The sequence below is a fragment of the Dermacentor albipictus genome, chromosome 4 (assembly GCF_038994185.2).
Source record: "Dermacentor albipictus isolate Rhodes 1998 colony chromosome 4, USDA_Dalb.pri_finalv2, whole genome shotgun sequence".
NCBI classification, from domain to species: domain Eukaryota; kingdom Metazoa; phylum Arthropoda; class Arachnida; order Ixodida; family Ixodidae; genus Dermacentor; species Dermacentor albipictus.
In genome coordinates, this window is record NC_091824.1 from 78,001,832 (window position 1) to 78,073,920 (window position 72,089).

The 72,089-nt window shown below is 45.3% G+C and overlaps 2 protein-coding genes and 1 long non-coding RNA gene across 3 annotated transcripts in view; 1 reads left to right on the forward strand and 2 right to left on the reverse strand.

Annotated features, from left to right (window-relative positions):
* Positions 1 to 15,828: 15,828 nt before the first annotated feature.
* LOC135916457 (HIG1 domain family member 1A, mitochondrial-like) lies at positions 15,829 to 30,448 on the reverse strand. The gene is made up of 4 exons (XM_070537168.1): positions 30,292 to 30,448; positions 29,877 to 29,909; positions 25,842 to 25,968; positions 15,829 to 17,342 (listed from the first exon to the last, which is right to left on the reverse strand). Exons 1-4 carry the CDS (start codon positions 30,292 to 30,294, stop codon positions 17,137 to 17,139), a joined length of 369 nt encoding a protein of 122 aa, XP_070393269.1. The 5' UTR covers positions 30,295 to 30,448; the 3' UTR covers positions 15,829 to 17,136.
* Positions 30,449 to 30,679: 231 nt separating this feature from the next.
* On the forward strand, positions 30,680 to 55,917 carry sel (canopy family protein seele). Its single transcript, XM_065449817.2, has 5 exons — positions 30,680 to 30,913; positions 31,195 to 31,310; positions 40,742 to 40,936; positions 51,035 to 51,143; positions 55,436 to 55,917. Exons 1-5 carry the CDS (start codon positions 30,814 to 30,816, stop codon positions 55,468 to 55,470), a joined length of 555 nt encoding a protein of 184 aa, XP_065305889.1. The 5' UTR covers positions 30,680 to 30,813; the 3' UTR covers positions 55,471 to 55,917.
* A 9,246-nt stretch (positions 55,918 to 65,163) lies between these two features.
* Positions 65,164 to 72,089, reverse strand: part of LOC139059163 (uncharacterized) — a 47,242-nt gene continuing 40,316 nt past the window's right edge. The window contains exon 3 of the long non-coding RNA XR_011513969.1: positions 65,164 to 65,853. This is a non-coding gene — a long non-coding RNA (uncharacterized lncRNA). The remainder of the gene's footprint in view (positions 65,854 to 72,089) is intronic.

A 72,089-nucleotide genomic window follows, 5' to 3' on the forward strand; every position in this document is an offset into this window, starting at 1 on the left:
CGCCACCACCTATTCGATTTGTCCTGTCACATCGAAAGTAGTTAAATGAAATCCAGCTTTCCAGAATGCAGGTATCGGGGACAGTATCGGTAAGCCATGTTTCAGTTAGTATCACTATCGATGCTGAACATGAGTCAATGATGGATGATAGCTGTACTGTTTTAGAAATGACACTTCTTATGTTTGTGTAAAGAAATGGAATGCGGTCTTGGGCGTCATTCTTCCTCAATATCGGTCCAGTGGATTGATGGTTAGTGTGATCACATGACACTCGTCATTCTGTAGCTCTTTCAGACACTCCCTTTGCGCGTTTCAGATCGCTATCCCAGATATAAACGTCATTATTAATAAACAACTTGTTGAACACGAGTCGCACACGATCGCCTTCCTTCCGTATTGTTTTGGAAAATAGCAGAAGGTTGCGGCGTTTATTTCGCACTGTTTCAGAGTAGTCACGGGAAATGCTAAAAGGTTTATCTTTTAGTTTGTAACCATAGCCAAGTAGTGCATCAATTTCTTTGTCATTGGAAAATTTTGCAATAATCGGTCGCTTTTTATCGTTAGAGAAACGACCTAATCTGTGCGCTCTTGCTATTGAGGACACTTTCAAACCAAGATGATTGTCGCAAAATTCTTGAACCAGGCGCTCAGAAGTTTCCCATCGTTCGTTCTGTTCAGAGTCAGAAAGCCCGTAAAATAGTAAATTGCACCTGCGGGAGCGGTTTTCTAAATCGTCGACCTTATCTTCTATTTTGGAGATGCTCAGTTCGTGAGTTGGAAGGGAGTGCGCATTAGCCTCCCCTGACAAAAGCCCTGAAGTTATCTTTCGCTCGAAATCATCGAGTTGATTCTGCATTTTAGAAAAGCGTTCTTCGCAGTTAAGTGCTACTTTCTCAGAAACATTGGACAGAATTTTACTTTCAAGTTCAGAAACACGTCGACTTAGTTGGTCTAGGTCACTTTTTATGCCAATATGGATTTGTAGTACCTTATTAACAGATTCTAAAATACCTATACTATTAGAATCTAGTCTCTGAACAGTGTTGAATACAAAATCAAGTTTTTCTTCTTGTGGTTTAGTCATGGGACCCGGGTTTGCCTCTACGTCGCCCCCAAGCAGCAAAAGGCGCCATAGATGCAAGACACAATCACAAAAACACTTCATTGAATCGGGTGGCCACGACACCGCTAATAAGAACACATCGTTGTTACGAAAAGAAAAAGCACCATTTAGGCTCACCTGCACAAGCATGAAAAGTGAGCGTGGCATCACAGCTGCGGTGTCGTGGCCCGAAGTGCTGTCGAAATGGGTGTGCTTTAGTACTGTGCATGCCGTAGATAAGGTGCCATGTTGCCAGCCGAGCAATGCAGTCGTATCCAGAACTGGTGGTTGATCCGGTGACGGACTTGACGATTGACTGCGCATCCAACGTAAACCTTTCAGCTCGGTGTCTTCATTAGGTCCGGTATTTTCTAATGGATAACCCATGCGCTGCAGTGCGACGGCCGACGGTGAACCGAGCATCGCCATCAACACCTGCACAAGCATGAAAAGTGAGCGTGGCATCACAGCTGCGGTGTCGTGGCCCGAAGTGCTGTCGAAATGGGTGTGCTTTAGTACTGTGCATGCCGTAGATAAGGTGCCATGTTGCCAGCCGAGCAATGCAGTCGTATCCAGAACTGGTGGTTGATCCGGTGACGGACTTGACGATTGACTGCGCATCCAACGTAAACCTTTCAGCTCGGTGTCTTCATTAGGTCCGGTATTTTCTAATGGATAACCCATGCGCTGCAGTGCGACGGCCGACGGTGAACCGAGCATCGCCATCAACACCTGCACAAGCATGAAAAGTGAGCGTGGCATCACAGCTGCGGTGTCGTGGCCCGAAGTGCTGTCGAAATGGGTGTGCTTTAGTACTGTGCATGCCGTAGATAAGGTGCCATGTTGCCAGCCGAGCAATGCAGTCGTATCCAGAACTGGTGGTTGATCCGGTGACGGACTTGACGATTGACTGCGCATCCAACGTAAACCTTTCAGCTCGGTGTCTTCATTAGGTCCGGTATTTTCTAATGGATAACCCATGCGCTGCAGTGCGACGGCCGACGGTGAACCGAGCATCGCCATCAACACCTGCACAAGCATGAAAAGTGAGCGTGGCATCACAGCTGCGGAGTGATCATCACAGCATCACAGCCTCTGGAGTGATCACATGATCACTCCAGAGGCTTTCAGCTCTACTTGCCCCGACTGTGGGGCTGTTAGCAATCTCGAACACATGCTCTGGCGATGCCTCTCGTTAAAGGGACCCAATCGCATCACAGAACAAGAATGGAGCTCTGCCATCCGGAGCTCAGATTATGCACATCAAACTTGGGCTGTCCAGAGAGCCCACGATGCGGCGGTTAGGCTCGGCCTACCAGTCCCCACGTGGGAGCGGCCCGCAGCTCTGCCCTAGGGCAAAGCGTCTCAGGACCTTGCTATTAAAGTTCTTTGTCTGTCTGTCTGTCTGTCAGAATTTAAATCTTCCGGAGTACTACCGTTCCATATATATATATATATATATATATATATATATATATATATATATATATATATATATATATATATATATATACAGAAATAGAAGCGTCCGCGTGCTGCTTCTTGTTATTGCTGAATGAAAACCGAAACCCAGAGAGTGATCCCATAAATTCTCCGAAAAAAATAAAGTGATGCAGATCCAAAGCAGTAATTTTGCAATCTATGTGAGCGAAGCTGTCGTGGAGAGGTTATTTAAATGCTATAAAGCTGTTTATAACAGCTTCGTGATTCGAACGCCGTGGGTACACAGGCAGAGGAAACCATGAGCCCAGGTAGCACACAAAGTCTCATGCACGTCGACTTCAGGGTTACATCGGATAAAGCGCATTTCTGACCGTTTTACAACGTGCTAAAGATGTCTCAGGTAAGCCAAAATATATATGATCCTTCAAGTTGCTCAGAAAACGTTTTCAAAAAGGCTATCTGTATAATCTTCTTTGCGAAACTCTGTTACAACTGTTTTTGGTGGGAAAGCTTGTTTTTCTTTCTTTCTTTGTTGTTTTCGCGACGGAGTCATGCTTGTTCCGCAGCTCTTAGAGGGTCGACAAGACAGTTGCAGCGCGGCAAGTCGAGCGGCAAGCTGTCGGACTACTGCCCACCATGCATATTGCGAATTCTGTCAAGCTGAGAAATGAACTTTGAAGAACGTGTCGATTCTCCGCCTGCTGTGAACCTTTTGTCCGGTGCGTGGTGAATTCGTTGTTGTTGGTTATTGTTAGCAGATACACGAATTTGGAAGCAGTCGGCGGAGATGCAGTTACTCGTGATTACATTGTACGGTAAATAATGAAAAGCGGCGGGAGCAGTCGCCTTCACGTCCTATCCGGCGCCACCCTAGCACCTGCAGCGTCGATGTTCGTATTTATTTCAGGCATCCATTTAGTTATTTTATAGTGAATACTTGAAGTAGACATAAGTCGTGAAGGCTGTTAGCGTTGCCAGTTTTGAATTGCGAGCAAGGTTTTGATGTGGCGTCCACACACTACGCTGTTGTACGGCCGCTGACAGGCGCCGAGTTACACCGACGCCTTTTCACATCTGTGGAAGACAGAACACAACATTTCCAAGCCTACAAGGAGGAAAAAATTACCGACGATTACGTTACTTCCTAATGCGAAATTTGAGCGCAGCAAATTACCGACGATTACGTTACTTCCTAATGCGAAATTTGAGCGCAGCAAATAAGCTGTTTCACCTTTTCGATAGATTGAGGCAAAGAAATCGAGCAACACATGTATGCGCTATCACATAATTTTTTTTTATTTTTCACACGTATTCCTTTAACAAAGACTCCACAAACAGTTCTTGACAGTCATGAAGGAAGCTTTGTGGTCGGAGAAATAGACTGATATATGTTCGACTTGGTACACCAATGCTTGATTCTCAAAGACGAGATCTATACAAGTGCCTCGCGAGGTCACAGCCGTGGGACGCGTTACGAGCGAGAGGAACGGGATGTTCTCCCGCATAAGTGTTAGGAAATTGCTGTTTGTCTTTATGTCAACATTAAAGTCCCCCACTACTAACATCGGTGTTAGTAGTGGGGGAGCAGCAGCAGCAGCAGCAGCAGACGGAGGACTTCCATCGGTCGTCTCGCTCATGGCTCAGAAAGAACTGGCAGATAATTTCGCAGTGGCGAACGGCAGCGGCAATTTCGGCTCGGGCGGTGCACATATACAGATCCGCCGCCACCGATCTGGCTCTCTGATTGCCACCGCACAGGGCGAACGGCAGCGGCAATTTCGGCTCGGGCGGTGCACATATACAGATCCGCCGCCACCGATCTGGCTCTCTGATTGCCACCGCACAGGGGTTGCATTGGAGGAGGAGCGAAGAAAAGAATTAAGTTCGAGCCGGCGCTTTGACAACCGGAGACTCGCAGGAAGAGGGGGGAGGGGGGCGGCGTGTACACCCAGCGGCAAACGATGGGGGCAGAAGCGCGCGCAGCAAGCGGACAACACGATAAAGGGAGGAGGGAAGAGATAGCAGCGACTGACTGATGCCGCTGACGCCGATAGTGAGTCAACCCCAGCTGCGGAGTTGGTTTCAGGGACAACGCCGCCGATGCCGACACAAACAATATGATACCCTCGCTTCCGCAGCGCTAAGAACCAGGTCTAGCCGTGGGAAGGTGGTCACGTATTCGTCGACGTGCCGGGGCCTACGTGAAATAACCGGCGCGTCGGCAACTGAAGAGCACCCTATCCGCCACACAAGAACAGGGGGGGGGGGGAGACCCTTTCCTCCTCTTTCTGCATGGCGGCGACGGTGTTCTATGCAGTCACGTTATCTTGACTCTCTAGCGGCGTCAGCGGCATCCAGCGGTATCAGTCGGTCGCTGCTAGCGCTGGGGGGATGAAAGGGGGGCGGAGCTGGTTACGAGGCCGACGACAACGCCGACGACGACGCGAAACCCAGGAACGGACGCCAAAGAGCTGCGCTCTAAAACAGGCACAAAATGCTTCTTTGAGGAGAATCCTTAAAGGATTACCTTGTAACTGGCTATGGGCTGGCTTTTTGTTTCTGAGCTGCAAGTAAAGAATGAAGTGATAAATGTGTCTTAAAGGAATTCTTCACATATGCGAGGTAAATAACTCGCGTTAAAAAAACTGCCTGATAGCCATTTTCTTTGATTTTGTGTTTAGGAGGACGCTTCAGCTCGCGCCCAACTCCAATACCGCTGCCTATTCAAAAAACGCAGAAACACTTTTCTGACATAACCACGGGGCCAATTTTAATGAAATTTATTGCATCTGTAAGAGAAAGGCAAATTCTAGTGACTGTTGAAAGCGGAATTTTGATTTAGGATCCGAATTCCTTAAACGGGCTGTCAAAAATTGGCCAGTTCGAAAGAAGTAGAACCACTAGGTTTGCAAATTCATAGCTCTGCACTAAGAAAAGACATCGCAGTTTTGTAAAAACTGCATCCATTGGAGCATCCAAAGCGGACAAATTTGATATTCAGCTTATATCTTACATGAATTTGTTACACTGTTTACAACGGCTTTGCAAAAATCCTGCTCACGTATAGCGGTGAATTTGAGAGGCATGTATATATAATACAATATTTTTTTCGGCTTTATATGTAGTATTAGATGCAATTTACAAAATTATGATGCCGTTTTTAATTGCTGAGTTACGGAGTTGTAAAATGATAGCTTCATTTTCTGAGAATTATCGATTTTCAACAATTTTTATTAAAAATATTGACGCCCTAAACCGAAAGTTTGCGACCAAAAGTCACTAAATTTCACCTTCTTTTGAGTGCAACAGACCTCAGCCAATGTGGTGCAACGGCTGTCGAGGAAAACGACCTCTACTTTCCCATGTATTTATATAGGAGTCCACGAGCTTCAGCTTCCTCTTAAGTATATCATATGTTTATGTTAGCTCGTCTGTAAGTCAATTTTCACATCTTTAGACCCTTTTCGCGGACCATTTTGCTCCGTAGGATCGAGATGGCGCTTTCGGCGGCGCACCTAACGTTGCCTCAGCGACGAAAACGAAACCATTTCAACTTCTACCCTGTTTCTGTTCGATGAGCTGTCGGAAATGCAACCGAGTGTTCGCTAACGCACCGTCCTCTATTCATGCTGCAAAACGTGGAGCGGTGGAAGGCGTGTGCTGTAGCTGGCTGCAATAGTGACTGGCATATATATACACATAGGAAACATCGACGATTACGATACTTCTTAATGCGAATATTGTGTACAACTGTTTCGGTGTTTCGAATTCGCACATATTGTGACAAATTGATTCTGAACGACAGCGTCCTCTTGGCGGCGGCGCTGAGCCTCTGCCCGGGCAGCTCGTTTAGCAGCAGCGGCAGACGAGGCGTTTCCACCGGATGCGTCGCTCGTTGTTCAGAAAGAAAGCATAAACACGGGAACGCGCATTCTCTAGCAGCGGGCTTCGGACCCACTGCTAATGCGCTATAGCGCATTAGCAGTGGGTCCGAAGCCCGCGCCAGCGCTTTTGTTCCCATAGCACTCGCCGCATGTCTGGTCGCCGCCGTTGAGCACGTCTCGTGCGGCACTCCGCTTTCCTTCTCGTGCTTAGACAGTTTCCTAGCCAGCGTTGGCAGACAACTACTGTCGGAGGAAGCTATCCTCGGCCCGTGGCCTGACACTGCAATTTCAATGCGTGCAACAAAAGTATTGTTGAAGTTCCTGCAGGACACCAAGCTAGACGAGCGGCTCTAGCGAGGCAACTGTCTCATGTACATAAGCCCTCGCCACTTCTCTTATCATCATCATCCATCCCAATACTTTCTCTCCCCTTCCCTCTTCCCTAGTGCAGAGTAGCAGACTAGAGCGCACTAGCTCGGGTCGACCTCTCTGTCTTTCCTATCAATAAATTCTATTCATTCATTCTCATGCTTTCGTCGTCTTTCATCTCCCGCTGCGCTCCGCGTACGCTCTTTCAACCTTCGCTGCGCTTATTCGCTAGGTTACCAGGGGCGCCCAGGCTCACCGACGCGCAACGCAGGAACGGACGCCTGAGAGCTGCGCTCTAAAATGGAATTTATCTGTGCGACCAAGTTCACGGACCACTGCTCCATAAGGACTACAGGTTGCTGGCCCTTGGCGGTGCACTGCTTTCCCCGGGGCCAAGAAAATTCACTCACCGGCTGCCTTTGTATCGCAAACTCCAAAGGACTTCAACCGCGTAACGGCGGTATACCTGTCGTTATACATAATAACAAAGGGAGTAGCGCCGCTTCCCGGCAAAGTAAGTTTTTCGCACGCTATCTACACGCACCTGCCCCAACCTACATGCAAACAGTGGCGTAGCAACAGGGGGGGGCCGGGGGGCCGTGGGCCCCGGGTGCAAAGGGCCAGTGGGGGGGGGGGGGGGGGTGTCATATACGTCTAAAGACACCCCTCTTTCCGCCGGCTACACCTGGGGAGGGGTGTGACAGAAGACCTATGGGCCCCGGGTGCCAGACGACCTAGCTACGCCACTGCATGCAAACTTACGGTTACTCTCTCCAACGCATCAAGAATGAGTGAATGGGTGCACACTTGAATCAATGCGACGAAGCATGGGTGACGGCGACAGCACCACGCGACAACGCTCGAGTGTTCAAAGCTGAACATTTCGTGACGGTTCACAGAGTAAGCGAGTGACGAGCGATAATACGTCCTTGCTGCAAGCTATTACAAAGTACAGAACATCTACGTTCCAAGAGTTGTGCGCAGCAAGAACAACTCTATCGCAACTAAGCAGAAGATAAACAATCATGTAGTGACAGCACCGAGGAACGTTACTGAGTCAGAAATACGATTAGCCGCTGTTTCAAAGTGTTTGCTAAATACAAAACGAAGAGCAAAACACACTGATCCTGATTTAACTGATAAGCGGAAACCTTGGACAGCTTGGAATACATTTCTTGCGACACTTTTATACAAGCATCGTATATGCTGCTCGCGTCGTTTTGACATGTCGTAATGAGTTCGGAAAGCGCTTATACGTGTCCTCTGGAGCTGTGGTCAAAGCTTTGCGTCGTTCACCCAGTCACCTTCCACAATATCCGTGACGTTGGTTACGCGCAAGAAATATGTCGATATTGTTTTCAGTGCCATTAAAAATGATGCTCTGTTGTTTTCACTGCCTCTAGAACCATGAGTACTTCTGAAAATGTAAGAGACGGCAGCCCCTGGAGATGCATAAGCTATATATTATATACATAAAAATATGCCCGCTTAGTTACATTATGGTTATATTGCCCAATTTAGTCATTAGGATAAAAAATTCATGCAGAAACTCCACTGGAGTTGTCTATGGATGTGCAAGCATTGAGCCACTTGCTCATCTCCATGCAGCCCGGTGTCATTATCCATATTATCAAACTTGATCCAACCAGTATAAACACTTATCAAGCTTATCGGACTAGATCCAAACCTAATCAACCCTTATCGATCATTATCAACTTTACCGCAATCAACCCGATCCTTATAAGCACTCATCTGACATGATCCGACCTTTATCAACTATTATCGATACTTATCAACTTTATCAGAATTCAGGGTGTCTACCAAGTTGACATTTCGAAATTCCGTGAGTTTTTTCCAGGCTTTCCCTGGGTGGCTTTGCAAAATTCCCTGAGTGACACAGAACTTTTGTTTTATGTCAAGGAGGGCTGACACCATGTTGCCTGATGCTGTCACTCTGTAGTAAGCAAGTTAAAAATCATAAAAATGACTTCATCCAGTTTTTTATAGTAAGGACTAGTGCTTATTTTATTCAAAAAGAAAGCAGAAGGGGGAGGGGTAGTGAAATGCTCAGCAAATGAAATACTTTCGAAAAAAGGAGGTAAAACCTATTGCGAATCGAGTCGAACGTTCTCAATATGAATAAAAGGGAGATGCATACAGAAGCAAATATTTTCGAATATGAGCTATTTATATCAACTGATAGCAAGCTCTTTGGTAAGAGGCCCGAACTTTGTCACAAGTGAGATTTTCTCTTGGCAGCTAGAAAGTCAACCTCAACTGTCCTGACATACTTTCATCGCGCGCACAACACCTCAGTGTTGCGTCTCACTGCTTTAAAGAGTTTATTTTGGCTTGGATGAGGGACAGCTGCATCTCGGCGTCAGCCAGTGCTGTTTTTTGAGCTCAATCCCTTCAATGAAGCGGTGGCCTACTTCCTTTCCCGTTCATTCTCAATGCGACGGTCCTTTCTGTTCTCGTCCTACTTACGCTGCGCGTTCGCCTGATGGACCATTTGAAGGATCCTCTTGGTCAGTTGTACATTCAACGTACAATTTTTAGGGCTCCCTATGTGCCACGAAAACATCCGAAAAATCGGGCAGCTCTACAAAATGAAGCGCATGTTTTTTAGTGCCCTTAAGGGCTCAAGTCGCCACAAGCACATCCGAAAAAGCTCTGAATGCCTGCCAATACACTTGTTAGACATATCAGTGCCCGTAGTGTGACAGGAGATGGTGGGTGCACGCGCACTATGGGAAATCCGGCATCGGAAGCAGCAGTCGAAGAAGTGGAGGACAAAGTGACTCGTGAGCGCGAGCGGTGGTCCGAGGCTTGGCAGGCTACAACAACAACAACAACAACAACAACAACAACAACAGGGCGCTCTTGGGCGCGGCCGGCCAGGACTGGGACCTGCTGACGTGGACTGAGGGACCGCGCCGTTCCCACATTGGCGCCCGCAACGTGGGGCCCCGGCTGCACTCCAGAACAGACCACGATCGTGGAGAAGGCGGGCGGATCCCTTTGCACGGCCAGTAGCTTCGCCTGCCTGGCTTGGTGCGAGATTATCTCCGCGGTGTGAGCTGCCAGGGTGTCTACCAAGTTGACATTTCCAAATTTCCTGAGTTTTCCATGGTTTTCCCTGAGTGCCTTTGCAAGTTTCCCTGAGCGACGCAGAACCATGTTCAATGTCAAGACGGGTAACCATGTCGCCCGATGCTGTCCCTCTCTAGCAAGCATGTGAAAAAATTAAATAAAAATGACTTAATCCGATTTGAATACTAAGGAGGAGTGTTTATTTTATTCAAAAAGAGAATAGAAGGGAGGGGTTAGAAAAATGTACAACAAATAAAATGTCTTCGAAAAAAAATTGCTAATCAAGTCGGACGTTCTGAAATACGAATAAAAAGGAGACGCGAACAGAAGCAAGTGTTTTCGAATATGAGCTATTTCTATCAACTGATAGCAAGCTTAGTGGTATGAGGCCCAAACTTTGTTATAATTGAGATTCTCTCGCAACAGCTCGTAAGTCAACCTCGTGACATACTCACAGCCCGTGTATGACGCCTCAATATTGTGCTTCACTGCTATAAAGAGTTTATTTTGGTTTGTATGAGGGTCACCTGCATCTCGGCGTCAGCCAAAACTTTGTTCTTTGAGCTCAAACTTCTTCAAAGCGGCCGCAGCACGCTTCCTTTCCCGTTCATTCCTCAATGCGTAGCTCCTTTCTGTTCTTGTCCTCCTGCCACCACTCGTTGGCCCCACGGACTATTCGAAGCATCTTCTTGGTCCCTAGGGGCCACGATAACGTTCGAAAAATCAGCCAGTTGGAAAAAAATGAATGCATGCATTTCACTGCCCTTAAGGGCTCAAACCGCCACAGGCACATTCGAAAAAGCTCTGAAGGCCTCTCGGTACACTTATTAGGCATATTGGTGCTCCTACTGTGACAGGAGATACCGGGTGCACGTGCATACTGTGTCCCGTGGCAATTGCCCCTTCCCACGCTTGTTATGCTTCACCGCAATACTTTTGTGTAAGCCTCACCAAGTAAGATTTCTGTACAGAAGCGAAGTTGACTTTCGGGAACCGGCGTTATGCAACTCACAGTGCTTTCCGAGCTTCGAAGCCAATTGCGAGGACCACAGAGGCGGAGTCAATGCCATTGCTGACAGAGGCGAATTCTTTCAATGAAAAACACGGCGCCCAATGGTAAGAAGCTTAATAGCGAACGTCTAAGCAGTTAGGCCTAGCGTTGCCTCAGTGGTGGCTACGGCTTCCATCGGATCTGCGTGCGAGAGCGCCGGTTCCAGGTGGCGAGGTAATCAAAACGGCAGCGGTGGTGGCTTTGATTAATGCCTTTTGGGACCTGCCGTCATGGCAAGAAGTCCGGAAAATCGGACGGCGAAGGGTTCTTGCGTGCGAAATTTCAGACGTTCTGATAGTGATTCTATAGGGTACGTGGTGGTGGCGCGAAACCATCCGAATGATCAGGCATCCGGAGAGTCGGTCGTTGACTGTACACTGACAACTCCTCCAGCCGACGACAGGGCGTCAAAGACGATCCATTACGATTCCTGTCTATTACTCGAGCCAGCATTACCACGACTTTCGACCCTTTCAACAATATTTCCGCTAATTTTCCCCGATAGAAACACAAATTCCCTGAGTTTTCCCAGACTACTCAAAATCCCTGAGAATTCCCGGTTATCCCGGTTGGTAGACACCCTGGCTGCAGCTCTGGCGTTGGCTGAGGAGCGTTTCTGCCGGCCTCTCTGTCACCGGCACCTGTTCTGGCATGGGACACGGAATCGGAGCGGCCTCCTACACGCTGCTGAAGTTCCCGGCGCCACTGTTGGAGAAGGGACCTGCTGGCGCGGTTACTGCATCAACGCGACAAGTTGTCTAAGCACGGAGACCACGTGTGGCTCCAAACCCGGTGGCGCAGCCGCGTCCAGCGACTCGGAGACGGAGAGCGACGACGACTGGACCGTTGAAGGAAGCCACCAAGGCATGCAAAGCCAAGCTGTCGAATAAAAATTGGAGGACGCTTAAGCTTCGCCTTCAAGAGTGGGACGCGACAGCGTTCCCGTCGACCCGCCAAGGGGTATAAGACAATGCGCTACGGCACAGCGATCACTTACGATGCGCCCCGCATCGGACTTAGCGCCCACCTATCACGCGGTGAGCGTCAAGCAACGCAGCGTTCGGCGCGGCGACGAAACGTGCGCCTGAGCGAACGAAACGAACCAAAGAACTCGGTGTCTCGGAGGGGAAACGATCTACGCCGCCAGAGAGATAGATAGTAATCTAAACCGGAAGCACGGCGAAGCGTCGTCAGGGGAGAGGGAGTCCCGCGACGCGCCTGGCAGCGGTCCCAATGCGCGCGCGGCGCTCCTCCTGTCGGGGCAGCGCCGTACATTGAGAGGAGGGGGTCTTCTGTGTTTGCCGCAAGATGGCTCTGCGTGTGCGGAAAGCGCAGAAGAAATGCAGCGGAAACGCACTTCGCAACTCGTGTAATTGTGACTTCTGTACGTTACATGTTCATAATTACCGATATACACCGCAGTATAACTTTCCACGGCTCGTTTCGAAGGCAACACCGCATTCACTAGAGGCGCGTTTGCACCGCTTGGAAGCATCGAACTCGTGGCTGAGTGGTAGCGTCTCCGTCTCACACTCCGGAGACCTGGGTTCGATTCCCACCGGGCCAATCTTGGAAGTTGCTTTTTATTTATGAAGCGCCTGCCGTGATTTATCGCTCACGGTCAACGCCGACACCCGACGCCGACGACACCGGCTTTTCTGCGACACGAGCTCCTTAACGCTATCGCGTTAAAACGGCTCGGAAAAACCGCTCATTGGGTAGCAAAGCCGAGAACAATAGTGGCGCGTCGTCCTCAACTGAGCCCGAGGAGGGCGAAGTCTCGGCCTCTGGTGGCGGTTCCTCGGCGCCGGGCGGCGGCATCGAAGACGGCGATAACGACGATTCCGAAGAGGAGTGCAACGACGGCTACGATGAGAACCTCATGGGCGCTTGAGGTCAGTTGCTAACAGTGGTGGAAGTGGCACCGTTTGAGCGACGATGATTGTCGTCTGCGATCTTCCCGTCCTGTTCACTGCGTGGTGCGGCGCGGTGCCGTGTGGTCTCTGTGCGGTCGAATGGCAGCGAGCGAGTGGCTGCTACTTCCGGGGACCTTCTGCGTGCACTCGTCAGAACGAGGTCGAGGAGGAAGACGGGACCAGCTGTGCCTCCGGGAATGGTTTAGGACTTTCTGGTTCCTGCAAGACCTCGACAACTCGGAGGCTCCACCGCCTGATCTGCCGTATCTTCGTGAAGCGTACGTCGGGGAAGCCAGCCAGGTTTAGGGCCTTCGGGTTCCTGTAAGACCTTGGTGACTCGGACGTTGCCTCCTCCGCCGATCCTCGTTCGGTGCAGTAGTCTGCAAGGTTCGCCCGCTGCCGGGGGTCGCTGGAAGCCGCCGTGGGCCAGTGCAATCATCGCCTTCGTAGTCCGGACGGGCAATATGGGTACTCCGGCATTAGAGCTGGCAGTCGAAGAGGTGGATGACAAAGTGACTCGTGAGCGCTAGCGCGAGCGGTGGTTCAAGGCTCTGCTGGGCGCTCTTGGGTGCGGGCGGCCAGATTGCAGGGCCTACTGGCGTCGACTGAGGGACCGCGCCGTTCTCAGAGTGTATAATTAAAGAACACATACTGTGTCCCGTGGCAATTGCCCCGTCCCATACTTGTTATGCTTCACCACGTAACATTACTGTACTAAGGCGAAGCTATCAGGAACCGGCATAATACAACGCGCTCTGCTTTCCCAGCTTCGAGGCTAATCGCGAGGACCACAAAGGCGGAGTCGGTTCCATTGCTGACAGCGGCGAATTCTTTCAATGTAAAACAGGGCACCGAACGACAAGAAGCTTAACAGCGAACATCGAAGCAGCTACGCCTAGAGCTGCTGCTGTAGTGGCTACGGCTGCAAGCGGATCCGCGTGCGAGAGCGCCGTTAGAGGCAGCGAGGTAATAAAGATGGCGACGGTGGTGGCTTTGTTTGGTTATGCCAGTTCGTACGTGCAGTTACGGCAAGAAGTACGGAAAATCGGACGGCGAAGGGTTCTTGCGTTCGAAATTTCAGACGTTCTTATACATTGACTCTATGGGGTACGTGGTGGTGCCGCAACGCCGTCCAAATTATCGGGCGTCCAGAAATTCTCCAGCCGATTACACGGCGTGAAAGTAAATTCGTAGCGATTCCTCTTACTCGAGCCAGCATTACCGCGTCTTTCAGTCCCTTTCAATAAATTACAGCTAAATTTTTTCGGATAGCACAAATTCCTCGAGTTTTCCCCGAGTATTTCCGGAATATTCAAAATCCCTGAAGATTGCTGCGATTATAAGCCTTAATCACTCTTTAGCACCTTATCTATGCGCGTCGAACCCTTCTCAACCGTGATGAGGCCCATATAACCACTCAACTCATTGACTGCTTATCGGTCAGTGTTGTGCGACACGAAGCGCATGAGCCCTCAGAGATCAGTGGCATTTCGGACAGCCAAGCAACGTTCCAACGGAATGTGCATGCCACGACTACCGAAACACATCAGGGATGTGGCTTGTTTGGCATTACTTTCTCGCAAAGTTGAAATTTTTCTGATGTGTACAATGCTCCAAGTCAGCTCTACATGTAGTCTTAAACATGACTTTTATTCCAGCATCACCAAATCTTTCAACAATGCATCCATAGAAACTGTTCGCCTATGACATTAGTTTTGCACCGCTGGTACAACACATTCATACGGTACAGATATATTTACCTTCAGCAAGCATAGGTGTTTAACCCAGTGGGTAAGACACTCTGCTTCTCAGCGAGGAGTCATAGCTTCAGAGCTCACCACCACCAATCTTTTTCCCTTCGTATTTATTTTGTTCTATATGTCAATGTTCTTATAGTGCTTCAACTTGCGCAACAGATGGGTTTCCTCGTTGGATAGGCATAGAAATGCTTATGCATATAGAAGAAAAAAAGGACAGCAGTAACTATAATGTTGCGTTCAAAGGGCCTTGGTGGTTCACATTTCAATGAAACTAGTCAGTTAAGAATATTATGTTATGGTTTACATGCTCAGAACCAAATTTGCAGTGAAACATTGTTTTAATTCCTGTACTTTCACAACATAAGAAAATATGTTTGAACAGGAGACATTGTTGGTTTATTATGGCTGCATGCACAGTCCACTGTGGTTATGCATACGTATGAGCCCTGATTAGCTACCTCCTCCAGTTAATATCTGGCGTGAAGGTTTCATTAAGAACCACGACAGTGCGGCGACATCAAAAGTGCACGAGAGCACTCTATCGTTCCTAGCTCACTCGTGGTCATCCTGTTCACATCAGAGTTAAAGACCTTTTTCAAAGCTGAGTGTAGCCTAATCTGTAAAAATATTCATTCATATATATGACAGACAACTATTTATTTGCTAAAAGGCAATGTCTGCAAAAGAATAGAACTTGTGTTACACCTTAGTAAACAGTTCTAGACATTGTGTAACCAGAGTTAGGGGGAAGCAAACTGCCTAGCGTACAAAAGAATGCAGAAGTGTACACTAAGGAAGGCAAAACGAGTACAAAACAAGCACGGTATGGTGCTTTGGGTATGCAAGGACACTTGTGTGTGCTACTTTTAACCCCCCCACTCCCGCCTCAATGGTACTGCAGGGTACGCTGATACTGCAATGTCGGAGAATTCTTTTACAGGTGTACCACGCCACACTTTAGTCTGACTGTGTCCATAGTTAGCACACGTTTATTCCCATTTTGTAGAGTTTCAGGCATCGGGCTGCACTCGGAAGGCATGGTATGAAGTTGGAACCGGTAGCGCCATCTCTTTTTCCTATTTAGGGCGCATTATTCGCACATTAATACGATAAACTCGTCACATATATTGGCTAAGAAATGAAATGCATGGCAATCTGTGTCTGTCTGCAATCGCTATTCCAGCTACTCAAAGGTTATGAAAGAATCACAAAAGTGTGAAACTTTTATTTGCCAACAATATTTAAAATATTCTTCAATACATGCTTCATAGATTTTCAGCTGATCAAAATGTAATTTGTCATCTCCTCGCAATTTATATGCGCAGTGAAGTACACAATATTGTAAATACACGAAAAAATAACATAAGCTGTGCAACAACTTGCTATATTTAGTATCTCAATCACCTTTGAACACAGTTTGGGAGCAATACATGGCATCAACACGAAAAACTCTAAGCTCGTAAATACACCCTTTTTGTTTGTTTCAAAGCAGTCCTAAGTTAAAACATATTTGACCAAGCATGCCGCTTGGCTAAACATTAACTGCTTTAAGCATACTAGTAGTTCTGCACATCTGCAACACACCAAACATGCTGTGTCGCTGCAAAAATGAAGGATCAAATGAATACATTAACAAAATGTAAAATAATAGAGAGAGAGACGGCAGAGTTACTAAGACATCTTTCACTGCACAAGGGAGTGCGCAGCGTATCATTCTTTGCAGGTGTTATGTACTGATGAAACAGTGCACTCTTCAAAAATTGCAGTTACTCCATACAGCCTTGCTTTTGCTGTATGGAACTTTGAAGTATAACGCAGCTGATCACATAAAAGCAGCAAGCTGCGATTCACTTCCAGCATTTGCTTCAAATAGATCACATGAGAGCGCAAGCTTCACTCAGCTCAACTCCAATATTTCTGTCAGTCACAGAGAAGAGCATGCAGAGCAAATTTTTCAGTATGACACCCTTATATAACAGTCCCATTTCCAAATACTTTGGGAAGGGTAAGTATTACAACTAAGTAAACTTTACTGCTTTGTTTATGTCACCAGATCACAAGAAAAATGAAAGCTGGCAACTGCTGATTGCAAATTCATAAATTTTTATACCAGTAGATCTTCTGGCAATATTAGAGACAAGAATTTTTTAGTGCCTAAGTATAAGGAATATATACATTAGTGCATGACAAGCAGTGTTTAGCACATAGATGCGAAAAAAAAAAGGTCAGATCACAAAAATGCCTCCTAACAGCACAGAAGAGGCAATACTTGCACAGTTTAAGACAATGTTAATATAGACTGTATTTATTTTTCTCCTTGCATAAAGGCAACACCGGCAGCAAGGTTAACAGAGATATGGGTACAACACTTCCAGATAGCAGTGACCTGGAAAAAGCAAAAAAATATCCTAATTGACGGGCACAGCTGCATGCCCAAGATGCATAAAAACATGTAATTTTTATAGCCAGTACTATTAATTTAAATAATGATGGCTAACAGCTAAACAACAATGAGGCATCATGAGCCTTTGTCGTCCCTGTCGCTGCTGTTTCGATTCATAAATCTCTGGAAGAGATTGTAGGTGACGCCAAGCATCAAGCACCCGATCACAGTTCCCTGCGCAGACACACGGAGCTGCATCAAGAAGAGGGAGGGGTCGAGCTTCTTGCGCCTCCGGAACAGGAAGGCCCCGTATGTGCAGACAAAGACGCAACCAGACAGACCTGGAAGCCAAAGATTTGTGGTCAAGCAAAAAGGACACCTGAAACGATTGTAGGTAAACCCAAGAGAAACACTTAGACACAGGGAGTGCCACAGAAAGCTCTCGCACAAAATTTTCTTGAGCTACAAGTGTTCAAAAGATATCTTACCCTCAATCCGCTTAACCCTATGCAGTTTTGCATTCCTTTCCTACGCCTCCTTTCTCACTGTTGTGGTGACTGTGGCCTCAATTGTGCAGTTTATATGCAGCACCCAAACCTGCTACAGTGTGCACTCACTGCTACACATTTCTGAAGCACATGTAGCATGTGGAATTGAGTGATAGATCCTTGAAGCAGAAGTTAAGGTCCAGTGCTGATAAGTCGCAGCATGACACGGCCATGCACGGGACCAGGCGCATTCCTATGAATTTCCTTCTCATGATCAGGGTTCCCTGCAATTATTTGACCTAGGTAAATGTACTCCTCCACAGACTCTAGAGGCTGACTGGTGATCCTGAACTCTTGTTCCCTTGCCCGGTTATTCATCACTTGTCTTCTGCATTGATCTTCAACCCCACTCTTACACTCTCTCTGTTAAGATCCTCAATCATTTCTTGTAACTCGTCTGAAGTGTTGCTGAATAGAACAATGTCATCGGCAAATCAAAGGTTGCTGAGGTCCTTACTCCTAAGCCTTTCCAGTTTAATAGCTTGAATACTTCTTCCAAGCACGTCGTGAATAGCACTGAAGAGATTGTGTCTCCTTGTCTGTCCCCTTTCTTTATAGGTATCTTCCTACTTGTGTAGAATTAAGGTAGCTGTGGAATCTCTGTAGATATTTTCCAAGATATTTACATCTTCATCATCAGCCTGTTTTCTGTCCCCTTCACATTAACATTTTTTCTGTCAGATTGAACAACAATATGCTGAGATATCTCTATTGGGCTCAACCATCAAGGCCATGCTACGGCAAATTATCGAGGTCATGAAGTTTCTACTGTCTGGTTTAAATACACCAATGGTGCAGACAGCTGCAAAAATAATGCACACTATAGGTGGCCTCCTGGCTGCGCAGCAGTAGCCTTGGCCCCTGCCCGCTGAGATGCACATAATGTAAAGTGCGCACACACTCATTGCACAGAAACAATATACAGTCGCCGACTGATTTTTCGGACTCCAAAAATTCCGACATGCTCGATTATTCGGTCTACTTTGCGGCACCGCCATTCTCCCCATAGACCATAATGTATAACAACTGTTGAAAATTCGGATATCTTTCAACTTCTCGTCTGATTTTTTTGGACACTCCTTGAGCCAACTCGATCGAGAGCATCATGCACCGACTCTGACCAGTGCATGGTTCGACTTGCTGAACGCCATTTTTGTTTTGAATGGAGCTTCCTTGCTGCCCCATGAAGTGGCGCTACTGCAAAGTCCCGCTCATCATCACCCGCCGTGGTTGCTCAGTGGCTATGGTGTTAGGCTGCTGAGCACGAGGTCGCGGGATCGAATCCCGGCCACGGCGGCCGCATTTCGATGGGGGCGAAATGCAAAAACACCCGTGTACTTAGATTTAGGTGCACGTTAAAGAACCCCAGGTGGTCGAAATTTCCGGAGTCCCCCACTACGGCGTGCCTCATAATCAGAAAGTGGTTTTGGCACGTAAAACCCCACAATCTCTAATCTATCCCGCTCATCATCGTTGCTTCTACCTGGTTCAACAGAGTGGCTACAGCAGTTTGGGTCTCAGCTTAGTAAGCCATGTCAAGACAATCCAGCAGCTGATTTGTTTCTTTGCGCACGACGCTGCGAGTAGGCCATGTTTTTCGTTTGTGCGAATGGTGTCGGCACGGTGGTGTTTGCTTTGTGTGCTGTGTGGAAGTTCCGGTGATCCAATGTAGCATGCGGAAACATCCCGTCAAGTGTCTAATGGCGCTGACAGTGCCGACGCAGAATGCGCTGGGGAATGCCGGCAAGAGGGTGCCGGGAGCCCTAGTATTTGTCGCCTTCCGATGTGCTCCCTACTGATGCCGAAAATGGTTCGCGAGACCTGCGCAGTGGTTGCACTGCGATTCCGGACACCGTCTCATTGCTGACACTGCTGTACTGACATGCGCAGAACTCGACGACGGCGAGATCATTTGTCAGGTTTCTGCTGCAACACCGAACGATGACTCCGAGTCGGAAGATGACGCACCATGTGCTACGCTGCCGTCGCATGCGGTGCATGTACAAGCAGTGACTGTGCTTTCAGCCGCCTATCGTGACCGTATGACCCTCTCCGAGGTTCAGGCTTATCTGATTGCGCGTAAACAGAACAGTGTGCAACGGCGCATTCATGATTTCTTCAAGCCTACTGCCGAGCCTGAATAAGTGCGTGGAAATAACGGATTTCATTTTTTTTTCTTTATCTGCTTTTTCAGACACCTGTTTATTCGGACATTTCTGCAGTCCCCGTGAGGTCCGAATAAACGGTCGGCGACTGTACATACTGTGCTGCTCTCATCAACTTCATGATACCAGTTTCCTTCGTCTTCACAACCTATCTGTTGCTCCCCCAAATTTCATCCACAGCATGCAGGCACGAGGCACTTAACTCAGAGCGACCTCTCCACCTTTCGGTCATTAAAGTTCCTTTCTCTCTCAACCTTGTTCCCTTGACAACTGCCGAAAGTGTAATAAAAGCCGAGATATTTTCGTGAAAAAGCAGGCTAAATTCACACCTCGTCTTATACAGTCGAACCAGGACATATCGAATTCGACGGGGATAGGAAAATAGTTCGATATAGCGAAAATTCGATATAAAGATATAGGCCAAAAAAGCAATCGCGATCATAAAAAATTGTGGCTTACAGATTGGAACAGCCGCGAATCACATAGCATGTGCACACAATATGAAAGCGCTTTATTTCACGAAAAAAAAATAACTAATTTTTGGCTGCTTTTTACTCTGGGAAATGAAGTATAAAACACTAGTCTCAATCTTCTTGAGACTGTCCAGGTGCGAGAGCCCAGTGCCTTCCATTTTGCCGCAACAGCACCAAATCAGGCTGAACGCTGACGCCAGTTCAGTGGCTGTGCACAGACGCGTTTCATCGAAAACACAGTTGCCCTCGTCGTCGCTGGAATCGCCGTCTTGAACGCTATTCCGGCCGCAAAATCCTCATCAGCGAGGTCGGCTACCGCTTGAACTTTGCTGTCAGCGTTAACGAAGTCATCAACAGTAACTTCGGACGGGATGGCGCCAGGAAAATTGGACAAGTCGTGGAACGCGTCCTCTAGGCACTCATCGTCATCTAAAGCTTCCGGACATTCATCTCCGGCCACTTCAAGACAGTTGGCTACTGTGGCCTGCTTCACGTTGCCCCAAGCTCCGGTAATCATCTGGATCACGCCGAGCAGGTCAATCTTGAGATCGGTCCCCATGCGAAGGTTTATGAGGAGCCATTGAATAAGTCGCTTCCGATAGCCTACCTTGAATGCCTTTATGATCAGGGGCTGCAGTCTCGCTGTGGTGTTCGGCGGGAGAAACTTCCATTCGATGCGCTGCAGCTTGCAAGTCGTTTGATGGGCCAAACAGTTGTCTACCAGAAGGCAAACTCGACGGCCCGACTTGCCCAACTCAGCGTCCCAAGCCTGCAGCCATTCAACAAAAAGTTTACGTGTCATCCAGGCCTTCCTATTACAGCCGTAGTGGACGGGAAGCTGTTCACAGTTCTTGAAGCAGGGCGGTGACTTGCTCTTCCCGATCACGAATGGCCGCAGCTTGCACGAGCTGTCCATGCTGGCTGCAAGCAGCACCGACACACGCACTTTGCTCATTTTACCGCCGTGGCATGAGGTTCCACGAAGAGCGAGTGTCTTATTCGGCAACATTTGCCAAAAGAGACCAGTTTCGTCTGCATTGAAGATTTCTGCACGGAAAACTTCTCAGTGATCTTCGGCCACTCCTCAGAAAGCCACTGCTGCATCTCCTGGCTGCTGACAGCCCCACTTTCGCCTGAAATGGCCTTTCCTACAATGCCGTGGCGGTTTTTAAACCGTTGCAGCCATCCAGTACCACCACAAAAGTTCTCTTCGCCAAGAGCCGTAGCAAACCATTTGGGCTTTTCGATGAACATCGGGCCATCCACGGGAACATTTTTCGCTCGGATTTCACGAAACCACGTATAGAGTGCCTTCTCCACTTTGTCAAAAGCAGCAGGGCGCACACGACACGCTCCCGAGCGACTTTCCTCACCAGCTTTAAGCTTGATGTCCTGCTTGTTTTTTAACAACGTACCTAAGTACTCTGCGGAATGCTGAATGCGTCTGCCACGGAGGACTTCTTTTCTCCCTTGTTGACACGCCGGATTACTTCAAGCTTTTTTGCAAAGTCCAGATTCTTCCTCTTTTTTTATGTCCGCGTTTGCCATAGCTCACCAGATGACCACAATCACACACGCTACACACGGCATGTTGAAACAGAGGTACGCACAACAAAACGCGCGATGCGCAGATGGAGCAGTCCAAGCGAAGCCTGTTCGAGCGGCAGTCAACGGGGCTGCGAAGGAACGACAAAGGGAAAAGAAAGAAGAGAGTGGAGAAAAAGATCGGCAGAATATGCCGTCGAAGGTGCTGTGTTCGTTTTTTGAGCCCTCTCTGGATCTCTTGTCTCCCCTGGCCCACGAGCGACCGTGCCGACCGCTCACTCGCTCTCTCTTTTCCCAGGAAGCGTGGCTTGGAAACGTTGCTGTGTCTCCATGCCACGCACTCTCTTCGCTGAGCTCCAATGCCCTTGCCCAATGCACACGCCGGCGGTAGAGGAGGAGTGAGAGAGCTCGCGCCGGTGGGGCGCAAGAACGGGGGAAAGGCTCCGCGTCTCTGCGAACGGGGGAAAGGCCGCGCATGCACAGAGGAGGAGCCTGCTGACTGACCCTGCAGAAATGTTTTCCCCTGAGGACCGGACACGAATGTCTTTGGGAAAAGCGCACCTTCCAGGGGCGCAGCGCGGTGTTCGATATATCAAATGTCCGACGAAAATGAAATTCGATATACTACGCAATTGTCCTATACTTTTACATAGTATTTTCAAGGGGGTCATCTGTGTGTTTGATATGGCCAATAATTCGAAATATGCGGGTTCAACTGTATAGCGGTCTCTAGCAAAATGCAAGTCCTTGTCCAACAACCTACGGTACACATATTGGCAAATGCATAGCCAAAGTGTATCCATATCTGAATGCAATTTCTGATATTTTTCTTATTCCTGGTCGCCGTGTCTTTTGGTGTGTGCTCTTGCAATAGACCTTGTATACGATTTTTTTTTGTCTGGTTGGCACACGGAGGCAGTTTTAGGCAGCGTTCAAGGTGAAAGTTTTAGACTCTGCAGAAGCCAATGGCAACATGGTTGCTCAGCGCCAGCTTGGCCTTTCTATAAAAGAATGCTGGCATAGCGGACACAAAAAGGCAAAAAAGAAAAAAAAAAAAGAACTGTCGGCATGCACCCGACTTAACATGTAATTTCTTGGTTGTCATGCTGTGCACCTATAGCTTGAAGACGCACTTCTGCAATTTGTGTAAGAGCATTGTAGCATGCTCGCTACTGGTGACAGTGCTGTTGTGAAAATAAATTTGTTTTGGTGATTTTGTAGTTTTCCCTTTTTCTCATTTTTTACTTTCAGTTAAGAGTTCCTCTTATATCCTCATACGGCTAATATTCCGGTTTAGACGTTAGCCCTGTGTATTGCCTTCACCTTCATAACACAGACAGCTCTGGTATGACAACCACTTTACTCTTTATTTGCTCAGTCTTATTGTCGGGCTAATACTTCTGTCATTTATCTGCTTCAAGCAGCCTTACAAGTGAAACAAACTTAGATCCATTGAGTTCATGGTAAGCTTTTCGTTGTGCTTCAAAAAGGAAGGCCCTTGAAAACCAGTCCCTTGGCATGCGTAAATATCATGCCAAGGCTTGCCAATGAGAGCTTAAAAATGAGAAAAGCAATGTGGAAGTCTGGAACTTTACCTTAGCAACAGTCAGCCCTAGGGTTGCCAACCATCCTAAATTTAGGACGGTCCTGACATGACCCAATCAAAAGGGTCAAACGTCCAGACTTTTGCTTTTTTTTTTCCTTCTCCACTAGACAACAATAAATAGACCAGGTTTGCTTCCTATAATGCCTGACAGCTCGTTTGCAAATTCTTCTTTTTTTATGTTGTGTTGCATTGTCATAAACATAAAAGCGGTTTTGTGTTTGCTGTGGCTCTTGTTCTGTTGTAGTGTCTAAACTGTAGGGGTGTGCAAATAGTGGTTTTTGAGATTGAAATGAATACGAATTGAACATTGCCAGAAACAAATCAAATTGAATAGCTTTCAAATAGCTTTCGAATAATGAACAGCCATTATTATAGTAACTATAAAACATTGTTCACATCCTAGTATTCCTACTGTTAGCAAGCTACTGTCATAACACAGTACATTATGAAGCGTTTATCAAAAAATTATACAGAAATTCAGACCATGTCTTCAAATGTATAGGCACTTTTTGGCTCTGCTGTTATTTAGCTTTTGATTTTGTTTTCCAAATTTAAGTTGGCCCATCGCCAAATCTAAAGTTGGCCAAACGCCAAATTTCAAGCTGGCCCACCCCTACTACAGGTGTCCTCATGCAATTTCTATGGAGCCCTATGCATCCCAATAGGTAAGGTGTCACCCTTTTCATGTTAGGGACATGATTTTGCTAATAAAATTCGTTGTGATCAATTTTCTTTATTTTAATTGTTCCTTACTGTTTATAGAGCCACCAATCATCCACATTTACACTTATAACTAATGTATTTGGCCGACACCATATAAAAGGCAGCTAGCATGATTTGGTGGATTATAGGAGGAACAGAGGACAAAAAGAAGTTTAGCACACAAATCTTTCTGAAAGCACTATCGACATGTCTTTCTAGCACCAATTTGCCCAGGTAGCTGTTGATTATTTCTTACTCTACTAAAAGATGCAAGTAATGAGTAAGGTCATTCTGTGCCAAAAGAAGATTGGATACAGTCGCAACCTGTGCCTCTAACCATGCATTTTGGGTTTATTGCCCAGAAACAACAAAAGGCGTTAGGTTTTGTTTGACAATGCTTCTGCATGAGCACCACGTCTCGCACTATACGTGTCTTGACATTGTTATAAAATCATTTTTTTTGTATAAAAAACAAACCATAGGAGTTCAGAGTGCCCCAAGGACGCACTACAGTATATGCATTCTGGAAGGTTTTATGGAAAAACAGCGGCACGAGTGTTCCTCGGGCACCGAACACAGTGAAGACACAGACATGGCCTCCTCCACAATGACAATACAGACAATGTTGCCTTTAGGCAATGGTAGGACCTTTTCATTAGCAGAGATAATTTGCAAGGGGGTACCAAAGTAAAAAAATGGTTCATAGTAACAAAGTAGTATAATAAATTATTTGGGGCATTCCTTGACATTATAAGTAATTTTTTGGCGAGTTTAGAGGGTCTGAATTTTCACTTAAAAGGAAAGACGTCACAACTGCCATGTCCGTAGTTTTTAAATGATGCAAACCAAAAGGCTATATTGTTGGAAACTTGCAGTTGGAACAAAGCAACAGTATACACATATTCTCACCTTCCTTTTTAATGAAAGAGAAGAAAGAGAGTTAACCAAGAGGCCCGACTTTATTAATCATATAATAAGCCAACAAACAAAGGCACCAAGGACAACACAAGGAAAATTACTTGTACTTACTAATTGAAATAAAGAAATTATAAATTAATGGAACCGAAGGTGGATGAAAAAAATGGCCAGGCTTAGCTTGGTTAAGCCAAGAATGCATTGCATATTGCGCGAGTTGGGGCCCAGCTTTTCCTCCGGCTGTCGTGATGTCACGTCACGTGGTTGCGCTAAAGGTCAATGGTGGCTGCCCGGCTGCGGCCAAGGGCTGAACTGAGTAATTGCAATATGCAACGCATAAAAATAGAAGCAACTTAATAACAAAGATTGCAAACTTAAAAGAGAATAGGCCCACATATGAGACGCGCAGCAATGAACAATGGCTCATACCCTCAATGGTGGCTGCCCGGCCGCGCCCAAGGGCTGAACTGAGTGATTGCAATATGCAACGCATAAAAACAACTTGCTCCCAGGTGGGGAACAATCCCCCGTCTTCGCATTACGCATGTGATGCTCCACCAATTGAGCTACCGTGGCGCTGCCTTCCCATCCACTTTCTGGGGCATTTATCTGTTACTACTAGAACTAACCCTGGGAATGTTAGCCAGCGCCACCACTCACAAACCTTGGCAGCGGATGTGGAACATCCTTTCAGCTGTAAGCGTCACGAGTCCCTTTTCAGCTGTTCATGTTAAAAATCAGGTCATAGCATCAAACGAGAAACCCATTGCTGTTTTGTTGACGTTAGTATTACAGTGCCACAGAATTACACGACATAAGGCATAATCACTCTGATGGTGGTTCCACAAATTGAAATGGCATTTTTTTAAAGAAATCATAGACCTACCGATGATCATAAAGGGGGACTCCCTGGCCTTTCGCTTGAATTTCTGGGTCGCTGTTTCTTCTTTGTATGGCACATCGACCGCCGAAAGCTGTGACGCCATCTTTTTGTCATTGTCAGTCATGAATGCCTGGAACATAAGAGAAAAGTTAAATCAAGTTCTGGGGTTTTCCGTGCTGCAACCACAAATTATGAGGCACACTGTAGCACTATCCGGATTAATCTTGACAAGCTAGGGTTCATTAATGTGCACTCAATGCACGATACACAAGCAGTCGAACCCACGATGTCGTACCCAGCATCACAATGACAATGCCTTCAGCTGCCGCGGCAGGTTAGAAAAGAAAAACAAAGTAAATTACCAATACAACAGCAGATAATAAAAATGAAGCAAGGTGAGCAGCGAGTAAAAAACCAATGGCAGCGTTAACGTCTGTGAGCCTTGCTTTATGACAACTAGGAAATTAGGTATTTGCTTATGATCACAGCTAGCAGGCCCAGCAGTGTAATGACACTGTTTTGCTAAATCAGCCATAACTTGGAAGTGAGCAAAAAAAAAAAAGCACAAGGGCAAATGAGAGGCCCAACTCATTTGTTAGTCATGACCACAGTGATACCAGAATGATGATGTATGGCTTTTAATGGCCAAAGAGCGCCATGACATATGGTAATGAATTGTGTAAGTGATGAAATGGTCAAACTGAGCTGGAAAGGTAGATGTTGTGTGGCTGTAAGGAGGCCTAAAAATGGGTCGCTGTAAAGTGCGTAAAATGTACAAATATCAAAATAATGACAATAACTCATGATAAGAGGGCCTAAAAGTTTTGTTTTGAAAAGGTGATATAAATAAAAGGATGCATACAAGCACTTCTGCCTTCACAGGGCTCTTGAAGTAAAACAAGAGCTCAGAGGCACATGCTGTAAAGAGTTACGTGCGTGTAGCTATAGCCTCAAAGGCGAGGCTGTGTTACGCACGACGCAGCCAAATGATTTCTAACATATTAACTTCATCTAAAAAACTAAAAACCGTTTCTAGGTTAAAAAGCAGTTCATTACTAAAAAAGAATGCTGGGTGAAGTGGTATACACTGATACGCAGAATAGAAGTATTTTTTATGCTGATTTTCTATTTCCCTGTGCTGGATGAGGACGTGGAGAACTGTAAGGCTGCCACCACACCTTGTACATGAGGGAGGGTCACTTCCAGTCAGTAGATGAGAGTGGGTGCCAAAGGTGTGACCTATTCTTAATCAACAAAGAAGCACTTCCTTGTATTGTGTTGTTTTATCTGATATCCAATGCCCTAACTTGGGTTTGATCGAGTGCAGTTTATTGGATACCTCGGAATCCCATTGTTTTTGCCAGTGCTTCTTGAGCTTGTGATGTATGTATGGTTTAAGGTCAGACTGCTCAAACTGGCACTAGTTAAATGCCAGGTAACATGCCACAGTGGCATTTTAACAATTTCAAAGCCTTTTTTGGGGTGCACAGAGGATGGAATGCTGCAAATGACAAACTGCTGTCCTTCAAACAAACTCTGAAATATAATATTGCAACAGTGGCAGTAAAATGCTTGCACAAAGGGTCAATAATTGCAAATTATTTGGCAGCTTCTCCATGTGACCACTAATAACATAAGGATGGTTTCTTTTATGCAGAAAGTATTCATTTCGTTTCTTTAAAGCTAGGTGTATGTTAGCAAGGATCTCATATATGTGCAGCGCTGACATTTTACCAAGGTCTTTAAAGAGCCATCATTGCACACGCCTTCTCATTATAAAAGCGGTCTGTAAATGACCTTCCGATTTGAGTACCCGACGTCTGCTCCTTAGCAGCCTCAAACGCAGCCTCCTGTATTTTTGCGATATCTGCCCAGTGATGCCAAACTACGGTTGCCTACAAGGCACCACTTTTCCAATAGTTAGTCACAGTTTATGGAGCACAGTCAAGGTCAGCACAGCTTGCTTTCATTGCATATGACAAGAAGGAACGAAATTCAGCATGGAGTGGCGGCAAAACCTGGCAAATTTTGTCTGTGCTCTAGCAACAACACATATGAGATGTCTGGAAATCTGGAATTTCCTTAGTGGATTGCTGGTTCCCACGCATTACGGAGCGACTGGACAGGCATTGTAAATATACAGGAAGCTATGACAGAAGTAGCGCAATTCTACCTACTCGGCATGAAAAAGAAAGCATACCAATGAAGGCGGGTAACTGGCATGCGCATAATATGGTATCATCAAGTAACTGTCTCGGGCAAGGTGTCGCATATCTATCGAATGACTCCTGTTGCAAGAGCTATTATGCATCACCCACACCTACAAGTCAACCTTATAAAAATTGTGCAGATAAAGAACCCTTACTACAGCAGTAGTCATAGGCTTTTTCAGCTCTTGATATCCATCCACCTCTGAGCTGTGCCTCAAAATGAGATCCATGTACTACATAACCACTGTAGTTGTGTCAAGTATGTGCACAAAGACTGTACCAATGTTTCTTCAAAACTCGTAACATACCTGAAGCGAAAGCATTAATACTACAGAGTTCTAGTGTAAGCATACCCTCTTTAATCTAACATTTCCATTACTGAAAAAAAAAAGGCAGTAATCTCATGGTGAAAGTAATCCTGAAAGGGGTACCACAAGGCAACTCCAAGGTAATGAGACCCCAAGTGATTTTAGCAGAAGCAGACAAGCGTATCCATCTTGTGAATAATGTGATCATAATACAGTGAGCTAAAAGAACATACAAAGTATACCACCTGCAACAGTTAATCTAAGAAAATGCATGACAAAAAGAAGCTAGACGTCCCATCTATGGCCCTGTTAACAGCCTTTCATGCTAAGCTAGGCACAAGGTCACCATAGCAACAGGGTAATCACAACCAAAGGTCACAGCAACAAACCACTAAAAAAATTAATGTTATGGGTTTTAAGTGCCAAAACCATCATCCAATTATGTGGCGCAATGTAATGGGGACTCCGGATGAATTCTGACCACCTGGGGTCACTTAACGTGCAGCCAATGCACGATACACAGGCATTTTTGCATTTTGCTGAGGCGGTGAGGATCTGATCCCACGACCCCGTGCTTAGCAGTGCAACGCTGAAGCCACTACGCCACCAACAAGCCATTAAAACAAATTGTTGAAAGAGTAAACCATGGCAACAGCGACTGAGTTTTTGGCTCTTCATAATTTCTATTGTTGTAAACTTTGTCCAACTCGCTTACAACAAAAGGAGTTTGCTGACGCAAAGAACTTTTGCTTCTTAGATGTTATATAAAGTTTGCCACACCACAATGAGCAGACAAGCTAGAGTGACATCTGAAAAAAAAAAAAAAAACTGTGACATGATCAAACATCTTTGCTTGTCTGGCTGTAGCAGGAGCAGCAACAAGTATGTGGTTATTTTTTTTCATGCTCCCAGAGCTGTCGCTCAAGAAAGAAAATATTATTCCTGTAAGAATTAAATTATCAAGTTTTGCAGCCGCTCTTGCTCTCAAAACATGCCAATGATGTCCACATAATGAAGGATATATTTCTACAACTTAGATTTCTAGCACTTGTGAAACGGATAGCGGCCCGATACTTCGGAAGCAACGCCCATATAAAGCCAATACATTAATGTCTAGGAGAGCAGAGGTCAAGTGAACTGCTTAATGACATATTTTTTATTTTCCGTTTTCATTGGGTATTAGGGTCTGTTTTCTTTAGGTGCTTAGGCTGGTAAGGCATGCAGTATTTACTGCCGGGTAAATCTTGTTGAGTAGATCACAAATACGCCAAGTGACATGTTAAAATGAATGAACGATAATCAAAGTTATCTTATGCTGGACACATTGCACGCTTTAAACGAAACAAATAAAAGCAACGACATATGCATAAATCATAAACATAAAGCGCTACGTGGTTTAAACTACAGAAAACGGTACGATAAGCAAAATGTTGACACGAACAGAGCAAATGCAAATCCGTTTCATGCGGCGCTTATCGGTTTGCTGCACGAGCGGCGAGCAGGACCGTTAGGATACTTGCCGGCTCTAGATCCTTCGGTGAATAAAGGAGCAGCTGCAAAGGACGTGATGCGCAAACAATAATTTATCTGCTTTGGTCAAGTACCAAGTATTTCATAGAAGCTCAGAGGGCGCGAACACCGAATCATTCATTCAATACGGATGCTTTCCAATCTCCTTGGTTGCATCATACGTTACTGCAATGGTCGACAATTCTATCGCAACCGCCAAGGTCGAAGACCTATACAATCACGAACACCTATATATAACTACAATACTAGCAAGCAACTCAGGTAATAACAGCTCTGGCTTTTACATTTACTGCCGTGAATGCGTACAAATGCCGGTACGACCGCGATTGTTGCCCCATTCATTCTTCGAGCACGGTTTCAAGGTGCAATTAAGGTCGGCGAAGCATGAATAAAGCTAATTCATACCATCTGCGCGAAGCTGTGGTTCTTGTGGTCACCAAGGCACGGAAGTTTCGAAGCACTACAAGCTCAAGCACTTACCGGCTAGACAACTGAGCGGTAATTCAGGCCGACAAGGCCTTCAACAGCCCCGTTGCGCGACGATGGGGCAAGAGTGGGCTTGCCCGTCAGCACCAGCCCAAGGCGTCACATGCAACGTCAGTCTAACGTCACAGGACAACGCTTGAAATAATTGAAACAATCGCAACAGCAAGTATTCTGTCAAAACAATTGCCGCAGCTTTAATTAAAATTTTTAATTGTGCGTGTGATTCGTATTTTACAATTTAGTTGTGCCTGTGAAATGATCAACGCGACTTCCAGGTAGCGCCTCCGACATTTACGTCACTTTCTTTCGTTTGTTTATTTTGCCGTCGCCGGCAAAGTGGTTGGCGCGGTTGGCTGCGCAAAGTACACGTGTAATAAGCGTACTAAGCACTTTCGTGTTTTTTTACCCCGTTGGCTACGCACGCTTCAAGTTAGCCTCCAAATGCAGTACCTCAATGTCATCTCCTTACAAATTCTTATTATCGGTACATTTTGCTGCATAGCATTGTGTGAGCCGACTGTGCAGGAGCTGAAGTGTCAAGGTGAGCTCACCGGATGAATGAACAAATGTTCCTAAGCCGCACTGACGTGCTGTGCAGGACACTACGTGCTCCCAGTAAATAAAAGTTAATCCGTTATGCAGTCTCCCGAGCTGCAAGCGCTTCTTGGCGCTCGCACGGGCGCCTTTCTTTAGTTACAATGCGCGGGTCTTATTTGAAATAAGAAACGAAGATTCAATGTTTCTTCCCCGCTGCATTTCTGTTTCAGGTTATTTACGGTTTTTCTCGTGGTTTCACTTATTTCTCTTGTCTTGTGATTTCAGTGTGCAAAGCATTAGTGAAAGAGTCCGTTGAAGCTATCGCAAAAGTTGACCCCAAAAAGAAGATACCTGTCGGAAGCTTTAGGCTACAAGCTGATGGAACTCAGAAGCAAAAATCGGTACGTGCTTTTACGCTCATTCTGCATTAACGAATCCACCTGCGTTAGCTTTGAAACGTGTGTAAAATTGTGTTCTTTTTTTTATACGTTGTTCTTTAAACAGGCAGTTAAATGAATGATGTAACTTTCTCGCACGGGCTTTTGGCTGATCAACATTTTCAAGACGCAAGTTGATAGAAGTTGTTTTCCATCAGGATTGGTTTCATATATAGAGCTCCCTACAATAATTACCTGAGGGAACTCTGGCGCTGCGATTGTTCAGCCACCATCGGAATGATGGGAAGTACATGCATTGTTATGATCTTTGTGCTTGTGGCTCCAGACATTCTTGCAACTTCGCTTAATACGCTTTATCTGCCTTCATTGTCTCAAATTTCAGAGCAATCATTTCTAAGTGCAGAAGTCTCTGCAAGCACACACATTCACTAATAATTGCAGTGGTTCAGCCTGTAGAGGTGGCCAAATCGAGACGCACCAAGTGTCTGAACGCGCCGACTTTCCACTGATAAATTTATAAGGGCGTTCTATGGCTATTGTCGGTGCAGGCGTAATGGTTTCAATATCGGGCTTCTGTGCTAGCGATCCTGTGTTCGAATCCTGCCTTCGGGCAATTTTAGTAATGTTTAATTACTCATTTATTACGCAGTAGTTTGTTGAATATTGTAAGTTTACAATGTCATGAAACCATCTAAAGTTAGAAGGACAAAGTTTAGGCAAATATATGTGCCTATTTCCCGTAATTTCCATGCTGGCCTCGGTTGCAGCTCCCGTAGGCATTAGTGCCAGAGTTCCCTCAAGTAATTATTATATGAAACTATGGCTTTATAAACAAATTGTGGCACAAATAGCATGACTCGTTATGTCGGTGGAATTGTGAAGTTTGCTTTAAAGAATGTGGAATAGCAGTGAGACATACTTTTACACTCCGAGAGAACCTCTTTGTACAGTAATTTATTGAGACTGCAACTTTAGGCACAGCGCCTATTTTTCTTTTACATCTTTAATTATCGTGTCTATTCAATATATGAGCACACTCATCTATACTATGTTAGTGACAGTGTATGAGCATGCACTATGGGTCTAGAAACATTTTAGTGGCACCTATATTGTGCCTATAAAGGCAAAGTTTCGATGTTTCTGCCTACAATGGATCTTCAGGGTATAACAATTCCTTTCTTCATCTTTTCCCTTGCCTCATCTTGTTTATAATGCTATTTCAGTGGGGGCAAAATGGAAAAACACCCTTACTTAGATTTAGATTTAGATTCTTAGATTTACTTTGCCTACTTAGATTTAGGTACATGTTAAAGAACCCCAGGTGGTAAAAATTTCTGGAGTCCCTACTACGCCATGCCTCGTCAGAAAGTGATTTTCGCACGTAGAACCCCATAATTAAATTTTTTTTTTTATCATCCACTTGGTAACTTGGCTGAGAGCAGTCAATTATGAGAAAATACTTTGCCAGTGTAGAGGCTGTTAATAAAAGCTTTTCTGCCAATAAGAGTACTGCTGTTAGGACTCAAACTGCTGTGCATGATGACACACATGTGCTCAAATCACAATTTTAGCCGACATCATCTAGAAACTTGAATGCTTACGAGCAACTCTGACCAAGAATGTGGGGCTGATATTCAATGTTCAGGAAAGGTTTGCCACCATTCATGATGAACCTGTTGCTGAGAGTTAGTTCAACACTTCAATTTGTCTTTGACAAAAATCCCACACTATCAATACTGTAAGAACTGGGAAAGGTTCTGACTGTGAAAGTTTTGTAAATCCAGAGGGTGTTGGAGCATTGAACGTTGTAAAGTACAAGTATGTGCCGCTAACCAGTGGCGTAGCCAGAAATTTTTTTGCTAGGAGGGGAGATGTACACGATGTGCCCCACCCCCTGGCTATGCCACTGCTGCTAACTTTGGTATATGTTGAACGTACTCCTTTGCTCCATACAAACTAATATGCTCAGTGAAAACAGGCAAAGTGGCAATGTGAAACCTAAATATCTTAAGATGACGATTCTTTGTCACTGCTTTCACCACTTCTCTGTCTTCTTGAATTGGCGCAACTTGGAATGAGTGAAGGATACAAGACACATTGAAAAAAAACGTATAAGAGAAACACAGACAAGTGGCGACCTCCTGTTTTAATATGTTAGCGTTCTTTGGGTACTCCATGCACTTTCTGGGGGCTATCTATCTTTGTTTGTATCTTAACATTTTTCTACCTACCTGGGTCACTTGGCATTCCATGGTCGAATGGTTAACACATTATGCTGTGCAGAAGGAACAGGTTTCGAAACCAACCATTGGGCCAACTTGGGTCACTGAGTATGTTACAATATGTACGTACGTGCTGCTCTCCAACGAACCTTTTTCACACCAAAGAGGGTACTGGGTAGGCACTGCTGTTTGACGCAACCCTTTGGTGCTGACTTGGAGCACTGGGTACGTCGTGCCACTCGGTCTGTGCTGGTTTTAAATGAACCTCGTTGCCACCAACTTGGATAACTAGATATGTGCCACTGGGAATGTGCCGCCTGCACAATGTTAAAAAAGATCCCTTAAATTTCTTCGATGCTGAGCGGAATCAAACCTGTCGCAAGGTTCCTCAAGGACAGCAACCTGACGCGTTAGCAGGCTCTGACACATATGCACTTGTGGGCCGCTTTTCAAGGTACACCTTTCACGCCAATGCATTAGAGAGCTGTGCCAGGGATTTGATGGGTATATGCCACCCAGTGTGCGGCAAGCAAGGGAACAATTCTCAGCATTCGTAGGCACTGGCGTGCAATGCTACATGTCTCGGAGGCCATGTGTGGACTTCTCGGTAGTGCCACTAGATGGTGCAGTGAGTCCAGAACAAAGTGCGAGAGAGGAGCCCGGTTGCCACACGATGTGTTTGTCAGCGTTCGCACACACCAGCGTGTCATGCATTTCGGAGGCCACGCGCAGCCTTCGCAGTGGCGGCACCAGATCTAGTAGTGCCATGTTCTTAGGGAAGTGCCAAAGAGAAGACCCATTGCAGTACATGCATAATACGTAACTCGTTTCAATAGTGGCAATACATTGGCACAAAATTGTTTCAGTGCTACTGCATTACCATCGACAGTCATCGTGGGATGAATTCTGCCATATTCTTTTTCTTGTGTGTTTTTTTTTTCATGTGCCTTGTTTCCTTCACTAATTTTGAGTTGCGCTAATGTCAGAACATGTCATCGAACACCAGCTTGCTGATAGCTCCACCCTTATGAACTTGTGATTTCTGGCCACACCAGATTTCAGATAAATCTTAACTACACCCAACTTGCCTCATTATGTTTTATTGAGAAATTGGAATGAATACACAAAACTGGGGCTTAGTAGGCAGTGTTGGCTAAAGCATAATTTATCTTCAGATACACAGTGGAACTTCTTAATAATTGAACCTGTACATGCCTTAAATGACAGCGTTAGTGCCTGTTATAGGTGCCTAAAACAGCATATTTTAGTGCCGAAAAGCCTGGCCTCTAGTAATTAAGGTCTTTGCTATGCCACAACTAGGGTTCTGCATTTTCTGAGTTAATTTTGTTCCTTAAAAATTGCAGGTTAGTTAATCGGAGCTTTCTTTTGCGACGCAACAATGTTGGAAGTTTTCCGTACCTTTTATCCTTATTTGCCTTTTAGTGCCACCATAATTTAAAGATAGCCTTGATTGATAAAAGAACAAGGCAGTGTAGCCACAGGAACATTTTTATTTACAGTAACATTTGCAATAATAGAAGGATTTATCACAGTTCAAATTTACAGTAATGTGCACATGCATTATTATCAGTGTTTGAATCTGTGTTGTGGTGCACTCTTTCAGATTTAAGCAATGAAGCACCAAAAGTACCCTTTCAATGTTTGTCCTGAATACAGGAAAAGCCAGTAGATTTTGTGCAGTATGTAAAAGGCTCATAGTTTGAGGCATGCACGTCCTCCAGAAATCGACGATGATGTTGATTACTTCAACAGCATAAGCTTGATATTCTGAGAAAACTGCCTTATCATCTAGCCATTGTTGTATCCAAGTGGTAGAATGGCAGAAAACTGCTCATGCATGCCGGAATGCGCAGTTCCACCTTCGAGTTTAGTTTCACGATCTGAGAATAGGCCTGCTGGTTGTTCCAGAATGACCCATTGGGGTTTAAGTTGTAAGAAATGTATTGCTTCATGGTACGGCTGCACTTTTCTTCTACAGCAGTGTATTGTTCTCTGTAGAAGTTATTTGCTTCACATCATTTCCCATTGCCTACAATGTCAAGCGCGGAGTTAACATCTGCACCTAAATTTGTGGTATGTCTGTCATTCCATCAGCTTAGCAGTGCCTGCAGGAGTTCAGAAAAGACAGAGTACACGTCAGGCAAAAGAACAGACTGCTTTTAGTCCCTTATTGATAGCAGTTTGTTTGAATTTTTCTGTAGGAACCTCAGCTTTACGAGCGTGTCATCATGACAATGCCTTCAGCTTCTTACTTTCTGATGTTTATATTATTTAGAAAGACCTCACAGGCCTCGAAAAGGCATAGCGTGAGGGGGCAATATGGTACGATTTATCGCAAGATACAATCAGTAAAAAGATACCGATGCTAAAGGGATTCAAACATTGGTACAAAATGATGAAATTTACATATCTACAGAAAGATGTCAAAAACAAAGAAAAAAGAAAAAGGAATCAACAGATAGGCATTGCATAAGAACAGCAAGAAGCATTACATAAAAGCAGCAAGATGCTTTGCGTTGAGACATTATACACAGCATAATGTAAAAAAAAAATGACATAACGTGTGCCAATACATTGAAAACATAAACGTAGTGGGATTCAGATACGTAGTGGAACTCAACCCTACGCACAGTGTGGAGAAAAATGTTTGACAAAATTACTGCAAAAAGCATCATGATCTCTGAGTGAAGCGATGCTATCTTGAAGGCTGTTCCAAAGACGGATAGCGCGAGGCACTAGTGAAAAGTTGAATGCTTGTGCCACTCCATATATGCAGACATAGCTGAAATTATTGTGCAATCTGTGCGATGTGAAGACGTGGTGTTTCAAGCGTGGTAGGGATAATTCGTCATAGGGAATGAATTTATGGAATAATGACAGCAATGCAATATCACGGCAAGTGCTCTTGACTGTAACGATAGTTTGGCTTTGATCTGCGTAATGCTAGGCTGGGCACTGTAATTATGAGTAATGAACTGACTTGCCCTCTTCTAAATTATTTCCAACGCTTCAATTAGAGAATACTGATGTGGAGGCCAAATGGGAGACGCGTACTTAAGCTGTAAATGTTGTCGCAGTACAGTGCAGTCAATGATAGCATCTGAGAGCCCTGGAAATCAGATTTCTGAGTAAGTTTGAATCTCTAATTTGTTTTACTTACGAGTGTCCTTTCGGTTTTACTGAAACAATTAAAAAACTTGAACCCTAGCCATAAATTACGATTTCTTTGCTTGTGCATTGAAAGCACTTGCTTCCACATGCAGTAACACTATGCTGTCGCATGAAAAGCTGGCTTTGTTTGAGTTGCTTCTGGCCTTCGCTCACGGTCTGCTGTTCGTACTCTGAGGCCCACGCAGGCAGCTGACTAACCATTGTCATCTGCTTATCGCTGCTTTTCCACCCATTCTCATACATGTATTCCTTTAGCTCTCAAACGTGGGCCAGAGGTCCAGCCTTTACAATAAAGAGACCATTCATTCTTTTATTCTTTTTTTTTGTGCCAAAAAAAACTTGGATGCAGCATACTCGATGGCTGTAACTCAAAGCTTCACAAGAAACTCAGCGTGTCACAAGAGCATGCTATTACAAGACAAAGACTTAAGGTGTGTGTATAGGGCACGACAGGTATTTTAGAACAGTTGTCATGCCATAACTGCTTGTGAAATGCAGGAATTCGTCTAATGCCCTTGGGATTGCTGCAACATTGCTTTTAAATACCATTACCATCAAATAACAGCCTTCGGCAGTACACGTGAAATGAAATGCCTTGCTGTGCTAGTCACACTTGCCGCCGGTCGTAGCAGTTCGGAGATTGTTTCTAAATCTGGCAGGTGCTATCTGTCTGCGAGGCTCAATCCTTAGTGTATAGCATTTTCTGTGATCTGTGTTTTACAATGCAGCCAGCGAACTATGCCATGGCGGGGATATATAGTGTGTAGCCATTACATTCTGAAGGGGCCTATAAGTGTAGATTTTATTCTTTATTTGCACTGTATATGGTAATTCTGAATTCAGAGTATATTGTCATGGGTTATAGAAACAGTGTAGAGGCAAACACATTAGCAGAAACTCAGCCTCTTCATTGAGCAAAGTTGACCCCAGGAAGCAATGCTGCATTTGGAAGGACAATAGCTGCAAGCAGATTCGGCACTTTGAATCCCACTGCTTAAGGTAATTTGCTGTTTCCCATGCATCTAGTACATTTTGTGGCATAGTACAACCACATGCAGTAGCCAATGCTTTACCAGTTACCCATTGCCCAGCATTGACTTACTACTTTTAAATTGAGAGTGTGCTAGTTTTTCCCTGTCCTCACCTCAAGCAGCTAGTGCATTGAGACAGTGTGACATTGCACCACCTTTGGGATTGGCCCTGGTCTGTGATAGAAAGGACGTGCCTGGCTTTGCACGGTGTGCAACCCTATTATGAACAACAAAAAAAGTGATACCTGCATGAACAAAACAAAAGTGAGACCTGTTTGGGATGGTTAACACAGCTGCACATCTCGCTCTCATGTGCTCTGGACTGCGATGCGCAGCTGTGCAACAGCCACACAAAGAGCAAAACAGCAACTAGACAAGAAAGCAAAAACACAGGCAGAAACAGAGTATGGTACAGAACAGTATTTAAAGGGCCCCTGAAACGGTTCGGACAAATTTTGTAGGCGCGTAAGGTACAGCTTAAGTAGAACATTCGCACCACAATTTAAGTGAAGCGTTACGTATTAATGGAGCTGCAAGCGATTAGAAGTTACCCTCCTCCCTAGCTATGCTTTTCCTCCTCAACTCGCTCGCCGAGCGAGCGGCGCTAAGCTCCGCCTTCACCGGTTCAGCGTCACGATGCGACGTCACATCGCTCACTTCCGGTTGTTTAGGAGCACGCCCCCTCCCGCGCGAGACCTCTCCGCTAGCCGCTTGGCCGTCGACCGAGAGCTATCGAAGCAGCGTGCGTTGCGAGCATTCTGTCGTAGCGCCGAACGTGTCCGGTACTCCGCTAAAAACAGGCAAGCTGGTCATTTCGGCAAATGACTGGAGGCATAAACTCAAGCTGATGAAGGAACTTCAGCGTAGACGTACGTGAGCAGCCTGATCGGTCTGCACGGTCCAGACACTTGCTAGCGCAGCGCTTAACCAGTCAAACAAAGCGCTAATATTGCTCTAACCAAGTGTAAAGCATTTTAAACATTTATAAATCAACGTGTTGATGATCACACTCCTGCGAAAAATACACACCAGCAGCAAAGAATACACTTCGTTGCTGCTACTGTGTATGGTTGAGCTCTGTGCCACCAGGTGGCTGCACCGTGCAGACCGTTCACATTTGCCCTTCTGCTCATCTCGTGGCTCATCCCGGCACAGTCAAGCGGCCGGACCCTGTCTCCTTGCGCTTGCGTTTGCCCTAATACTGTACTCGCGGTTTGCAGGTCGCTAGGTTTGCAGTCCACAAGGCAACAAAGTCGAATCATAGTGCTCGCGAAAAGACTGAGACCGACTCTGACCGCGGAGCTCTCGTCAAAATGGAGTACGTTGTAACACAAGCAGACGACACTTGCTGTGTGCCGGAAGTGCCGAAGTGTACTAAAAAACTATTCTTGTGTATTCTCTTTAAGTTATTTTCTTTTTACAAAAACAAAGTAACTAACATTCCAACTATTACGAGCATCATTTGTTCACCATAAAGTTGGAAAAATTATCGACTACGCGCCCTGGTCAGCCAATCAGATAGCTCGCCCATGTGACGTAATATGGGTTATTTGCATCATATGGGTAGGGGCGGCTTAAAATTCCGCCGAGCAGTGCGCTGCGATCGGCAGCGATGGGTATTTTTAAAACCTTATAATAAATTACACGCTTTACGCAGAGCACTTAGATGCATCAATTAATGATCAGAAGAACCTAGTCTAACGACTCAGTACGTTTGTAGAAAATCGCCAAAATCGTTTCAGGGTCCCTTTAAGCTTCACTTCGAAAATCATGTGTGATGGTTTCTTTAGATTTTTACTGGGATTTTTTTCAGTTCTACAGAAAAGCTATTTTTATTACAAATATATTTGTTTCTTAATCCATGAGTTCCACCCTAATTGGCTAGTTTCTTGTTCTATGCTTAATGTATAATGAAAATGCTTAGTTGCTTACTAGAGTGTTGCGCTCCACATGACTCACACTTCTGACCGAATGCAGCTGAAGTGTGTGTCATAGAGAATGTTTTTCTCAGTAGTACTTCTAGTACTACTCTTGTGATAATGAAAGCTATTGATGAGTTGTCACGAGGCTACTCTCTTAATGCATTTGCCAAGTTTTAGAACTTGAGAAATAGCACATTATTTAATGGTTGCATACAGTGTAGTATGGCTGAGTGGCAAGTCCTGCTTAGGCCACATGGCCGGTCTGAATTGTTAAAAGGTCCCGGAATCATCCCTCGGTCTAAATGAGATAACATAGTCTGCAAGTAGCATACATTGCTGTCAACATCTCAGCCAAGTTATGCTGCTGTGCGCAGAGCTCGCAAGTGGAAAGTGAAATCATCTTTCTCTCAAACGCTCCCTTTCCAACACAATCCTGCTCCTCCATCTTTTCTTGATGGTTTATTTCCTAATGAAGCGGTTTGCAATATGCCGCTTCTAATGGTAGCCGTGGTCTGCTATGTAGCACAGATACCATGGCTGCTGCGGTGCTCTGCCACGAGTCTAGTGGCTAGGTGCACTGCGGCTCGATCAGTACAACTGCGTCTGGCTTACATTTAGTGCGTCATAGGCAACAAAATCAGAAGTAGTGGTTTCTATGTTGACATGCAAAATGAAATTTTAACTGCGAGCCACAGTGGCATTTAGAAGGCCACAAAAAGAGCCAGCGAACTATGCCAGCCAGCAATGTGTTGTGGGCACAATCCGCTCGGCTGTAGCCTTCACAGTGCGAGGCATTGAAGAAGGAGCGGAAGCACCACTAATGCAGTGTTTGATTGCCAATAACTGCGCTTCTGCGGAATGCTTTGAAGTACTTTTTTTGGTAAAATATTTTTGAAATAGTCTATTTTGACTTGGAATGCATTTCTCCTCTTCGATAAAAAGCGGTTCAGGGCCCCTTTAAGGGCGGCACAAACTGACTTGCCAATGTCTTGTACATATACCCAATCATCTCGCACTGTTGTTCTTTCTTATTTTTCATGTTCCACTTGTGCTCTTTTTAATTCCAGATTCCCTATGCTGGTTCTGAGGCGCATATGCACGATGTCCTTGATGAGGTGTGCAACCAGATGGACAATTATGCACAGGCAACACACAAGGAGAATGGAGAGCTCATCCTTGTCAATCTTAGCAAGGATGTTGAAAAGCTAAGCACTTACCAAGTTGTTGCTGATCCCACTGCTAACGGAAAAATTAAGCAACTGGTTAGTTTCACTCTTGATTTTATTTTTGTTTTTAGCCATTGCTATGGCTCACACACTTGGGGCATGCGTGTAACATTAAGGGACCCCTCAGCAGTTTTAAGCCTTGTTTGCAGATATAAGCTCAGTGCATAAATCATGTGGTGGCAATTAGTGTTTGCAAAGTATTACTTTTATGAATTGCCAAAAGCCTGGAAAACAACTTGGTGATTCCTGTGAAATGCAGTGTGTGCAAAACCACCTTTGAAAATTTGCCATAGAGCTTAAAAACAAAGGAGACAAAAGAAAGAGAAAGAGGAGGGAAGGGGTACAGTTCATGACAAAAAAGCTTTTTTATTCGGTCTCTGATGTGGGAGAATAGAGAAAAAAAGATTGTTGTCCAGTTTGGCGTAAGTGGCACCCAGATAAACACTAAAATACAGCGTGGCCACCCTGCGCACACGCAGAATGCTGTAGCAGCTTTGCGCATAGTGCGCCTCCGCTATTTTCAGAATTTAGCAGGCGATGCCAACTCTCGCAAAGAACGGGCGCTAAGAAATAGTGTTGTCAAACATGGCGGCGCCCATAGCTTACTTCACTGTGAATTCTCATGATGGCTACACTCTCACTCTCATTGATCGTCATTAACTATTGAAATGAGTTTTTGCTTTCCCTAAACTCACCTGAAATGTTAGTTATCAGTGCATAGCGGCTCCAATTTCCTAGATCTATTGGTAATTACGGTGTCCATAGGCCTGACGAGGCACGTCCGCATAGCAACGGAATGGTTGCTAATGGATTGTCTTGGCTTGGATACGTTTGTCACGAGGCATCAGATGCCACCCTGTCACTGAAAGACTTCCTTATGTTTACGTTCCCGTACTTTAAACTAAAAGTCTTGAAGAAATGCACGTGAGGTGATAAACTCTATTCTAGACCTATCTACTGTCTAAAAATGCTGCTTTGACTACTCTTCACTAGATGGCGAGCCAGTCAGCTTTAGAGCTTTGACTACCAATACCTACATGGTGCGGTGAGGTTTTGCGTTTTGCAGCGCAACATTGTTTAACACTATACCAAAACTCTGTCGAATAGTGACCCGCAAAGGTTTTTCATACAGAACACGCTAACACAAGCATTTTATGCTACACTAAAGCTCTCTCGTGTGCAGGTGCTAGTTGATGTAATGGATGGGGGCCTGTACTTTAGGGAGGTTAGATCGCCTCATCGCAACTAAACCATTCATTTATTTCTATGTCGCCTACTACAGAATCATATTATTTCAATTCTTGTGGCAGAGCACTCCCTAGATAGTGTTTTACAAGTTCTGGTATACTTTAAACAAGATTTCCAACAGGCTCTGTAACCTAAGCTAAGAAGGAATCACGTCGATGAAACAATGCAGGCTGTATGGCAAATGCAGCATGATGACAATGAGATGACGATGGCATGATGAGCATCGGAAGATGAAGTTGGAATGATGCAATCGCCACAATGGCATCACGAGTGCATACCTAGTGGCCCAAGCTATCATACAACCTTGGCCACTAGGTTGATGTAAAAGGTGTAATGACGATAGCATGACGAGTCAGATGATGAAACTGGAAGGAAGACAATAGAATGGCCATGACGGCACCACCACGACAAGCTAGTAGAAACCTAGTGTGCCTAGCTGGTAGACGACCTGGGCCAGTGGCTCATCGTAAGCAGCTAGATAGTAGGTAGATAGACAGGCTTGTAGCGGCGTGACGATTGCCGCCAGAGCCAGTGAAGAAGATAGCTCATGTGTGGGTCGCGTGAGAAAAAGAACACGCTGGTGTGCTTGACCTGAGCCGCCACGGTATCGACTGCTCCCGAGATTCCACGGCGCCGTGGCCACAGCAGCTACCTTTTCGTGCTACCTCCCACAGGCTCAATACGGCTGCAGTAAGCAAAGAATGCTAATCACATTAAAATGTAGCAGGGGTCGGAGGCTTGTTAACACAGCCAGTAGGATAAATACAGAGAACCAGTAGTGATTAATAAAACACAGTTCACTAAACGAGAATTCATTTGTTAGTGTGTGCACGTGTTAGGCAAGCCATACGACAATGCTTACAAGCACAGTACAACAGCAGCTGCAGTAAAGTTTCATTATTTCAACCATCATTACTTTAGAAAAAAAAATAACTTGCCTTCTGGTGCCATCAAGCATGTGCATTATTTTGTTGTGATCATCATCAGCCTATATTTAGGTCCATTGCCAGGCCTGGTCCAATGAATTTCAATTACCTTATTTTGTGCTAGCAGATTCCAAGTTGTGCTTGTATAGTATTTGCTAATTTCATCACACCACCTGATTCTTAAACGGCCTCAACTGTGGTTTCCTTCCCTTGGCACCCATTTTGTGACTTTAGAAGACCACCAGAGGATTATTTCATGGCATCAAACTCTCATTAATTTGGACTTATTGGGCCAAGCGCCACTTATAATTTGGATGACACCTGAAACGTGCCTGCACGAAGTGCCAGATATCTGCAACGCAAAAGAGCAACAGCAATGCTAGCACCCAACCAAAATAATGCAGGAAAGTCCACATCATCATCAACGTTACTGTGAACTGCATGAATTGCACTGGAACAGCAGGAAAACTTTGTGCCTTTTTCGTCGTTGCATGTACTACTACACTTGGCGCCCTATTTGCCGCATAACTTAAGAACTGCATGGTCGTCCTACGTGATTGTGTCGATAACGACTGGCGTCAAATCTGCCAGCTACGTCATGATAGATGAGCAATTGCCGGCCAGCTCATTAGTGTGGAAATAATATTGATATGGGCATGGCAGCAAAGAATTGGAGTTCCACACACGATGTGACGCAGCGAAGCAATAGGTGGCACAATAATATGCCTGTAAATCTTTCACTGTTTATTCTCGTATTGGTAGGAGTTAAAGGGAAGCTGAAGGGTTTTCCAGAAAAAATGGGCGAAGAGCTGTACATAATGGTTTTCAACCCTCCGAATTCGTATATCACATCGAAATTGAGCGAAAAAAGCGCAAGCAGAATTTATTTCGATAAAAACAGCAGCAGGAGACTCGGGGTGGCTCACGCGCCTCGTTTCCGCCTGTGATTGGTCCTGCACCTTGTGACGTCAACAATGGTGTTCGTCTGGACCAACCGCTGCCGCCACACATGAAGCACGGTGCAAGGTGGTTTGACACTGTTGTTTTGTTGGGACGGTAATGGTAAATTTCGAGAGCTTTCGTTTCTCTGAGGAGTTCGGCTTTGCTCCCTACATGTACGAGCCGATTGCGAGGAGCTGGCCTCTCAAAGAAGCATAAGATGCTGGTAGAAAACAGTGCTTTCGACGTGAACGAAAGCGAAGTGTTAGCATTTCCTCGTGTTAGAAATGTTCTTTGGAGAGTAAGTTTTTTGCAAAGATGCTTTCAGCGATCCAATGAGATCGTTTCCGGTCAAACAACTGTAACCGTTATGTTCCTGCATGCCTCCTCGTGGAACATAAGCGGGGATGCGATCGTCGGCATGTGTGCGCTTCCCCAAACCTGTCCGCATTCTACACAGGCGGTTTACATGCGGGAAAAGTTTTCTGGCTCTTTTAGCACGTGTAGTGACCTTCACGAGCGCGCCATCCGCACGCTACTCATAACCGGAGCCGGAATTCCGTCGGCTACGTGAGACAGCCGGTTTCTCTCTCTGCGGGAGAGAAGGGGGAGCGCAGCGTCTTGGCGTGCGCCGCCTTTCAAACACATGCAGACTTTACACTTGCACTGTATTATTGTAGCTGCATGTAGGATGTTTCACAACACACGTGCGAATCGAAAATTAATGGCGGTTTGTGACGAAACCTACATCAAAGGTGGGAGATAAACATTCACCTTCCGTTCAGCGTACTAACACGAAGGAGCTAGCAGTAAATCAAAATCCAGGCTTGGACGAGTTCGTGTATTCATAAGCTCTTCCAAGACCAGTTACCATCCTTCCGCCCGCACTCGTCCCGTCTTTGCGCATTCGTTGCCCTGACCTTTTCGTGCTGCGTTTAGAAAGCCTGCTAGCAGCAAGTTGTACTCTCACTCATTCACGCATTATTGATAAACTCTACTAGTAATCGTCGTCACGGAAGTGGTTAGAGCACCGCACTGTTGTTCTTGAGCGCTTGTAATTCTTTAGGTTGACTGCAGTCTCCCACTGAGCCAAAAGCTTGTTGTCTTGCGTGAAGTAATGGAACATCGAAAAATTGTTGCGGTCGCTGATATGCTTGCAACCGTAGTCTGCACAGAACGCCGGTAGGATAGGCCCACTACTTCAATTGATGCTGTGCACGTCAACTACCACTCTACACACACACACAAACAAAGAAATGCAGGGTCGAGCGAAGCAGATTATGACAGCACGCATGCAGAAACAAGCACGGTCAGGCACGGTCGTGGAGACTGCAAAGGGGCGGAGCACCAGTGCTGACGCCACTATGCCACGGTTTCCGGTCTCCGCTCGCATCGTGAACGTCAGCAGTGCTCGACGGGGGGCGGAGCGACAGCACAGTTTTAACCGACAATTATGTCGCTCCTAAGTGAAAAATCACCCCCAAAATTTTACCTTCATGGTTTTTAACGTTCCCGCATCCCTATATGAGCGTCTTATTGAATTCGACAGACCCTTCAGCTTCCCTTTAACTTCCAGATGCATGGAAGTGATCTGCTTTTGAGAATAAAAGAAAAAACATTCTTCAATGTGGACTTTAGTTGGTGCATCTTTTTTTGAGGAGGTGACCATCCATGGTAATAAATGTAGGGATGATGAGCCTATGGGAGACGTGGAATGACATAGCGTCTACTTTCTTGTCTTTCATATCCTGCCTTTTGCTTCTTACCATTGGTTTATTTTAATTCTTTCAGCCTGGGGCTGGCTTACAGATCAGCTTCAGAGCATGGCATCAGTCAGTCATAGATCTCCAGGTGCATTATTATTTTCTCTTGTGGCATCAGCAGAAGTGCAATGTCATCTGCAGTAAATCTTGCAGTTTAGTGCAGTACCAGTTGCACTGAATCTAGGCAGATGCACCTAGAGCAGTCTCCTGCAAAGAAGAAGAAAACTATTAATTGTGGAGGTTTTGGTCTGTTATTGATGTGGAAAGACAGGGCTCATTCTTCGGTCTCTTTCCTATCCTGCCTTTCCCACTTTTATGCCTGGCCTAATTAATTTTTCACCTCAGTGCTGGTTTATAGGTAAGTTGCAGGTTGTGGCATTAACCAATCACAGCAGCGGGTGGCATGACTCTGCTTTTTTCTGCTTTAGCGTCGGTGGAGTGCCTCGGAGGTAAAACCTCTTATTGCCGTTCTTTGGGACTGGAGTTCGATTCCACTCGGGGCACTGCCTATTCTTGATAAGCATCCCAGAAAGCACTTTGAGATTACTGCAACGTACACCATCGGCAGTGGCATACATCTAAACGAACTGGGGTGTAAACCCATGACAGCTATCACTAAAAGCGCATTTACTTGGATTAAGACTTGATACCTAAGCCACTGCCACACAGTGAGGGAAGTTGCAGAAGGATGAAAATTGTAGCTTCCGTAGTGCTTTTTTGCAAAATAGAAATGAGGGTTGTGGATTTCTTCAGTAAGTTACGACATTAGGTATGCAACAAGCATTAGTTAATTTTTACCATCGAACTTTATGCCTGAAGTAAGGTCGTCTTTACCGCGAAGGTACCTACACTCACTGCAAGCTGTTCTCAATGTTCTTTGCATCAAAAAATAAAGCTTAGAGGTCATGTTCACTCCTCAAACAAGCCATGATGATACTGCTCCACATTTGCACAAGTGGTTCTGCCTCTTCCATAAGCTCATCAGATGCAGTGGTAAATTTTGTGAAGGCGTTAAATTCAAGACATCGCATTTGAGGTCATTGGTGGCAGTAGAGTTATCTTGATTTCGTCACTCTGGAATTGTCACAGTCACACTCCTTCTTTTGTTACTCTAAGGCAGCCTCCCAGTGTTTTACATCACCCTTCCATCATGGCCCTAATGGACTAGTTGCTGACATCAGACTACTTCACTACAGTTAAATCTACAAGGGACACAGCATGATTTATCATTGGATACCAGGCCACTACGGCATCTCTGGGAATGACCATGCTGATGACGCTACCTAACCTGCACACAATGGTGTCGATGTATGACAATACCACTGTTGAGAATGGATGGCGACACAAGATTTCAAGTGCTGGCACAAAAACTTACCCTGGTGCAGTGTAGTTCAACCAAATGCTTGAACACTTGTCTCCATGGAGTGTCCGCAGTTCCTTATTCTACCTGGGTTGACACAAGCTAAAGCAGTGCTTCTGCGCTGCCTGTGGCTGTTGCTCAGTGTAGGATTCGTGAGCGCCTGCTTGTTCTATGTTGGAATGGTTGGCCATCCTGCCATTGTGCAGCTGCAAGGAGATGATCAGGCATATCCTCAGTGACTGCTCTCATCACAGTGTGGCTAGAAAAGAGCCGCCAACTGTGCCTAACAGATTGCTCAGTTGCTTTTGGACAGAGGAGGGAATCCTAGGACTCTGTTCCTGGCCATGTTCGATGCAGAAGGCTTCATTGCTTTGTTTCCTGGTAACATGTGGACATTGTGACATACTTAGTGTGTTCGCATGCTTCAGCTCATTGTGTGCATAATTTTTCTCCTTTCTATTTCTTTTTGGGTTTCATTCTATCATCTTTAATTCCTTATGCACCTTATTCTAGCACAAGTTAACCAGCTGGTTTTACATTGGCTGAACTCTGTCTCTCCCCCTCTTTTTCCTCTATGTTGTTTTCTTGAGATATTCAGTACTGCAACATTTGGTAAACTTGAAAATTTGTTCCCTTCCCATGAACTCCACATCAGCAAGGTTTCACCGTAACACCAGCATCGTGAAGTCCACACTGTGCAAAATGTGATGACAGGAATGTGCTGATAACAATCGTAACGCAGGTTTAAGTTCACATGAATCATTTCATGACCGCTTAGAATGTTGACAGCATCCTGCAACATGGCCAGAATTATAGATATTATTGTTTAATAACTTCACAATGTAGGACACTCTGAACAAGAGTTGTAGAAGACAGAAAAATCTAAATGGCAAGCACCTTTCTTTCGTGCATGTGTGTGTATCGCAGGAAGGTGCATGGTTGTAGTTGGAATTGGTGAACTCTTTCTTGTTGCAAATTCATAGTAAAGCCTGTTTCATGAAAGAGTAGTTAGCTGTTTGCTCGCATATGCTGTCGCACTACTAGTGTCGCAACTTGACATATCGCCTATTGCTACGCTTGCAACCCACAACGCAACAAGGGTGAACCATGGTGCTTGCGAAAAGAAAGCTTGAGACCAACACTGACCATGCTGCTTGTGTGGCCATGGAGCACATTGTAATACTGGCTGTGTTCCGGAAGTGCTTGAGCTTAGGGATAAATTGTTTTGTATACTCTTTGTCACTTTTTTTTTTATAAAAACAAATTAACCAATGCCTGTGGCCTCATTGATAGAATAGTGAGCTTGTGTGCTGGAGGTACCATGATTAAATTTGGCTGGTAGACAATTTTATTTATTTAGCTTTATGTATTTCAATGATATATATATATATATATATATATATATATATATCTGGAACATTCTATCCATGGCAGCAATGATGGCGAAAATTCGCCTGGGGTGTCCATCTCTCATGTAATACCCCATTGGGCTCTGGAGCCTTTGAGGTATAATAAATAAAGAGATAACTAAATAAATAAATAAATAAGTGCTGTCACAATTAAGTACATAAATATAGAAACAGCAACAGTGTATACATTGTACGAAATGGCTAATGAAAGAACATTATTCCATAAAATAATCTAGACGGCAGTATTGAGTACTTTGACAGCAGTTATGAATACTGAGAGGCACTTCGAGTTTGCACTATGCCATGACTTGGCACACATGTCGATCTGCAGTGAGTTTAAGATTGGACAAATGTAGACACTCAGCCATTCTACATTTACCAAGTGTTCATTTACTTTAAGTTCGCCAAGGATATTCGTCTACACACACTCACGTGTGCCTGTCTGCCTGAGAGAGGCTGTGTCCATGCGCATGCCACTAACATATGACAAACAGTGTGAAGACTGGACACAGAGAACAATGAGACGCAACAAAGTGGTGTTGAGTCAGTGCTTCATTGTATCTGCTTTTTGCCCTTTGGTTCCCATCCTTGTTTCTTTTTCATGCTAAGCTGTCTACCAGTCAGTCCACATAAACACAATTTCGTGCTTGAAATGTAAACAGGTCTTCCTCCAGGATTTAGATGAAAGGGATCCTGAACCACCCCTCGGGCTTGGTGAAAAAACATAGCCCACAGATAGCATGCACTGCTGTGAACATCTCAGCCAAGTTTTGCTGTTGTACGCAGCGCGTGGAGCTCGCCAGCACGGCATGAAGGCACCTTTCTCTCAAACACTCTTTTCATCAGGAGCCTGCTCCTCATTCTCTTCTGGATGCTTTGTTTTGTAATAAGACGGATTCTCATACGCGGCCGCTATTGGCAAATAGCTGCTTGTCAGTTAAGAAAGGTGTTCGAATCAGTGCACTTCTTCCTACTGTTACTGTGTATATTTATTGACGAATTTCAATAAATAGGCTGAAGTAAGTGAAAATCTGCTTTGGAATTTTGATAATTATGTACTTCTGCTGGAAGCTGACTATCGTCTGTTCATGCTCGGCTGTGGCCGCCTGCACAGGAATTAAGCTGGCCACCCTTCTTATCGTGTCGTAGCTGATGGGTCTCGCTTACTTCGACTAGTGTTGAACGCTCAACTAGTCTCGAATCACGCGAGCCTTAAGGTCAGACCACATGCACGCTTGCCAGTGTGCGCTGAATCCTGGCTGCTTCTGGCGCCTTGGAAAACTTATTGATGGTGCTTAAGAATGCGCTAGTTGGATGTGGCTACTATCCGACGGTCAAACTGGTGAAGGACAAGGCTGGTCTGCACCACATAGCATGGTCCAACTGTGGCATATGAGTGCGAGGATGCACTCAAGCCCTGTTGTGCACAAAGCACACACTGTGCATACGTACTACAATTGCATGTAGCTGCGGTCTGTAACATAGCGTAAATACTGTGGCTGCCACGGGGTGCTGCAATGAGCACATGGCTAAGCGCACTTATTGAGGACAACCACATTCGGCTTACGTTTGGCGTGCCGTAGCACCAAAATCGGAAGTAGTGGCGTCTGCGTTAACATCCAAAATTAAATTTGAACTGCCCGCCACAGTTGTGGGCACGCCCCACTCTACTGTAGCCTTCGCAGTGCATGGCATTGAAGAAGGAGCGGAAGCGCTGTGAAGGCTGTGTTTGATTGCCAATAACCCCACTTCTGCTGGACGCATTGGAGTACTTTTCTGCGGCAAAGTATTTCTGACCTATTTTACTTCAAATTCATTTCTCCTCTTCGATAAACAGTGGTTCGGGTCCCTTTAGAAAAGGAGGGGGGTGGGTTGCTGCAAACATTGGGTGAGGTCCAGTATTTCATTCGCTAAAGTGTGTTGACGCTTTGCCATTGCTATTATTCTTCATCAGCTCCACAATGTGAAGTATGATTAGTAGAATTTAATTACCTTGAAAACAATTCCTACAATTTGGGAAAGCGAACAACTGCATGCTATAGGCATAGCATTCACTTAGTATGCTACTATTGCTAGTTTTATTTTGGTGCTGTGTGCTTTCATGAAGGTGCTCTGTTATGTAGGGGCATATCTGTAGAACAGTTACTTTTGCCTTAATCTCACTCAGAAAGATGGTATACAATAATTTTTGGCATTCCAAGTTTTAAAATGTGCATTTTTCATGCCTGTAGCAACATTATATCAGTTATTTCATTGGTTCTGGAAGTATTGGATTGGGCTAGTTGGTGCTGTATTGTTATTTTAGCATAGAAAGGCACATGGCGTGATGTGAGAAAGTCACACTCAGTTGTGAGCTCTTCGGGCTTTTGCCCCAGACAACTCCCTACAGTGCTCGTCAATGTTTTTCTCATTTCTTTCCATGTTGAAATGACAGTAGTTTAGTGGTGTGCTTGCATCTATGTTCAATTCTTTTTTTCATTTTTTTGCAGTGTGAAGATATGATTGGGGAGTATGAAGATGATTACGTGCGAGTTTTCTCAAAGCACAAGATAAGGGTGGAGCCCCAAGCCTTCAGGTTGCTTTGTGAAAACAACAAAGGTAAAAAATGCTTTGGCAATTTTATATATACATGCTTGTCTGTACTCGTGTACTCATCTCATGTATATACTATGCTGATGTACTCATCTTGTATATGTGTTCATGAAATAAGGGTTTACCATATTGACCAGCCACGGGCTCTACCATTCGAGCGTTCGTGCAATGCGTCTTTCGTGGGCTCATGATCGTTTTCACTACACGTAGGCAGAAATTTTTGCCATAATCAAAATTGACATAAGGCTTCTATCTTTTAAAAGCAGTAGCTATTAGAGAGATTACAGGAAACAATGTCCTCCAAAAATAACAGGCCTCAAAGCATGTTTCTTGTGTAAAAAATTGTATGTAACGTATAAAACATCGTTAAAAAATATCTTTTGTAGCAAGGCATGCAAGGGGCACAAGTAGCAGACAGTTATAGCAAAAGTGTTTTCTTTACTGGAATTGGAGGAATGAAATGGGCCAGCTTGGCAATTCCAGTAGAGGGAATAGTCCAACTCTCACCATTCCATAGAGTTAAAGCAGTGAAATTACAAGAGATCTCTAGTCTCTGGAATGAGAATGGAACAGATGTCGCCACTCTGCAACTATGACCTGAATCGAAATTCTGTTTAGTTACTCAACAATGAGAAAAGAAAATGGGAGTAAAAGCAGAAAGAAAAATGTTGATGATGAGGGCGGAAATGGTGGCTTGAATGAACATGAACAGGAAAAACTCCTTAAAGCCTCAAATCCTGACCACTCCTGCTCAGAAATTTGACGATAGTTTTTAAAGCATTTGTGCTGATGGTTAGGGTTTGACCAAGGTTGCAAGAGAAACTTTTCAGGCTAAGGTGGATTGTTGAACGTTTACAGAAGCTCTGCAAGTGATTGCAAAGTGTCTGATTGATCAGACAGGTGCACAACACGCTCTGTAGTCTTAGGTATGGCACGCTTTTTGCAGTCCAGATTGTATGCACAGCTGATAAGTGGTAAGTACTGTAGTGTCAAATGAACACCACATCTAGTGCTAACCTATACAGCAACTTACATGACTTCTCTTGGTTGCCTGCGGTAATTTCAGTCGCCTGCCTGGGTTGATCTTATTAAGATCGACCCGCTCAACTCTATTGAATTTTTGAATATTACGGTTACGCTTTGGTAGTCTGAGTGGTGGAATAAATGTGCCAAGTTGTGCCAAGAGCAGTGCCTTATGTTTCGCTGCTCCAAAATAAAATTCTTGCGAAAAAATTGTGGCAAGCCGGCACCGCCTGTTAAACAGATGTGATCACACCCCTGTGAGCAACAGATGGACAAGCATCTAGCAGTGACCCTTTGAGAGATTAGGAACCAGGTAGACCTCAGTTTAGAAGTGCAATGAATGGAAACTGCCTGTGAGATGAAACCAAAACTGATCGCTGTGCATTCTCACGTGCATGTATGCATGAGTGGTCGCTGAAACACCAGCATAAAAAAGTTGTGGAATGAAAACCAAGAAACTACGGAGCAAGTAAAAATTATATCTGCACAGGGTGGCAGCACTTGCTGGGCAATAAAGAGTTGAAAAAATTGTCGTGTTTTTCAAACGTACAGGTGGCGCTGTAAATATACAGCATCGTCCATTTGGGTCTTGTTTGCAGTACCGCATACCTACGGCATTGACCACAAAAGGGTTAATCAGAACCTTCATCACAACCCCGAGTGATCGGGAGAGCAGATTCCAAGGTTGTAATTTCTACAGCATTCACGTGATTCATTGCACAGTTGTGCAAAGGAGATTTTGCCCGTTAGAAGTAAATAAACCTGTCAACGTCTTCACTGTATCTTCAATTTAATTGCGTATGTCTGATAGGGCATGGGCTCCCGTACACACCTTTCTTTTGCACTCTTTCTTCTTTTTTTCGCTCGATTAAAGCACGGCAATTGCACAAATGCCTGTTGCAAGTTAAAATCATAGAAGTGTCTTTGTGCCACGGTATACCCACTGGGCAAGCCATTCTATCAATAATTAACAAAGCTAGTGTGTTTTTTATATCCCGAATGCTGCATTGATATCTAGAAAGCCTACTCTGCTATATTTATTGAATATTTCAGTAAATGTTAAGACCATGTGGTGTAGAGATATACATTCCTCACAGCACCAGAAGTACTTACCATTGCTCTAACTCTAATTATTGCCTTCGCCATGATCTGCATCAAAATGTGAAATAGCTGTTCCACCATTGTGGTCCACAGGTCGCATGAGAAATCACCTAATGATAAAAAAGGAGGTAAAATGTTTGAGAGAAGGGGAAAGAAAATATTTGTTACGTGTTTTACTAGAATTACTGATGTGTCGGGACCATAGATTACAGGATTATTTCATTTTCTATAATATAACTTAAGTCAGAGGTTTCGGAAATGACCAAAAGAGAGAAATTCATTAAAGGGCCCCTCACCAAGTGTGGCCATTTTGAGCTGACAAGCCCAGAGCATACATTACACACTAGTGATCACATTTGCAAAGGATTATATCGCTCAGCACCGCGGAAAGGTCTGAAATTTCAATCCAAACCTCGTTTTCCCTTTCTCTCATGTTCCTACGCCTACGTAGTCTGGTCCGCAATGTGACATTGCTTGTAGTGACACGTGGCTTCGAGAATTATTCAAGGCAACATCTGTTATCTGTGTGATCAGTTGCTTGAATTGACGAATTGAAGTTTAGAAAAATAATAAAACACACAAACGGAATGTCTGCGTGTTTTTTGCTTACTTCGCACTAAAACAAGAAAGATGTACTTCTGCTTCGTCTTCGTGTTCCCACGGTCGTGCAGTCATATGTGCAGGACCGAAACTATGCCATTTTCTGCCATGTTGCAGCGCGTGTTCATGCTCTGCGATCCACTTGTTCTGCCTCAGTATTCGTATAGCTCTGAATTATACCGCTAGTCATGTGTCCTTGTGCACAACGCGCAAAATCATGTGCTGCGTGAAACGAGACATCACAACGCCAACAGCTGAAGTGCGCAGCGCCAAAAAAAAAAATTGAGGAGAAAAACAAAAATGAAGGCGGGGTCCATGTCATAGGAGTCACGCGATCCTCGAGGTTCGGTGTGGGAGAATGCAGGGAAAAAATTTCGCTTGTGGAGGCTAGACGGGGCAAGTGGAGAGAGTGTCTTGCTTGGCAGTGGAGCTCGCCTTGTGAAATCATGGGTTCGTGGCACTGAAATATTTGTATCTCATATATTAATGAGCCGATTAGAAAAATTTTTGTGGCAAAACTCTCCCTAGAAAGCACGTAACAACTTCCAGCATATAACCAAAATTTCCTATGGGGCCTGGTGAGGGGCCCTTTCAAAATGTTGCCTATTGCTACCCAGTTATTTCTGCATCATCCTGAAGAACCTTGGAAAATTTCTACAATGTCTTATGTTTTCAGTCTATATGCCGGACACGATAAAGAGGTTGAAGAAATATTGATTGTGAGCTGTGCCTAGTTCTCAATAGAATTTCTCAATTTTTGAAATGTTGGAAGAAGACTTGAGAAGGAGTGTCATGTTTACACATAGAATTTGTTGCTAATGGCATTAAAAGTATGCTAAAGAGGAATGATTACCTGGATTGGAAAATTACATTTATGGAATTCCACAAATGCCAGCCTTCCTGCACCTGCTGGTATGGCTTAGGAGCTATGGCATTCTACTGCAGAGGTTTAGGTCCCAAGTTCGATTTCCCGCCACCACAGCCACATATTAAAGGGGGTGAAATGCAAAAAGCCTCTTTTACTTGGATCTTCCACTATGTTTCTTGTAGCTCCAGGATTCATCGGGAAATGAAACCCCATGAATAAATCAATCAAGCAGTCAGTTTTCCTGTGAGCAGAGTCTTGGTAGTCTTGACAAGAAGCAAAAGTGATAGGAGGGCTTGATGTTATTGTGCTAACTCCTTGTGCTGTCATAAGATTTTACACTGCAGCTGCTTGGAACTAGTGAATAGCTTATGGATGTTGAGGGATTGCTTTGCATTCTGAATGAACCAAAGACTCAACCTACTTAGTTTCCATGGACTATAACAGCACAAATGCAGGTCCGGACATGCGAAAATACTATGAAGCTGATGATGTCACACTGCATGCCAGTGTTGTGGTCCATAGGCGAAAATAAAAAAAGCGAAACTATCTGTTCCACAGAGAACCGACCAACCTGCCAAATAAATGCAAGTAATGTAATCTAATAATACTCCACACCGCTTAACTTGGTGTTCCTCATCAGTGTACCATTGAGGCTTAAGTCAAGCTTTGTGCCAATTAAATCCCTCTTTTCTCTTTTTTTTTTCAGAAATCTGTGGAGAAAAGGTCAAGGAAGAATTGTAGCTGCCATTGTCCACTTCAGTGTCGCTACTGCGCGTGCAGCTTTACCCAATGATGGAAATTTTTTTGTGTGTGAAAAGGCATACCCAAGTCTGTCAAGGGTGCTGACATTGCATTCCTATTTATTTGGCACTGTGTGCCTGCATTCATTTGTTTGTGTGATATTGTGTTACGTTATGATGGTTATGACATAACCTTATACGATCCTGACGGTTAAACCGCATTGTCTAGCTGAAGGCACATTTAACATTCTTTCAGAGAGTGCACTCAGTGTTCTCAAATTCGTGTATACTCCAGCCGATGTACGAAACTTTCGGAAGCATGTAATTGCTCAAAATACGTTACTGCTCTATGCAATAAAGAATGCACATGAGAAAAAAAACACATTTGCTTGCAACCACATGTTTACGTGTTGGAACTGCATCTAATAAAGATTTTTGCTCTTGCATACTTGAAAGCAAACACATTGCTTTTTTTATTTAGAGTAAAGCTTCATGAATATTCAAAACTTTGAATATGATTGGGGCAGTCCTCACTATTTAATTTCATAATCTGATATTCGAAGTGCGAAATAAATTGTTAAGGCTGTACAGTGCGCTAATTATGGACTTCAAACGAAAAGCAATTGGAAGTGGCTGTAGTTTTAAGCACTGCTTCTGATATTGGCTTTAAAGGGGCTTTACCAACCCTTCACATTCATCTGTAAATGTATTCTGTAAGTGAACTTACGAGGCAGGTCTTGTAGTTAAATGCAATGTATGGAGCTAACAAGTGCAAGGTAAAAATAGCTCCCCTTCAGACAAACACCTTCACCTTGCCATTTCTAGATCTGCTGGCCCGCTGCCAACTAATGGCTGCCTTTGGGTGATTGTCACGGTGACACGAGCACAAAATTCACAGGAGTATATGAATAGCGCTTACATAATGCGATTTTTTTGGGTATTAATCTTATTTGATGGAACAAATGAGAGGCTGACATAAGCAGAAAGCGTGTTACAAAATTTCTTCCAAGGTTGAAAGAGAATCTTCCTTGTGGCAGTGAATGTTTATGTTCAAGCTCACTTGCATTCATACGAAACTTATACCTTTGTCCGTACCAGTATCGCACCATTCCCGAACTTTTGATAAAATTTTGATAATGTGTGGGGAAGGCTATATTATGTTCATTAATAATAATAAAAATAAAGACAGGATTTCACCTGACATGTGGACTTGTGCAACCTGTCGGAATCGTAGACCAATTTCCAATTGTTTCTTTCAAGCAGCTGCATTAAGAAATTCAGTTGCCTCTAATTAAACTGCACACTTTAACAGGCTGCCCGCATATGACTCATGCATTTGCAACTTCTTGGCATATAACGCTTTCGGGCACTTGCTTTAAGAATTTTTAATTAATTAGCATTTGTTGCCTTCTTTTTTGATGTTCTCTTCCTGTCTATCAAACCTATCTATCTAACTGGCTAGCAAGCCCTTTACGCCAGCCCAGTGCCCCTAGTGGTCTACTACATACACCTTTAAAGAAGTTTGCACCCTTTGGGGCGTATCTTGTCCCACAACAATAATCATCATCTGTCTTGCCCGCATTTCCTTTTTTTAATGCCGTGAGCCCAATACTTCCAAGTCATGAATGTCGTACACATTACCAGCATGACATATCATTCTCGACAGGAAAGTAGTTAGCACAATGCTTTCAAGAAAGGAAGTGCAGGCAAGGCAGATTACTATTATTGTTGTGGGACAAATATATACCCCAAAGGGTGCAGCTGTTTGAGTAGCTTGGGACACTAGGTACGGTTGTGATGCCATCATGGTCCTTCCATCATCGTCATTCCAGCTTAGTCATCCGACTCTCGTCATGCCCTCAATGTCATGCCTTTAACATCGACCCAGTGGTTCAAGTTGTCAAATAGCTTGTGCTACTGGGCATGTACTCATTACATTGTCATCATTTCAACTTTGTCATTGGACTCTGGTCATGACATTGTCATCACTCCATTGTCATAGTCTAGCAGTCATGATCATACCGTCATAGTGGTACTGTTGTGGTTCTATTGTCACAATTCTAGTTCCATCCAATTTTCGTCATGTCATGCCATCACCATACAGACATCATACCGTTGTCGTCGTACTGTTTTCGTCATCCCATTGTCCTCGTATTGTTATTTCATCATCGGCATTGCATAATTGTCACACTGTCGTTGTGATACTTATTTTTTCATGTGACTCATCATACTGTCATCGTCACACTATGTTTGAAACGCAGTCATCCTCATACTATTGTCATCACACTTTTGGCTTACCATTGTCATCGCTTCATAAATGTCATCCCATTGTCAATGGGCCATCTTTGTCATACTGCCTTCGTTGTTCCATCGACATGATTCCTTCTTTGACATTCAATCATGATTATACTGCCATTGCCTTGCCATCATCATCACTGTCTTGTCGTCATACTGTCGAAATCATTTCATCATCGGCATTCCAGCTTCATGCAGTCACAATTCTAGCATCCATCCAATTTTCATCATGTCATGCCATCACCATACAGACGTCATACCGTTGTCGTCAGGCCATTGTCGTCATATTGTAGTGTCATTGTCGTCATTGCATAATTGCATAACTGCCATACAGTCAACTTCATGCATTCATTGTCACACTGTCGTAATACTTACTTTTTCATCTGATTCTCATCATACTGTCATCGTCATGCTGTTTGATACACAGTCGTCTTCAACCTTTTGTCATCACACTTTCGCCTTACCATCGTCATCGGTTCATAAATGTCATCCCATTGTCAATGGGATGACAATGATAAGACAATGACAATGATACTACAATTGCAATGACAATGATACTGCCTTCGTTTCATCGTCATCACTGTCTTGTGATAGTACTGTCAGAATCGTTCTATTGTCGGCATTCCAGCTTCATGCAGTTGTCGTCATACTGTTTTCGTCATACACTCGTCATCCCGTTGTTCTCATATTGTTGTCACTATACTATCATCATCATTTCAGAATAGTCTCATTGTCGACAGGCCGTTGCTGTCTTACCATATTCGTTGTTCCATCGACGTCATTTCATCATTGTCACTGCTTTGTCGTTATGCCGTCATGGTCATGCCCAACCTTGGCAAGCAGTGTCATAGCTAAGTGGACTGATACCGGAGACAGTGTATGTCACATATAGCCGAAGCAACAGAATCTCAGAATGACTACACACATAATAAATGTCTTCTACAATACAGTGTGTTGCTATATTCATCATACCTTGGTGGTGAAGCAGCACACTGACGAGGACAAGGTAAAGACATGCGAGAATACACAACACTCTTCACCTTGTCCTTGTCAGTGCGCTGCTTCACCACCAAATTATGATTATCAACTAGTCCAACTTTCCACATCACTGTTGCTATATTGCATGAATGCTATTAACGGAAATAGCATTTTGCCTACTGTGGCCACTTTAAGCTTGTCTGTCAATCTAGCCTTTTATGCATACCCAGAAGCCCATGTCTACTAGCTTGGACCATTAATGTGCTCATTGTGGCTATGCTGATGTCATTTCATCATTGTTAAGGGTGTGCAAATATTTCAAACTTTCTAATAATTAATCAAATAGTGTCCTTGTCGATTCAGTCTTTGAGTAGGATAGTCATTATTCTTAAATGTGAATAATTTTCGAATATTTCAAAGTGTAAACTGCATTAATTTAAGCAAAATTGGAGCAAAAGAATGCTAATTTTTCACCCACTTGGGCATAATATTGTTACGTAGGAAGACGCAGACGAGAAGCTATGTACAAGTATATTTACAAGAAAATACGCTGCGCTTGGCCAAGAGGCAACATCCCACGCTAGCTTCTAATCGTCGTCATCGTCTTCTTACTGCTCTGCTCTTCGTCATTGGAAATACTATCCCGCAGCACTACCCCCGGCGGCAAAAGCGCCGTCCCGCAGCGACTAACGGCCGGAGTCTGAAGCAGTGTAGTAGGTCTTGAGCCTACTGACGTGCACGACATCACTAGATGTCATAGTAGATGACGAGGTTGAGCTCACAGGAGCAATTTCGTACGTCACAGGCATCACCTGGTGCAGCACGCGGTAGGGCCCTGTGTATCGCGAAAGGAGCTTTTCTGAAAGTCCGACGTGACGAGAGGGCGACCACAGGAGCACGAGTGCACCAGGCGAAAACTACGTCGCGGTGGCGGGCGTTGTACTGACGCTGCTGCGTGGTTTGCGAGTCCGTCAGTCGAGCACGGGCAAGCTGGCGTGCCTGGTTGGCGAGGGCGATGGCATCGCGCGCATACTCGGTTGTTGAAATCGCAGCAGGAGGAAGTACCGTGTCAAGGGGCAAGGTCGGTTTGTGACCGTAGAGTAGATAAAATGGAGAAAATCCAGCGGTGTCGTGCAGGGAAGAATTATAAGCAAATGTGACGTAAGAAAGGGCAACGTCCCAGTCGTAGTGGTCCTTCGAAACGTACTTGGACAGCATGTCGGTAAGAGTACTGTTTAACCGTTCTGTCAGGCCATTGGTTTGAGGATGGTATGAGATAGTCAGCTTGTGTTGAATAGAGCAGGAACGCACAATGTCGGCGATAACTTTCGAGAGGAAGTTACGACCACGATCAGTAAGCAGCTGTCGCGGGGCGCCCTACACTAAGATAATGTCACACAAGAGAAAGTCTGCGACGTCAGTGGCGCAACTGGTAGGGAGAGCTCGTGTGATAGCGTATCAAGTGGCGTAATCAGTTGCGACGGCTACCCAGCACCTCCCAGCACTACCCCAGCACTACCCAGCACCTCCACCAGATATGTTACGTAGGAAGACGCAGACGAAAAGCTATGTACAAGTATATTTACAAGAAAATACGCTGCGCTTGGCCAAGAGGCAACAGCCCGCGCTACCTTCTAATCGTCGTCGTCGTCTTCTTACTGCTCGGCTCTTCGTCATTGGAAATACTATCCCGTAGTAATATAGACATAAAACACAAGAACTTGAGTAGTGGAGCAGGTGGGGTGGGTGGGGATATTCTGTAAATGTCTGCCTGGTGGATGTCCATATCATCTGCTGCTGCAGTGCTGATTGGCTGGGGACATTTGTCTCTTGACGTGTAACCCAGCTCAGCCAGTCAGAACTTCAGCAGCAGACGAAATGGACACGTCCACTGGGTGGACACTTCCAAATACACCTCCGCCCTCGAAAATACGCCGCTTACTTAGCCACACTTTGATGCACTGTGGTCAAAGATGCTGGGTGCAAATTTGCATCAGTCTCTCTTGCTGCGCGAGTCTCCACGCCATTTCCGAGCCCTGCGTACCGAACATGGGGGCACCATAACCGAGCAACTGTCAAATTTGTGCGATAAATTGCGCACATGTAAGCCTTGTAATTCCTGATGGGCACAGTTTGAGTTTGATGGACTATACCTACTATGGTAGAGTGCTCGAGCTCACTCAGACCACTTCCACTCGGATCGACAAAACCGTACTGCCAATCTATGCCTCCTTAAATGCCTAAACAGAGGCTAAATTGAGCTCCGATTGCATAATGCGTGGCATGACAAAGGTGCCATACGTACATACGACACAACCGTGATCGAATAATGGCGTCTTTCCTCTACACAACGATACCGAAGTAAGGCGCCTGGGTAATACGGCTGCAAAGATAAAAGCGATTATGCTGCAGCATGTTTTCGTTACATGCGGTTTTAGCAAGTGACCCCCTGTGGGTCTATGCTGACTCAACTGAAAAACGTGTCACGTCAGGAAAAAACAAAAAATTCAGGTCTTCGCGCATGCATACTGGCACAGATGCTCCAACAAAAAAATTTGTGAAGAAAGTTTGGGATTTGTTTTCTCAAATGTTTACCGAAATTTCCCCTCAGAATAATAAAAAAATACATTTTTAAAGAATTAATACCATTGTAAAGTTGCTTCAAGTAGGTGTCGGAAGAGAGTTGACTTATCGCCCTTATTTCTCCTTTCCGCCGTGCCGTATACGTCTATAGGTGCCTGCATGCTTGATGTAGCTTTATTACAATGGAAATAATAAGGACACTCCATGTGAACTTTCGACGTCGGTGTCGCTGTGAAGTACTGGGCAAAGTCCAAGTGTGATAAAATCCTATCGTGTGCTGTAGGTGCGAGGGCGTGCCGAGAAGGCCTTACCTGCGCACGAGGTAAAGGAGGTGAGTGCGAGGTACCGTGATCAACCGTGCGCTATAGGGGGCGGGAGGTGCAGGGGGTGCGTCTCCTCTAAAGCGGCGGTCCGCCAGCCGAGCCCTACCAACCGGCCGGTGGAAAGCTTCAGTGAGCCGAGATGCCTGGTGGCTGCATGGGCATTGTATTCGCACGCACAGTGGGCTGGAGGTTGCGCAATCTCAATTTTCGGAGGTGTGTTGAAGGGAGACTCATTTTTTAAAATACTTTTTGTGTGCAAACAAGCAGGGACAAAGAGGAGCAACACAAGGACGAGCACTGTCCTTGTGTTGCTCCTCTTTGTCCCTGGTTGTTTGCGCACAAAAAGTGTTTAAAAAATGAATCTGTTCCAACTAGGCCGATTCGCAGTTATAGAAAGGAGAGGCAGCGTTGTGACAGCAAGTGTTCAAAGTCATCGAATGAGATCTGTTCATGTTTGCCTGTGTGCACGTGACACCATACTTCGTAATTTATTAAGCGAATGTTCACTGGAATTTATACGGCCGACTAAACTATGAACCTTACTTCATGTAGTTGTGTGATACCTTGCTGTTGCTATCATAACTGTTGAAACTGCGACATTTGTTCATGGCGAACTCGCAACATCAAATTGACCAGATAGCAATGCTCACTGCATCCGGAATCTTTTTTTTTACGTGCCAAACCCACTTTCTGATTAAGAGGCACGCCCTAGTGGAGGACTCCGGAAATGCAGACCACCTGGGGTTCTTTAACGTGTACCTAAGTATATGTACACGGGTGTTTTCGCCCCCATCGATATGCGGCCGCCATGGCCGGGATTCGATCCCGTGACCTCGTTCTCAGCAGCCTAACATCATAGCCACTCAGCAACCACGGCGGGTCGGTTATTTACAGAATGTCAACATCTTGCTATAAGTTTTGGAGACGGGTCATTGCATATGGACCTTTGTCTGGATTTCATGTTACTTCTGCGTGCTAAGAAAGTTGGATATCTTTATAATGTTTCCAAATTTGCCTGTTTTCTTTTTCGCGTATTCAAAATTTCCGAAAATTTTACATATCCATAGAAACCTGCCCAGTAAACCTGATGGCGCCCCTTTCCCAAGATGAGTGAGCTCTCCGAATAAAACTAAAGGCAGTAACATTCTTTTATCTGCAGCCCAAGCCGGCGAGCGAGGGCAAGCGAGGTGGTCTGTGCCTCCCCATTGGTGGAGCGGAGTCACATGGTTGCGCACGCGCTGCTGACTGCGCGTTTTGTTTTCTTGATTTTTGTTTTGAGTTATGTCGGCGCCATGACAGTTGCTTTTAGCTACTGTACTGCGCTGCGGACAGCAGTGCGTGTTGCGTATTTCGCGCAAGTTACGCTGCCACTACTGTCGTTGCCGAAGTTTTTCTTGCATGGGACTGTGTTAGCAAATCAGTATAATGAAACAATACAAGAATGGGGTTGCGTTACGGCTAATGGCTTTCGCATCACGCCATTTGAAGGACCTCGAAGGGGAAAGTTTGACTGCCGTGAATCGAAGCGTTTCGAATATAAGCATCTATGCTGGCAATTTAGTTTACATGTCCTTTTTTTTCATGCACCGTCTCTTTTTCATTCTATAGCGCCAAACAAGGGAAATTACGCAATTACGTGCTACAAGCATGTTCGCTATATCTTTCTATCATGTCCTTCAGCTTTGCTTGACGCAAAACAACAAAAAGAAGAGCAGGATTAAAACCGCCAACTCGGGCCCAAACAAACCCTGTGATGACCGCACTACATTCAAAGGATCGCTGCGAGCGCATTCTAACAAATCCGACAGCGCAGCTTAAGACCGGCTCACACAGGTAACCGAGCGAGCACTTGCTTTCTGCAATAGTAGTGAATATTGCTGGCGCGAGTTATTGTTTAGGTTAAAACGCTACAGCTTTCTGTCCGCCTGCTCCAAGGCGTTTATGCGGCCCCGTTGCTGCAGAAAAAGTAGTGGGTATTGTATCTCTTCCCCACCCATCACCGCCTAGGTTACTGAGCTCAGAGCCATTCACACAATAAACGCCGAGTAAATGACAAAACTGCTAGCGGAAAGTGCGTTATTATATTATTCCATTTCACCAGTGCGGCATACGCGAGTTCTATGTAGAGTTACTGTATAGGTTCCCTAAAGGGGGCATCTACAGTGACTATAGTTGTATGGGACTACGAGCGCCGCGTAGCAAATGAGAAAACTGCATTGTCCATGGATATACTTATGTTGACTGGAGATAAACTTAGGTCATACCACCTGACTTTCGACTTGGTCAGTTACTTTATCTTTTCACTTTTTGTAACATGCTACCTGACCATACGTGGATTGGGTGAGGGAACAAACGCGAGTTAATGGAATCTTAGTTGAAATCAAGAAAAAGAAATTGGCATGGGCAGGACATGTAATGAGGAGGGAAGATAACCGATGGTCATTAAGGGTTAAGGACTGGATTCCAAGGGAAGGGAAGCGTAGCAGGGGACGGCAGAAAGTTAGGTGGGCGGATGAGATTAGAGAGTTTTAGCCCAGCGGGTTTACGGCCAGCGGAGCGGAGCGGGCGAGCGGAGACGCGACTGCGCATGCGCACCACGCTGAGGCGGCCAGCGGTTTTACGGAGCAGCGTTTACGCCCGCTGGAAAGCACTCCCCAGCGGAGCGTATACGCAGCGCGCGAGCGTGCGAAGGGCGCGCGGGCGTGTATGGGAAATGCAAGACGGCAGCCGCGAACATGAACGCCGGCAGTTCTGCATCGAAGACGGCGACTGCCGCGCTGACCCGTACATTAATACTCAGTACATTATTAACAAATAATGCACTGAGAACGTGTAATATATCTTTATTCAACATTTCTTGCATAATAAAAGCAAGCGTAATTCAATTTCATTTCTCAGTAATTCCTATTCGAACCACTAGGTGGGGCAGCAGAGCTTCCCGCTCTTTACCCCGCTCGAGCGGGTGATCCGCTGGGCTAAAATTCTTTTTTCGCGCGCCGCTCCGCTGGCGCAACGGTGGAGACCGCTCCGCTCCGCTGGCCGTAAACCCGCTGGGCTAAAACTCTCTATTAAGAAGTTTGCAGGGACAACATGGCCACAATTAGTACACGACCGGGGTAGTTGGAGAAGTATATGGCAGAGGCCTTTGCCCTGCAGTGGGCGTAACCAGGTTGGCGATGACGATGACCTGACCATACGAGCTTTTGCTGAACTCTTGACTATGTCAATGATTTCCTCCTGGTGCACTGCCGATCTCTGTACTCAAACATACAGCGCTTGTCTCTGGAGGAACATGGTAACCATGAGTGTTTGCCGTTATCATTGCGGTTACGGAACGCGTCACGTTTTGCGGTACATGTGTATGTTCCCATGTTATGAAAAAAGAAAACGAGATGTTCTAGTGGTGCATGCAGTTGCCAGACGGAATATTCACAAGTTCAAACCGGCTCAACTGCCGTCTTTTCATCAGCCCTTGACATGCATTTTATTTCGAAGTCGGAACGACGAGGTTATGACTACAGAGGAACTGCGCCACCAACAGCCGATGGCGACACCGTGAATGCACCTGAAGAATGTCATGTAAAACATCGCAGTTAGACTTGTAATCCACCATGACCGTACCACGACTGGACGCAATACTACAGAACACCTATACATGGTAATACCTTGCGGTGCGGCCGTTGTTTCCCATCGTTGCCAGACGCGAGAGCTCGAACGCATTACAGTTTTTAGACCTTCTTTAGTGCCAGAGCACGCCCGCATGAGGCACAGTTTTGCCGTCGAAAGCTGCCTCATTTCTGCATTGGCGGCGTCCGCGATTAGCAATGCTTTCTGCAAGGGTACGTGCACTACACTTCTTCAATTGGCGAAGAAATATGCATGTTTGCCGAGAGGACCGGCATTGTCTAGTAGGTTCATTTACTGATAAATGTTAGCTAACAGGAAATGGGCTAACTTTCACCGTGACCCTCTCGTGATAACAAATCGTCAGAAGCAGAAGAAATCGTGGTGCGTCAGGGGTAGTAGGACCTCTCCACATAGAAGGACCAGTAGACGATGTTGAAGAACCCGAAGCAGATGGGAAACATGTATCTGGCCACCCTCTCGAAAGCCTGAGACATCTTGACGTTGCGGTGTAGTTCCAGCTTGTTCTCCCGGTCCATGGTCAGCAGGAATGGGTCCGTGCGACGCCCGTAAACCAGCCTCTGCGCGAGCAGAATGTTGAAGGGGAACATAAACATGAAGCTTTAGTTCGGCACACATGTTATAACTCTTATGTTATAGCTTCAAGCTTTATCACCCAGTTACACGGTACATAGCCGCAACTTATTGGCTCAAGCAGCCAATTGAATTGAATTAGGGGTTTTACGTGCCAAAACCACTTTATGATTATGAGGCACGCCGTAGTGGGGGACTCCGGAAATTTCGACCGCCTGGGGTTCTTTAACGTGCACCTAAATCTAAGTACACGGGTGTTTTCGCATTTCGCCCCCATCGAAATGCGGCCGCCGTGGCCGGGATTCGATCCCACGACCTCGTGCTCAGCAGCCGAACACCATAGCCACTGAGCAACCACGGCGGGTCAAGCAGCCAAATAACTGGGATTATTGCAAGGTGATTTTTTTAGCAGCATCAAAATTAAAAAATGCCTGCAGCAGATAGTACAATTCCAACTTTTCAGCTAAATTACTCAATGAGGCAGCCATTCTACGAGAAATCAAAATGCTAAATTGAATATTTCACATAATGGAACTAATGAACCTTTTTAGTGAATTATTTTAGGGCACATATTTCAATTTACAATTTTTAGCTGGTGAGTTCACAAGGCCTATACTGCACTTTGAACAAATTTGCAGGACTGCACCAGTTCCGAGATATTAAGCTTTGAAGTGTCCTACAAAATGCTTTGGCATTCCAGTTACTTTTTGTTGCACGGCCCAGTGGTGGTGAAAAGTTTAAGAAATGGTGATAATTGCATTGATCATGCTTAAGGCAACATATATGAAGAGGTTGCTTTTCCTAAAGCCGTATGAACGGGATATACTGATGTAAAAGGAGCTTTGAGGCGAGTTCGATACTACAGACAATTGCTCTGCCACACGATGAGATGCTTTACTTTCTGCGTCTGAACTAGTATTGCTAGTGGCACATCCCTCCGCGTCTGGCTTATTAAGCGAAAGCCTTAGATCTCTGTTTCAGGGTCGCGTTGTGAGGTATAGAAAATATCACGTGACCCAAGGAAGGCCGGAACCGAACCAAACCGTCTATAAGAGATGGTTACTGATTATCAAAGCTACTTAGTGATTGATTGGGGATTGTATTAAGATTAATTAAGGTGTATTAAGGAGGAATAAGGTGTGTTAAGGAGAATTAAGGTGGATGAAGGTGCATGATAGAGGGTTAGAGTGGATTAAGGCGGTTGAAGGAGGCTTATGGTGGATTAATCTTTATTAAAGTCGATGAGGAGGATGAAGGTAAATTAGGATGAAATACGTTGCAGTGCTAAATATTATTGCCGACAGAATATTTCTTGACCACAATCATGATTGATTGCTCAATCTTGGTAATCAAAGCGCATTGATGCAATGATTTCGGCCCCTGTTAAATCAATTGAAAGTTTCCGCACACAACAAAACAGCAGAAAGGTGGTTTTAAGATATTCGCTATTAAAGCGAAGATTCCCGGCCTCCGCCTAGATGTCGGTATCAACAGCAGGCGTGCACGATCATGTGAACACCCCCTGCACATTGCCTGTATCCGCGAGAAAGCCAAATAATAAATGCTGCCCACTCATGCGTGCGTGGAAGTGCAGTTCAAAGCAAATTCTAAAAATCCAAGGTGAACTTATGTATCGCCTAAGAGACGTGATTGTGAAAGCCTTGTAAAGCCTACCGTAATACCTCAATCCAACTACATCAACCTTTAACCACCCTATCCCACCTTAATCCTCCCTAATACACCCTTATTGGTCTGATTTCGTCAACCCTAATTACCTTAATCCACCCTAATCGACCTTATTCCTCCTTCATCCAATTTAATCCACCTTAATTCTTTTTATTATGCCTTAATAACTGTTCATGCACCTTAATGCTCCTTTATTCACCCTAATACACCTTAATATTCCTTCAACTGCTATAATCCTTCTTAATAACCTTAATCCTTCTTTATGCACCTTAATCCACCTTGATACACCCTAATCAACCTGAATCCTCCCCTAATCCACCTTAATTCAATCACTAATGAATCATTAATTAACTTGGATAATCATTAATATCTTATAGACGGCTGGACATTCTTTGGGTCGTTACTGGTCTTTCTGGGTCGCATGATATTTTCTGTTCACAACGCGACCTTGAAACAAACCTAAGGCTTTCGACTTAAAACATTAAAAAAACGCAAATTGGACTAGCTAGCGCTCACCACCTGCAATACCACAGGTATAGTTCCCGCTAATTTTTTTCGGGGCCTGCATTCATCGTATGACTGACGCACACGTCGAGCTGCTTGGCGAGCTTCTTCACTGGAGGGGGTCCGGAATGCAACAGGCGTCGCACCGTCGAGATCAATCTAGTGACCGTGCTCGCGGCCTATCCGTTTTTTCTGCAACACTGCGCATTTCACGGCGTCTCTTTGCATGTCAAGCACTTGCGCTTTCCCTGTGGCACAGCAGGCGTCGCATTGTCGAACGATGCGTGTCTACCCAAGCCTAATCGCAGTCATGTCTAGCCACCGACCTAGGCACAGCTGTCATACCTGGCTTAACGATGATTCTATTCCTAAGTATAATAATTACAGTAAAATCAAAGGTTAACCAAGTGAAACCGAGACTTATCCAGGCTAAACCAAGCTTTCGTTTTGGATATCCAGGGTTAGCTGAGCTAAGCCGCAGCCATTTTTTTTTTGCATCCAAACTCACTCCTCGCCTCGGGAGGCCTACTAGCCCTGCGCGCGCGAGCCGTGCATTCGCCTTCGAGCAGGACATCACAACAACGGCGACGGCGGCGTTTTGCGCCTCGAGCATCCGAATAATTGCCATCGCAATGAAAAAACTGGCTTATTTATATGCGAAGCATATTACGAGAGCTCAACCCAGCTCCTCAGGCGCGGCGGTGTCGCTTTCAATACCACGTGACACCGTGGCGTCACGACAGAGGAGAAACGGGGCTCCAATTCGCGCCGTCGCTCGCTGCGTCGCGGCGGTGTATAGGCAGCTGCGCTTGCCTCTGCTAGACACTCACGAGGTGAGATGCCTCCTGGTGACAGAGCTGCTCGTTGGAATGAGAAGCGAAGGTTGCGGCGTGCTACAGAGACTGATTTTCTAGGTGGTTTTGGCTCAACTCTTGCAAGATGGGCTGGGTGGGAATCGAACCAGGGTCTCCGGAGTGTGAGACGGAGACGCTACCACTGAGCCACGAGTACGATGCTTCAAAGCGGTACAAAAGCGCCTCTAGTGAATGCGGTGTTGCCTTAGAAACGAGCTGTTTCTAAGGCTCAGGCGTGCGTCGCTTGCTCAGGCGCACATTTCGTTGCCGCGCCGAACGCTGCGTTGCTCGACGCTCACCGCGTCCAGCGCCGTAGCCCATTGTCTTACACCCCTTGGCGGGTCGACGGGAACGCTGTCGCGTTCCGCTCTTGAAGGCGAAGCAGAGTAACGCATGAGTTGTTTCTTCGTCTAGCCGAACCAAATATAGCCAAGCAACAGCAGTTCACCAGGCTAAACAGTGGTTCAACAACTAAAATAAAGGCTAGTATGCTTCGCATCCTGGGCTTAACCTTAGCTAAGCCACAGCCATTTTTTACGCACGCTGGTTATACTGTTCGCAGCTCGGCGTCAGCTTAAGAGCTCTTAAATGAGAAAAAATCCTTTCAGTTATCTGGTACGACATGACGGTGACAGTAGATGGAAACAAGGAAACAGCACGTCATAGACGTATTGGGCTGTGTTCGTTGTAGAAGTATGGTGCTACAGTAGGATAGAAACACGGTGACACTGGCGAAATAATGAATTGTGTTGCTTAAATTGAGTCAGCAATATCATGCCCAAAAGTGGCGCTTCCTTAATGAATGACGAGAAATTATTTAGTAGAAATTATGAGCCCAGTTCGTTCACTCAGAATTGGGGCCTCTACGCAATAACAGCGGCTCTCCTGCAGGATGATAATTCGAAACAGGCCTCACTTGAATCGGTCTTCCTCCTTCCAAACTCGAATAACTGTTGTTGTCCGTTATATTCGAACAGAAATGAATATTCGACAATTTCAAAGAGTGAGTTCTCGAGTCAAATACGAAACGAATAGCAAATACTATCCGATTCGTAATCAATATTTGGAACATGCGCTCATTCCTAATTAAGACGTATCAAGCATTAACTCTAACCGCGTGCCTTAATTTTTATTTTCAATAAGGTTTTTACTCACTACACGCTAATCTCGCCTTCATTTCATAATCTTACGTGAACGCAGGTATCGATACGCACTTGCTAGAACGGCTATACGAAGGTGACCGTCTTATGCACGTAGGACAGTTGCCCAGACGATGCTCCGCCATTCCTGTTTCTTAGATGGCAGACAACAAAAGATCGGGTCCATGATCTGAAGTAAAATTTATGGAGGAAGGAAAAAGAAGATACCGCAACGCGGCTGAAGCCAACCTGGTGGCCGAACGCGTGATGCACGTCAAAGTGCGCGGTTGGTTTTAGTGTTCCCGCTCTGCAGGCGGCGCCACGGCAGGGCCGTGAACAAACGCGCACTGAATAAAAACTACTGGAGTACCACTGGTATAGTGCCTAGAATATACTATTGTAGGCACTATACTACTGGGAGCCAAATGTCTCAGCAAATGACGATTCTTTCTCCGCGATCTCGACGCAAGAAGTCACGTGTTGGGCCACCAGGAGGAGGAGGAGGAGGAATAAACATTTATCGATGAGTCAAAAAAAAAAAAAATGGCGGCCTATGGTTTCATGGAGCGTTCGCTTGCCGAGGCTGTTGTTGTGGCATGTCACACGTGCGGCTCCTACCCACGATGGGGGATTGACCAAGCTATGGGTGTATTATTCCAAATTATTATGGACCATAAATTTACTCATATCAATGGCATTAGCAATGAATATTGTAGAATTACTTGTTAAAATAAAATCAGGAAGGTCATATGGAATGAGTAATACTCCCTCCTATATTTTGCTTCCTCCATGGTCATAGGAGACGCCACCACCGAGACACTACCATCCATGGTGCTACCATCGGTTGTGCTCACGACTACTGTTAGCTGAGGGACTAGCGGCACCTGAGGGCAAGCGGGAGGGAGTAGCAGTACCAGCGACAACAGACGTAGAGGGTGTGCTGGCCTAAACCATAAAATGCCTGGAGCGTCATCAAACAGAACTAGGCCGTTGGCTGCTAGGGGGCAACATAACCACTGCAAATGCAGCAGTAAGCGTGGAAATGAGCTGGTCCTCGTACGAGGCAAGGGAGGCGCAGTCCAAATTACAATATGCCGGCAGACTCAAATTCATGGCAAACACAAATTACAGTTGCAGAATGTACCTACACCTAAGATACAAAAACATCAAGACGGCTTGGATTCGGACATACACGTTCCTAGACACGAAATACAGCGAAAATTCAAAACAACACGACACTAAGACGGAGGCAGATTGGCGCAAGGGAGTCATCAAGGAAATCAATGGTGCTGAAAAAACGATTTGGCGCACGACAGCGGCAAAAAAGGCAAAACCTGGCACTATATTACCACCAAAGCCGAAACCGTGCCCGTCACCAGACTACCGAGGAGATCGAGGCAGCGCCCTGCTGTTTCCAGCCCGCACAGGCGCTCTCCTCACAAACCAACGCCGCCACGAACTATTCGGCGTGGATCCGACGTACCCGCCGTGGTTGCTCAGTGGCTATGGTGTTGGGCTGCTGAGCACGAGGTCGTGGGATCGAATCACGGCCACGGCGGCCGCATTTCGATGGGGGCGAAATGCGAAAACACCCGTGTGCTTAGATTTAGGTGCACGTTAAAGAACCCCAGGTGGTCAAAATTTCCGGAGTCCTCCACTACGGCGTGCCTCATAATCAGAAAGTGGTTTTGGCACGTAAAACCCCAAATATTATTATTATTGGATCCGACGTGCCGCTTGTGCGGTGCACCAGAAGAAACTCTTCTCCAAGTGCTACAACAATGTCAGAGACTTCCATCAGTTTCCCGATTGTGCTACCTGGCTGAGAGCCTGGCGCTGACTGGTCTCACCGAGGATGACCGAACTGCACGCGCCGAGACTACGAAGATCCGGTTAGAACAGTGGGAACGAGTGGGCAGGCGAGCCGAATAGATGAAGGGAACCCCCATAGACGAGAAAACCATGGCCAGGCGGCGCTACTGCGCCTTTCCTGACAGCGCCCCAATGTGGAAACGCCAAGCAGCGCGGTCGCGTCGTGGC

Bases quoted from the DNA above. Each gene is read 5' to 3' on its own strand.
- LOC135916457 (XM_070537168.1), bottom strand. The intron at 25,969-29,876 runs GCAAGTATCCTA...CTTATGTTCCAG, and splicing joins CACCGAAGGATCTAGAGCCG to GCATTCATGACTGACAATGA. The intron at 17,343-25,841 runs GTAGGTCTATGA...TTTGGCTTCCAG, and splicing joins GTCCCCCTTTATGATCATCG to GTCTGTCTGGTTGCGTCTTT.
- sel (XM_065449817.2), top strand. From the start codon at position 30,814: ATGCAGTACCTCAATGTCATCTCCTTACAAATTCTTATTATCGGTACA. The intron at 30,914-31,194 runs GTGAGCTCACCG...TTGTGATTTCAG, and splicing joins GCAGGAGCTGAAGTGTCAAG to TGTGCAAAGCATTAGTGAAA. The intron at 31,311-40,741 runs GTACGTGCTTTT...TTTTAATTCCAG, and splicing joins GAACTCAGAAGCAAAAATCG to ATTCCCTATGCTGGTTCTGA.